A 72,089-nucleotide genomic window follows, 5' to 3' on the forward strand; every position below is an offset into this window, starting at 1 on the left:
AAAGTGGTGGTGGAGGCTACGAAACGATCGAGATCAACTTTGGAGAGAGGCGATAACAAGTATTCATAACCTAAAAAAGAAACCTGCAACGTATATTGCAAGGAAAGCATCGGCAGGGGCATGGTGCAACATATACAAGGCGATTCGTCACTTAGATGAGTTTAGCATTGACTGGAAATCATTATTCAAGTTGATTCCTAAATGTGGTTCCAACACCCTCTTCTGGAAGGACACTTGGTGTGCTAATTCCCCTTTTCAAGATCGGTTCTCGGGCCTATACAAGAGAGAAAAGGTAAAATATTGCAGGTTAGAGGATAGACTATCAGTCTCGGGATTCAACTAGAACTGGAATCAGGTCCCAAATGACGCTGCAACCTTAACTGAGCTTTGGCAGTTATACCTATGAATCGGCTCTATGGAAATCCCACCTCAATCCCCCTTTGATTTCAGATTTATGCTAAATTCGGATGGATCTTATTCTGTCAACATCATGCGAAGATTCATAGATGCAAAGATTGTTGGAATAGTGTCTAAGGCTGCAACTATATTAGGCAAGTATTTGACCCGGTTGTGCATGGTCCTTTTGGGTTGCCTTCACCATAGCAACTTGATAGGATGATTTATTAAGAGAGAGTAAATATTATAAAGAATAATATATGGTTATTTGATTAATATAAGTCATAGAATTAATTGGAATTAATTTGGTGACTTAAAGAGATTAATTAAATAAAGGGGTATAAACTGTCAATTGTTTGATAGTTAAGCTTTAGACTATAAATCCTTATAGATATACAAGGGACGGATTCTAGAAGCTAGGATAGCTTCAAAATCGTCCAAGGGATTATCTAAGGAAAGGATTTGGATAGCCTTAAGAGAAGATTATCCAATTAGGGTTTAGACTGTCACCCTTAAGGAGTCTACAAGTATAAATAGACCCCATGGGTAAGGGAAATCGGCATCTCACCTAAAGTAAGAGAACTCTGGCCGATTTCCTCCCCTCTCCTCTCTCCTAAATCATCTTCCTTGCTATTGGTGTTTGTAAGCCATTAGAGGAGTGACATTTGTGACTCTAGAAGCTCCAAGACTACAAGATCAACAAGGAATTCAAAGGTATGGTTCTAGATCTGTTTCAATGTTGTTATTTAACCTAATTAGCTATTAGAAGTCTTGGATTTAAAGCATGTTTAATTAGAAAGTCTAGATCCAAGCATTAGGGTTTTGCATGCGCACATAGGAAAGTTCTTATGGCTAAAACTCATCAGTGGTATCAGAGCCTAGCTTGGTTTTCTTTAAATTGTTGCTTGATTAACTGAAACAAACCTGCAAAATTCGATTTTTTGGTTTCTGAGTCATGGACTCGGCGAGTCCAGGCGTCACGAATGGCCAGATTCGGGATTTTTTCATAATTATCTTATGGAAACTTTCCTTAAACTAATTAGATCAACCCTAATCCGATTTTTTGATATATATGACTATAATCTTGATCTAATTAAAGATATTTATCATCTAATAAAATATTTAATTTCCTTATATGATAATTAATTAATTATTTTGATTATTTTGGTAATTATCTTAAAAGAAATCTTGAATAAATCAAATATAGATAATTAGGATATTAATTGTTAATTGGAATTATTTGTTATTTGATCCTCCATGTTTTAAATGTTTAAAACTTGTCCTCAAGTTTTGAAATTTATATTTGTGATTAAAAGTTTTAATTTAGACAACTTAAATTTCAAACCCTAGATTTTAAAAAGTTTAAAATACAACCCTATACTAATATGATATTACTAGAATAATATATATATGTATAACTAAATGCTAGTCTTACCGTTAGTAGGCCTCATTCACGAAGCCGATCTATAAGGTGGGTATAAGGTTGCAGCCTATAAAATGGCGCTTAATGGGTGTACACTCACACCCACCGTTTGCTTGATTGGTGGAGGGTTGTTAGCCGAACGGGTAGGATAGGGCAACCTCATCCTCTCATTAAAAGTATAATAAGTAATACAAAGTAACTACACAATTTTAAAAATTTCCAAATCTTAGTTACTTTAGGAAAAATGAATTGATGCAATCCCATGAAATTACACTTTGCACCCTTGCTAAGAAGTTAATGGAGCGTGTGTGGTTTACCGGCACACCAATTGGTTCTAAGCATAGGTGGCAAAGGGTGATTCATTGTTTATCATAGTTCGATGGAGCGTGTGTGGTTTACCGACACATCGAATAGGTGATCGTTACAATGAAGGCACCATGTGAATTTGCATGGTAATTCACACCCGCTTTGTGATCCTCGGTATCCCAGTCACAAACAAGAGGGGCATATCGAGATTTAAACATGCCATTGAATAGTTTCAATGAATCTCATCCGAACCTAGGAATTCTCAATACACTTAGGACTAATAGTTTAAGTTTTGTGATGGAGAATTAGTGAATCGTCATTCACTTACCTTCAATCTATTTACATGTTAGATTACGGCATCCCTTTTCTAGTATGTAAATGTTATTGTTGGATCCTAGCCCTAATTTTCTTATTGGGTGATAATTAGGGATTCTTATTCTAATATATCTTTGTCCTTTCTATTTGTAGATGTCGAACGCTAACAACGCTGCTGCTAGTTCTTTCACGTTGATGAGCCTTTGCCAAAAGGTCACCTTCGATGGAACGAACTTTAGCGAATGGATAAGATACATTCGCACCATTGCTCGCTATGAGGATAAGGAGTATGTCCTCGATGAGAAGCTCGAGAAAATCAACCCCGAAATCGCTACTCCGGCCGAAATCACTGCTTTCGAAACTTACGAGCGTGACGCAACGAAAGTGCATTGCATCATGATCGCGACAATGAACTCCGAATTCCAAAAGTCCTACGAGGACATGTACCCGTACGAGATGCACCAAGACTTATTGGAGAGATACCACCAAAACGCAAGACAAGAGCGTTATGAGATTTTCACTAACATGATTTCCGCTAAGATGGGTCATGGAGAATCTCTTACCGTGCACCTGCAAAAGATGCAAAGGTATGTCGACCGCCTTCGCAAGTTAAATGTTGAATTTGGAGAAGACTTGGAGATCGACATGGTGCTTCACTCTTTGCCTCCGATGTACAACCAATTTAGGATGACCTACCACATGAACAAAGAAGAGGTCACCCTAAGCAAACTCCAAGGTCTCTTGAGGGTTGCTGAGAGCAACTTCAAAGACAAGTCTGTTGCACCTACTCCCAATCCGCCTGCTGCTCCTGTCTTGGCAACTGGTCAAGGAAAGGGAAAGAAGAGGTAGGCCTCATCCAAGAACCATCACAAGGTTAAAACCCGAGATGGTGCCTCTTCTAGTGGGACCAAAGTTGATCCCGCTAAGCCCTGTCCTAACCCGAAGGAGGCAGAGTGCCACCACTGCCACAAGATAGGACATTGGAAGAGAAGCTGCCCAGATTACCTGCAAGCAATCAAAGAAGGAAAGATCAAGCCATCTTTCGCAGGTATATACACAATCAAATCTAACGATTCTAATCATGCTATTTCTTGGGTTCTTGATACCGGTTGTGGTTATCACATTTGTTCTAATGTGTATGGACTAAGAAGAAGTAGGGATGTGGAGCAAGGAAGGATCAATCTAATCATGGGGAACAGAAGATCGTCGCCTGTGACCAAGATTGGAGTGTATTCTTTAGTGCTTAGTAATAATTTAGTTTTAGATTTGAAAAATTGTTGCTATTCACCAGAAATGGCTAGAAACATCATTTCATTTCATGGTTTATATAGACAAGGATTTAGATTTTCTTGTAATAATGAGAATGGTTCTATTTTGGCTTATCTAAATGGTGTCTTTTACTTTGAAGCTATACCATGTAATGGAATATATGAAACTGTTATGATTGTTGATAACTTAGGAAATGATGTTTTGAATATTGATTCTTCCACTAGTATGGATAAAGCATCCTTGTGGCATTGTCGTCTTGGACTTGTCAACAAGAAACGCATAGCCCAACTCCAAAAGGATGGAGTGTTGGAGTCATTCGACCTTAGGGAAGATGACACATGCGAGTCTTGTTTACTTGGAAAGATGACTAAATCTCTTGTTTACTTGGAAAGATGACTAAATCACCCTTCACGAGTACTTGTGAAAGGGGTGAGGGTCTATTGGACCTAATACATACCGATGTATGTGGACCCTTTAGATCAACCACGAAGGATGGGAACCGCTTCTATGTGACTTTTACCGATGATTATAGTAGATATGGGTATATCTATTTAATCAAGCAAAAGTCAGAAACCTTTGAAATGTTCAAAGAGTTCAAGAATGAAGTGGAGAATCAATTGGGCAGGAAAATCAAGATGCTTCGATCCGATCGAGGAGGAGAGTACCTAAGTCTTGAATTCCACGATTATCTCAAGGAGTGTGGAATAGTTTCGCAATTGACGCCTCCTAGGACACCACAGTTGAATGGTCTGGAGGAAAGGCGTAATCAAACCTTATTGGATATGGTTCGCTCTATGATGAGTCGTGCTTCACTACCTATCTCTTTTTGGGGGTATGCCTTAGAGACTGCCGCCCATATCCTTAACCGAGTCCCTACTAAGAAGGTTGCCAAAACACCTCACGAGATGTGGACAGGGAAAGCTCCCTCGTTTGCACATATCAAGGTTTGGGGTTGCGAGGCTTTCGTAAGACGAGATACTCACGACAAGCTTGAACCTCGAAGTGAGCGGTGTATTTTCATCGGCTACCCGCAGACATCCTTTGGATATCTCTTCTATAGACCGAAGGACAACGTTGTCTTTGTTGCGAGGAGAGGAGTTTTCCGAGAGCGAGAGCTCATAAGCCAAGGAGACAGTGGGAGGCAAATCGAACTTGAAGAGATTCAAGAATCGATAGATGAAGGAACCTCTACCGCTGGCACTCAACCCGAGGAGGAAACTCCGGTTGAACCGATTGACGAGTCCTTACCTCTTAGACGTTCCGATAGAGTTAGAGTTCATCCCCAGTTTTATGGTTTTCATATTACTATCGAAGGGGACACGTATATTAGTGATGGTACACTAGTAAATCTTGATGAACCTAATAGCTATAAGGAAGCCATGGCAGGCCCGGACTCTGCAAAATGGAAAGAGGCAATGGATAGCGAGATACAATCCATGTATGATAACCAAGTTTGGAATTTGGTTGATTATGTGCCCGGACGTAAGACCGTTGGGTGCAAATGGATCTTCAAGAAGAAGACAGACGTGGATGGTAAAGTACACACATATAAAGCGCGATTGGTTGCGAAGGGCTTTACTCAAACTCCCGGAGTTGACTATGATGAGACCTTCTCACCAGTTGCGAAGATTAAATCTATTAGAGTGATGCTAGCTATTGCCGCACTTTATGATTATGAGATTTGGCAAATGGATGTCAAGACCGCTTTCCTTAACGGAAAGTTGGCTGAGGATGTTTACATGGCTCAGCCAGAGGGGTTTGTGGATCCGAAGCATCCGAATAGAGTGTGTAAGCTTGAGAAGTCCATTTATGGACTTAAGCAAGCGTCTCGCAGATGGAATCTTTGCTTCGATGAGAAAGTCAAAGAGTTTGGATTTGTACGAAGCGAAGACGAATCTTGTGTATATGTCAAAGCCAGTGGGAGTATAGTAAGCTTTCTCGTTCTATATGTCGATGAAATATTACTCATAGGAAACGACATCCCGAATCTGCAGGAGGTTAAGTCCTGGCTCGGGAAGTGCTTCGCTATGAAGGACCTCGGAGAGGCTTCTTACATTTTGGGAATAAGGATAGTAAGAGAAAGAAGTAAGAAACTAATTGGACTTAGTCAGAATACTTACTTAGAGAAGGTACTAAAACGTTTTAGTATGGAAAACTCAAAGAAGGGAGAACTACCGATACAAAGTAATGCCAAGTTGAGTAAGACTCAAAGTCCGAGTACCGAAGCTGAAATAGCAGAAATGAGCCGAGTACCATACGCTTCCGCAGTTGGCTCAATCATGTACGCTATGACTTGTACTCGCCCTGATGTAGCCTTCGCTTTGAGCATGGTTAGCAGATATCAAGGGAACCCTGGCAAAGCACATTGGATTGCGGTGAAGAACATCCTTAAGTACCTTTGGAGGACGAAGGAATGGTTCTTAGTCCTCGGAGGGAGTGATGACTTGAAGGTGCGAGGGTATAGTAACGCCAGTTTTCAGACCGACAGGGACAACTACCGTTCGCAGTTGGGCTGGGTCTTTACCCTAAATGGAGGAGCAGTGACATGGAAGAGTTCCAAGCAGGAGACTGTAGCTGATTCAACGTGCGAATCAGAGTACATTGCAGAGAGCGAAGCGTCGAAGGAGGCAATATGGCTAAAGAACTTCATAGGTGATCTTGGAGTTGTACCTGCCATAAAGGAGCCCATGGAGGTTTTCTGTGATAACGAAGGTGCGGTTGCCTTGACCAAGGAACCGAGGGATCATGGTAGATCAAGACATATCGACAGAAAGTATCATTTCATTAGACATCGTGTAGAAGAAGGACAACTCATAGTTAAGAGGATATCATCAGAAGATAACCCAGCAGATCCGCTTACGAAGGGACTGAGTAGGGTTAAGCACTTGCAACATGCTAGGAGTATTGGGCTGAAGGATGATATTAGCATAGATTAGATAGTATTAGAAACGTGTAATAGATAAATGTAATTAACATTTGATGATTAAATAAAGGAGTTTTATTTATGAGTAATGTTACTATCTTATGTTAATTGTTTAACTATTGTTTCACTTTGCATGTTTTGACTTCCATAATAATTGAGTTTATTAGGAATAATCGAATTGTTCAAATTGTCCACAATCGTTCATATGTTGGAAGTAGATATGAATGAATATTGTCATGAATTGGTGTGTAGATTGTCTAAATGGTGTTAGACATAGCAAAGGGTTGCAACAACGTTCATGAGTGCTTACGAACTAGTTTTGAGCATTGGAACAAACCCGTGCTTGCTGGAATCACTTTATGGAATACGATATAAAAGGTGATCGCAAGACGATAATATCATATAGTCTTAAAACCTAGATATATGGTTTGTTATTTGTTAATTAATTGTACATTGATAATGCGAAAACGCATCAGTAACTTGGTGTTATAAAACGCATTGTTGTGTATAGTTGGTTAATGAATAAATAAATGCATATAAGTCAAAGTTTATCTGTAACTTTTATCAAAAAAGGTAAAAGCGATATCTCGGCCGCTCGATGATTTGATTTGACTTATGTGCCGGGACCGGTCAGAACTGAATTGATGTGTTTGACTAAGTTCTATGTCAAATAAATCAGAGATCGAGAAACCTAAATGTTTGACTAACCATTCCATAGGATTGTCAACATGATATCTAACAGAGGACTGTACGATCCCTTATCTAAAGGACAAGATTGATTAGATCAGAGTTTGACAGCGTCTTTGAGAGCTACGATTGCAAACCGAATTGTACTTGTATAGTTACTAGACTTATCCAAGTGGGAGACTGTTGGAATAGTGTCTAAGGTTGCAACTATATTAGGCAAGTATTTGACCCGGTTGTGCATGGTCCTTTTGGGTTGGGATTCAGCAGTGTTCTGTCAGCCCAGAGTATAGGCTGATAGGAGCGAGTGTCGGGCATGCGGGGCGGGATACAGACCTAGGGCATTTGGTTGTGGAGGCCTGGAAGCAGGCCGGGATCGAGTATGTTTGATGGAGTCAGAGTTCGGAACCCTTAAAGGGCTAGAACAGTACGCATGGGAGGATTTTCAGGAGTGTCAGCTCGGAATGATGAAGGCTAGCTGAGCGGTCCGGATAGACTGAAGGTCGGTAGGCATACCAGTCAGGCCGAAGGCTCGGAGAACGGTCCAGACAAACTGAAGGAAATGAGAGCGGTCCAGATTGGCTGAAGGTTCTGAGAGTGGTCCAGATTGGCTGAAGGCCTGGTGAGGCGGTCCAGTCATGCTGAAGACTCTGCAAGTGTTGTTGGATCGGTTCGAGGATATGGTTTGGGTATGTCGCAGTGTGTTTGCATTAGAAGGTCTGGCCCCGGGTAGTGATCTTGATGAGTTGAGATAGTGCATGGGCTTGAGAGCCCCTGCGATGAGAGCCAGAGTATGTGTGTTGGATGGATAGCGGATACGCAAAAGGGTGGTGTCGCGTGGGGAGAGCACAGTGGCACTTGTTGGAGTGACAATGTGGCCACGGGGATTTCCTTGGAAAAGGAAGAGAGAAAGGTGTGTAACTCCGAGAGGGAGTGCAAGTTCACGGAAGTGAAAGCGGCAGAGCAGAGTTATGATTAGAGTAATTCGAGTATGGTTTTGAGCAGAGTGTTTGCGACAGTGGAATAGAAGCTCATCCGGTTTGGGATGACTGCTGAGGCCGCGGAGGGAATTCCGCAAGTGTAGAGCCAAGAGGCTCGGAAGAGATGCAGGGAGAGAGTCTTGGGCTCTCAGTGTGATTCTGATCAGGGTATTGGGTATGTATTAATGGTTCATCCTGGGGGATGTTTGAGGATGTCATCAGTGTATCGGGTTTTCCCAACCTGAGGGTGCTAGAGCTAGTTCAGCATATATATGTGATTGCAAGAGGAGAACTCGTGGGAGTTTCTCTGAGATAGAGAATGGGTCTTCCGTCGTCGCGGAATGGATAGAGTGGGATTCGGATCGGGGATCCGATGGTTCATGGTTTTCTAGCCCTTATGAGTCGAGCGATGGTTGTGATTTGGAGCAGTGTTGCATTATGAGTAGTACTCAGTTGTTAAGTGAAGTTATCAGAGGGTGAATCCGGTGCCCGATTTGAGACGGTGGTCAGGACACCGTAAGGAAGGGAAAGTGTGTTCGAGTTTCGATTGGGTATGCCTTGAGGGACCTGGCCTGGTTGAGGCCAGGTGGCGCGTTGCGGGAGTATCTTTGGAGTTGAGTTGATGTAGGCTTCGAGGACAAAGCCTAATTTAAGTGGGGGAGAATTGTAACATCCCGAAATAGCAAGAGTAGAGTTGAAGGGCTAAAAGTGTTAATTGGGAAAGAGTGACTCGGCGAGTCCATGGATGGACTCGGCGAGTAGAGTCGCGACTTGGTCGCGTGTTAAGTAGCCGACTCCGCGAGTAGGCGCTGAGTGGAGAAAACCCTAATTCTCGGGGTTGAGCGTTATATAAAGAACATTATGTTCCCTCCCCAGCCTCTTTATCCCCCCCTTGAGTCCCAGAAACCCTAAATCGCGGAGAAGCACCATTTTTGAGTGGATTGGAGCTTGGAGAAGTATTTGTTGAAGAAAGTTTGAGAGTTTGAAGGTGTGGAACAAGGGGCTTTGGTTGGATTCGAGTTTCCTTGCAGTTGGGGCGTTCTTTTGAGGTAATATCTCGTTCTTAGGATATTGCTATCTTGTTTCTTCATTTTGGGGTTTGAGGGAAGCTTATCTTGAGTTATGTTGGAGTCTAGAGGTTAGATCTGAGGTTGCTACCTCAGATCTGGAATGGAGAAGAGTTGGAATGCATGAAAGTCCCTGTGTTGAGTGTTGGATGAAGCTATCTTGTCCCAAACCTTAGCCCTAATGTGCAAAATGCATAGATCTCTTTGGATTCACGTAAAGTTTGCCACTTTACGTGATGGAGGAGTTGTAGGAGGCTAGATCTATGTTTTGGAGCAATTGCATGGTCTGGAATGCTTCTAAATGGATTCAGATCGGTGGTATTCGGCGAGTCACATGGGTGTACTCGACGAGTTGCTTGAAGATGATTTGGAACTCGACGAGTTGGAAGAACAACTCGGCGAGTCGGATGAAGATGGCCTGGAACTCGGCGAGTTGTATGAACAACTCGGCGAGTAGGTTGATGATAGCCTTAGACTCGGCGAGTCTTGTCGAAGAGTCCCGATATTCTCTGGTTGAGTCGAGAATCGGTGAGTCAAGGGATGACTCGGTGAGTTGTGTGCGAGTGGACTCAGAGTTGTTGGACTCGGCGAGTCTCGGGGTGAATCGGTGAGTTAGGTCGCGGATTGAGTAAAGTTCTGAGTATGGAAACTCGGCGAGTCATAGGGTTGACTCGGCGAGTAGGGTCAGTCAGGGGTTGACTTTGACCTTGTCTTTGACCAAGGGTTGATCAGTGGTTTCCAGGGGTATTTTAGTAATTGTTGATTATTGTTTGAGTTCAGTGCATTGGTGGTTGACCAGTGGTGGAGATCGTATCAGTGATCGGAGCAGCTTGGGTTATCTGTTCGGTCGGCAGTTTCGAGGTGAGTTATCCTCACTATATCAACGGGGTCTAAGGCACCAAGGCCGGCCCTTATCGGATTGAGATCCGGGTAGTTGTTGTTATGTTATTGTTATGTTGTTGCTATGATATGTTTGCATCCTGAGAGTTAGGATGGTATATGTTATAGGCCTGATTGAGATCGGTATCCTGAGAGATAGGGAGGCGCTATGCTAGTGACCTGTTAGGTCGGTATCCTGGTTAGGATGATGATATATTATGTGATCTGTTTAATCTGCTTGTGGACTGTGATTTGCTTTATGATTGTATGTATGTGCACATGGTTGTTTGGACTGGAGTTGGGTTGAGGCGGGTCCTGCTGTGTGCAGTAGGCCAAGATACCCAGGGCGGACCGGTTGTCCCGTAGGCCCAGCGAGCGGTCCGGATAGGCTGTAGGCCCAAAAGGGCGGACTAGACGTGCCGAAGGCTCGGAGAGTGGACCAGACAGACTGAAGGCCCGGAGCGGGCGGACCAGTCATACTGTAGACGCAGAGGGTGGACAGGTGGACTGTAGGCCGGTGCGGCGGACCAGTCACACAGTAGACCCGGAGCGCATGGCTGTTCTGTGATTAGTTATGTTGTGGCATGATATGCGTGTATGGTATTTGCGGTTGGTATTTTCGGGATATCTCACTAAGCTTTCGGGCTTACAGTTGTGGTTTTATGTTTTTCAGGTTCTTCAGGTGATCGTAGCAAGGCGAAGGCGTGATCGTACCGCTCCTCATGATTTTGTAGTGTTGAGATTCTGGGAACACGTTAAATGTTTTGTACTGAAAACCTTTTTGTAAAGATTTTATGGAATCGAGATGTTTTTGAAAAATTAAAAATTGGTTGTATTTTTCGGTCGTTACAAGTTGGTATTAGAGCCTTGGTTTGAGTGAATTGGAGGAACATTCGTGTGACTCCAGTCTCAAATCGAGGAGAGTTTTCAAAAGAGTTATTAAAAATGGTTTTCAAAAATGAGTAGGGGAGGACGCGGGGGTACGATCAGCCGGAGCCAGTAAGTAACCCCCAAAATACCATGCATGTTATTTGTTTTTGAGCTTTGATAGAACAGCATGCTAGTGATAGGCTAGGGATCTTCAGGATTTCATGATATGTTGCCTGATTTGTGATGCCTGTAGCCTAGGGTTCCTTATGGGATATTTTCAGTGTTCCTCTGGTGGTGAGGATTGAGCGTTGTTATGCATGTTTCTCTAGGGTGTTGTGGTAGTACTTCATACAAATATGGGTAGGTGTGGAAGGTAGTATGGGCCCGTACTACTGAAAGCACAGGACACATACGCGTATCAGGGAAACCATGATCTCTAGGGATGGGTTGAGAGGGTTGGATCCCAGGTTTGTGGGAAGAGTCTGAGGTTTTGTGTGGTGTTTTTTAGTATGGAGATTCCGAGGCATGATGGGAGTGGATCCGGGTCAGGATCGGGAGCAGGAGAGGGAGTTCCGGGCGGATCAGTACCGCCCGAGGTTATCGGTCAGATGAGCACGAGCGAGTTGGATGCGAGGATTCGTGAGATCCTGCGTGATGAGATTGCTGAGTTGTTTCGGGCTGAGTTGCCAGAGCTGTTTGGGTCGATTAAGACCGCCATGGTTGAGTATTTTGATGAGCGCTATGCGGCTCTCGCAGAGACGGCTGCCGCGGCGGCTACAGCGGCTGTAGCGGCGACAGGGGGAGGAGCGGGTCGGGGTTTTCAGTATCGGGACTTCGCTTATACGAAGCCTCCCACCTTCGATGGAGTTCAGGACCCGATTGTTGCTATGAGATGGTTATTGGACGTGGAGGGGTGTTTCTTCACGTGTTCATGCCCTGCCGATCAGCGGGTGCGGTGTGCTCTGAACCTGTTGAGGCTCGGGGCGAAGGATTGGTGGAGATTGACCACGGGGTCATATTCAGATGCGCAGAGAGCCGTGGTTTCATGGGATCAGTTCAGAGAGATGTTCATCACTCGTTATGTTCCGCAAGTTGAGAGGGAGAGATTGGCTCAGGAGTTCCTTAAGCTGAAGCAGGATTCGGAGTCGGTGACTGAGATCACCAGGATGTTCACTGAGAGGGCGATGTTTTGCCCAGAGCTCGCTTCGGAGCAGGCTCAGATGTCTCGATATCTGAGCATGCTCAAAAGGGACATCAGGCAATTTGTGTCTGCGCATAGGTGCGGGACATTGTTGGAGTTGCAGGAGGCCGCTAGGCGGCGTGAGTTAGAGATTGAGTTGCAATTGCGTGAGCTGAGGCAGGCTCCGGTGCAGTCGCAGCCGGCGCCGAAACGGTCCAAGACCGTTGATGTTAGAGTGGGGGATCTGAGCAGCCACACTTGTGGAAAGTGTGGGAGGAGTCACACCGGAGCTTGTAGGTCCGGTGGTGCATGCCGCAAGTGCGGAAAGGAGGGGCATTATGCAAGGGATTGTCGGCAGTCAGCGCCAGTCTGGGATTTGAGGATTTGCTATCTTTGTCATCAGGTTGGACATTTGAGGGTCAACTGTCCATAGCTTGCTGCAGGATTGGTGCAGGCTCCAGCACCGCCCACTTTGAGGATCACAGGTGGAGGTCAGGGTGGAGCAGAGCCCCCAAGGGCTCAGGGTCGTGCTTTTCAGCTTGTTGTAGAGGAGGTCAGGGCAACGCCAGAGACAGCTGCGGGTATGTTTCTTTCTTGATGTCTTGTTATCTTGTGATTATTGTGGTGTATTGTTTTGTGTTGGTATCCTTGTGTGGTTTTCGATGCGATATTCGTCATTTTGCGGATTGTGGTTTTGGGTATGGGTTGTTGTTTTGGGAATTCCGTTGGTTATCATTCATGAGGGTTGTTAGTGGGAACCTGGCTTGGGTTTGAAGGTCGGGTAGCATCTGATTTCTGAGGGGTGGCTAGATGCAGTTTGAGTTTCTTTCGAGCAGGTTAATCAGTGTTGATGTGAGATCTCGTTAAGGTTGTTTATGCTTGTGGGAAGCAGTCCGCGTGAAAGTGTTTCTTTGTGCAGGGTTGTTCTGGAAGGTTGGTGATGGCGACCGGTGGTTGTTAATCAGTGCTATAAGTGGGGGAGAATTAGAGAATTCTCCCGGAGGTCGATGAGTATTTGAGGGTGCTTAGCTGTTAGGATTCAGCAGTGTTCTGTCAGCCCAGAGTATAGGCTGATAGGAGCGAGTGTCGGGCATGCGGGGCGGGATACAGACCTAGGGCATTTGGTTGTGGAGGCCTGGAAGCAGGCCGGGATCGAGTATGTTTGATGGAGTCAGAGTTCGGAACCCTTAAAGGGCTAGAACAGTACGCATGGGAGGATTTTCGGGAGTGTCAGCTCGGAATGATGAAGGCTACCTGAGCGGTCCGGATAGACTGAAGGTCGGTAGGCGTACCAGTTAGGCCGAAGGCTCGGAGAACGGTCCAGACAAAATGAAGGAAATGAGAGCGGTCCAGATTGGCTGAAGGTTCTGAGAGTGGTCCAGATTGGCTGAAGGCCTGGTGAGGCGGTCCAGTCATGCTGAAGACTCTGCAAGTGTTGTTGGATCGGTTCGAGGATATGGTTTGGGTATGTCGCAGTGTGTTTGCATTAGAAGGTCTGGCCCCGGGTAGTGATCTTGATGAGTTGAGATAGTGCATGGGCTTGAGAGCCCCTGCGATGAGAGCCAGAGTATGTGTGTTGGATGGATAACGGATACGCAAAAGGGTGGTGTCGCGTGGGGAGAGCACAGTGGCACTTGTTGGAGTGACAATGTGGCCAAGTGGATTTCCTTGGAAAAGGAAGAGAGAAAGGTGTGTAACTCCGAGAGGGAGTGCAAGTTCACGGAAGTGAAAGTGGCAGAGCAGAGTTATGATTAGAGTAATTCGAGTATGGTTTTGAGCAGAGTGTTTGCGACAGTGGAATAGAAGCTCATCCGGTTTGGGATGACTGCTGAGGTCGCGGAGGGAATTCCGCAAGTGTAGAGCCAAGAGGCTCGGAAGAGATGCAGGGAGAGAGTCTTGGGCTCTCAGTGTGATTCTGATCAGGGTATTGGGTATGTATTAGTGGTTCATCCTGGGGGATGTTTGAGGATGTCATCAGTGTATCGGGTTTTCCCAACCTGAGGGTGCTAGAGCTAGTTCAGCATATATATGTGATTGAAAGAGGAGAACTCGTGGGAGTTGCTCTGAGATAGAGAATGGGTCTTCCGTCGTCGCGGAATGGATAGAGTGGGATTCGGATCGGGGATCCGATGGTTCATGGTTTTCTAGCCCTTATGAGTCGAGCGATGGTTGTGATTTGGAGCAGTGTTGCATTATGAGTAGTACTCAGTTGTTAAGTGAAGTTATCAGAGGGTGAATCCGGTGCCCGATTTGAGACGGTGGTCAGGACACCGTAAGGAAGGGAAAGTGTGTTCGAGTTTCGATTGGGTATGCCTTGAGGGACCTGGCCTGGTTGAGGCCAGGTGGTGCGTTGCAGGAGTATCTTTGGAGTTGAGTTGCTGTAGGCTTCGAGGACAAAGCCTAATTTAAGTGGGGGAGAATTGTAACATCCCGAAATAGCAAGAGTAGAGTTGAAGGGCTAAAAGTGTTAATTGGGAAAGAGTGACTCGGCGAGTCCATGGATGGACTCGGCGAGTAGAGTCGCGACTTGGTCGCGTGTTAAGTAGCCGACTCCGCGAGTAGGCGCTGAGTGGAGAAAACCCTAATTCTCGGGGTTGAGCGTTATATAAAGAACATTATGTTCCCTCCCCAGCCTCTTTATCCCCCCCTTGAGTCCCAGAAACCCTAAATCGCGGAGAAGCACCATTGTTGAGTGGATTGGAGCTTGGAGAAGTATTTGTTGAAGAAAGTTTGAGAGTTTGAAGGTGTGGAACAAGGGGATTTGGTTGGATTCGAGTTTCCTTGCAGTTGGGGCGTTCTTTTGAGGTAATATCTCGTTCTTAGGATATTGCTATCTTGTTTCTTCATTTTGGGGTTTGAGGGAAGCTTATCTTGAGTTATGTTGGAGTCTAGAGGTTAGATCTGAGGTTGCTACCTCAGATCTGGAATGGAGAAGAGTTGAAATGCATGAAAGTCCCTGTGTTGAGTGTTGGATGAAGCTATCTTGTCCCAAACCTTAGCCCTAATGTGCAAAATGCATAGATCTCTTTGGATTCACGTAAAGTTTGCCACTTTACGTGATGGAGGAGTTGTAGGAGACTAGATCTATGTTTTGGAGCAATTGCATGGTCTGGAATGCTTCTAAATGGATTTAGATTGGTGGTACTCGGCGAGTCACATGGGTGTACTCGACGAGTTGCTTGAAGATGATCTGGAACTCGACGAGTTGGAAGAACAACTCGGCGAGTCGGATGAAGATGGCCTGGAACTCGGCGAGTTGTATGAACAACTCGGCGAGTAGGTTGATGATAGCCTTAGACTCGGCGAGTCTGTTCTTGGACTCGGCGAGTCTTGTCGAAGAGTCCCGATATTCTCTGGTTGAGTCGAGAATCGGTGAGTTGTGTGCGAGTGGACTCAGAGTTGTTGGACTCGGCGAGTCTCGGGGTGACTCGGCGAGTTAGGTCGCGGATTGAGTAAAGTTCTGAGTATGGAAACTCGGCGAGTCATAGGGTTGACTCGGCGAGTAGGGTCAGTCAGGGGTTGACTTTGACCTTGTCTTTGACCAAGGGTTGATCAGTGGTTTCCAGGGGTATTTTAGTAATTGTTGATTATTGTTTGAGTTCAGTGCATTGGTGGTTGACCAGTGGTGGAGATCGTATCAGTGATCGGAGCAGCTTGGGTTATCTGTTCGGTCGGCAGTTTCGAGGTGAGTTATCCTCACTATATCAACGGGGTCTAAGGCACCAAGGCCGGCCCTTATCGGATTGAGATCCGGGTAGTTGTTGCTATGTTATTGTTATGTTGTTGCTGTGATATGTTTGCATCCTGAGAGTTAGGATGGTATATGTTAGAGGCCTGATTGAGATCGGTATCCTGAGAGATAAGGAGGCGCTATGCTAGTGACCTGTTAGGTCGGTATCCTGGTTAGGATGATGATATATTATGTGATTTGCTTGTGGACTGTGATTTGCTTTATGATTGTATGTATGTGCACATGGTTGTTTGGACTGGAGTTGGGTTGAGGCGGGTCCTGTTGTGTGCAGTAGGCCAAGATACCCAGGGCGGACCGGTTGTCCCGTAGGCCCAGCGAGCGGTCCGGATAGGCTGTAGGCCCAAAAGGGCGGACCAGACGTGCCGAAGGCTCGGAGAGTGGACCAGACAGACTGAAGGCCCGGAGCGGGCGGACCAGTCATATTGTAGACGTAGAGGGTGGACAGGTGGACTGTAGGCCGGTGCGGCGGACCAGTCACACAGTAGACCCGGAGCGCATGGCTGTTCTGTGATTAGTTATGTTGTGGCATGATATGCGTGTATGGTATTTGCGGTTGGTATTTTGGGGATATCTCACTAAGCTTTCGGGCTTACAATTGTGGTTTTATGTTTTTTAGGTTCTTCAGGTGATCGTGGCAAGGCGAAGGCGTGATCGTACCGCTCCTCATGATTTTGTAGTGTTGAGATTCTGGGAACACGTTAAATGTTTTGTACTGAAAACCTTTTTGTAAAGATTTTATGGAATCGAAATGTTTTTGAAAAATTTAAAATTGGTTGTATTTTTCGGTCGTTACACCTTAAGGAGTCTACAAGTATAAATAGACCCCATGGGTAAGGGAAATCGGCATCTCACCTAAAGTAAGAGAACTCTGGCCGATTTCCTCCCCTCTCCTCTCTCCTAAATCATCTTCCTTGCTATTGGTGTTTGTAAGCCATTAGAGGAGTGACATTTGTGACTCTAGAAGCTCCAAGACTACAAGATCAACAAGGAATTCAAAGGTATGGTTCTAGATCTGTTTCAATGTTGTTATTTAACCTAATTAGCTATTAGAAGTCTTGGATTTAAAGCATGTTTAATTAGAAAGCCTAGATCCAAGCATTAGGGTTTTGCATGCGCACATAGGAAAGTTCTTATGGCTAAAACCCATCAAAGATCAACCCCCAACATGGTTCACCTATCTTTTAGGACAATATGGTACCATTGAAAGTTCGATTCTTCACATGGAGAGCTTCTTTATCTAGAATTCCTATAACAATGATACTAGCTGAAAGAGGCGTGTTAATCCCCAACCAATTGTGTCAATTATGTTACAATGAGCCTGAATCTATCGATCATCTCTTCGTTAAATGTGAGTTTGCAAAAGGGGCCCATGAGTGGATCTTCAAATGGTGTGACATTAATACACAAGATTTCTCTCATATTAAGGAGGTCATTGACTTTGCAGCATCCTGGGGGAATTGTCCAAAGAAACGAATACTCTTCAACTCCATTGTGTACTGTCTACTTTGGAACATCTAGAAGGCAAGAAACGATAGAGTATTCAAGGAATTGAAACCATCTCACACAAAGGTGGCAGACAATGTTATTTCTATTTCCTACTTATGGTGCAAGCATAGAAGTAAGTTTGGATGTGAGAACTACCGGAATGGAGCATATCACCATTTCTCTCTCTGTAATTCTATTATTTAATTGTCATTTTGAACTCATGTGTACTCTGTATTTTGCTCCTTAGGTTGCTTCAAAAAAAACTAAATGTTATTAATCACTTATTGAAGTCACACATTGAGTTATGGTGCTATAATATCAAGCTCTAACTAAACCATGTACAGCTAGCTAAGTAGTAAAAACATGTTAGGACAAAATAAAAAATAAAATTGTAAAAATATATATAAAAAATAAAAATATAAAATGTAAAACATAAAAACAAATTACGAAAAAAAAACATATAAAACCAATTGTGCATCATTTAAAAAGTTATAGTAAATAACTATAGCAAAAAATAAAAAAAAAATTAATGGCATAAACAACTACAAAAATAATAATAAAAATAATAATAATAATAATAATAATAATAATAATAATAATGATGATCACTATGACATAAATTAACATTAGGCTTTTAATAACTGTTACTGAAATAATTTGACATCTAACCAAAACGGTGGAAAGAAATAAAAATTATTTGAAAATTTGTGGTCATTTCTTGAGCTGTAATGTAATTTACCAAATTTAATTTCGAAGTTTTCTTATTAAACTTGGTGAATATATCCATTTTCTTTTATGAAGAAGAGGCAAGCCTCATGAACTATTTCAGGCAAGCCCCATGGAATAAATATATCCATTGCTTCACACATTATCGCATTGTACTTTGTATTTAAAGTTTCATTCAGGTATTGTATTACGTTCATGTAAATATTCAATAACTAAATATCTAATCGCTGTATTTTCTACTGGAAAGTGTAACATTAATATTTATATATATGTAAACCACTCAAAATATTCATCTCCCAAATATAAATGACAATCGTGCAAAATCAAATGAAATAAATGTAATAAACGGACCCGAGTTTTGAACAATATTATTGCTTCAAATAAAACCATGATACTTGTTAATCTATCTAAGCACTTGTTAAGTTAATACCATAACAATACATGTTAATGGATTAACATTATCACAGACAAATGATCAAATCACCTAGACGCCTTTCAAAAATAGAACAATTGACATATAGAACAATTCCAAGAAGAACATGTTAATATTTTTAGCCATATTCTCAATTGATAATTATAAGTCCGAGTCTACCTACTGCGCACTTAACAAAATGTATGTGCGTACTTCAGACTGTTAAAAGAAAACATAAAACTTGCAGAAAGCAAGAAATTACATGGGCTTCATTTGCGTGGACTGGTGTCCTCCGGTGGTGTGGCGGTGGTGCCACCACGTGGGTGGGTATTGGAGGCATCGGCAACTCCGGCTGTGACTTTAGCAACATCCAGTGCGGTGGCTTCTGGTTTTTTCTTGGCATAGAGAACGGAGTAGCCAATTCCGGCAGCCATAAGGAAACCAACGACGGTCATGGTGGTGGTGCTGAAGGGTAAACTACGGCGCTGGTGTAGAACGCCACCGGGGTTGTGGCCAGGTGGTCTCTTGGATGACTCCACCCCTACTTTCTTCACTTCCTCCGGACTCATTTTGTGGGTATCCGCCAATTTTCTCCAATCTTCCTCTCCTCCTCCTCCTCCTCCCATCTCTGATCTCTCTCCCTATCTGTTCTGTCGCCGGAAAACATATAAGAGAAGTTTAAAGTGTCGCATGGTGCTGCCATATGTTGTCTAGGTGGCTTAGAGATTTGATGGTTGTTCGACGCGTGCACTGTTATAGGCCACGTGTCTCCCTTTGAAGTTTGGCTCATGTTCTCCGTCCAAAAAGTCAAACGTGGATGACCGACAAATGGTCTTTATTTATTTTATATTTTTATTGTATAAATTAAAATATGAGTATGTAAAATATTACTTTTATAATTCATATATTTGAGACCAAAATTCTCTCATACATTCTAATACACTTTTAACTTGGTGTCGAAACCCCTAAATTGCGAATTACTTTAGTTTTCTTTTTGGAGCATCCAAAAAAAAAAAAAAAAAAAAAAAAAAACTATAGCCCTTACTCCATCGAGAAATTAACATTTTCAAATCATCTTTAAGCAATTAATTTTATCCAACTTATCCAATCATAATTAGTGTAGATTTGTGTTTAATACTTATTTTACCTCAAAAATATGACATTACTAAAAGGACAATCATAAGACACATGTTGATTGTAAGTGGTTAGTATTATTCAACATGGCATGAATGCATAAACTATTTTGATAATCGTCCACTTAAAAAAAACAAATACAAATCACTTGGTCAATCAAATAAAAGTCATATATAACCAATAATTACAACTACAAATATTGAGAAATAACTCTCTTATTCACCAACATACCAAACACACACACTGAGATCAACATACCAAAATATCTGTGGATCTTGTTTACAAAGCTACTCAGGACGAAAGGTTACCAAATTTGGAAGGTCAGATTCCTGGAGTTGTTTTATATCATTTGGAGTCACGTTGGTTGACTCTAAGCTCAGAGATTTCAACTTCTTCAATGGCTTTAGATGCTGCAATCCTTCTCCTGTTACTTGAGAACTTGATAAGTTTAAAGACACCAATTTTGTCAGACCTGCAACAATTACACATTTACCCTCATCTAACAATATTCTATCTTAAAATATTTTATAAATCCCCTTAGGAGAGATATAATAAATAATAATAATAATAATACCAGTAATGGATTTTAAGGATGCATTTGTAATTTGTTTATTTTGTGACAGGTTCAAAAGCGCCAGAGATCGAAGATCCTTTATATTCCTCACACCAGCATCCGTTATTCCTCCACCACAGATTTCCAAAGACTGAAGTTTTGTAAAATCTAGATGAAAAAATAGGGGTATAACTGTCATTCAACATCACAGACTGTTTATTTATTACTAAATATTAAAAATTCATAAATATTTTCATACTGCGCAGAGAATTTGTTCCTGCGTCTGTTATTCTAGCACAAAAGAGATCCAGATGAGTCAATCCTGTCAAACCTGCATCCATCCAAAAAATAAGAATTTACCTTTTTTACAATTTTAGGGATATAAAAGTTTTTTATTTTTATTTTTGTTACTTGTAAGAGTTGAAAGTCCAGCATCTGTGATGTGGCGAACATCTAAGTTAAGTGATCTAAGAGCTGATAATACGGATAGATTTGGTAAACCTCCATCAGTGATAACAGTGAATGAAAGATTTAAAATTTGGAGATTCATCAACCCTGCAACAGATTTTATAAAAGATGAATTAATTAATCCTTAAAAATCAAAATTATCTTAATTTTAGTTAAATTGATGTTAGAAAAATGGGTAACCTGAGAGATGGAAAAGACCATTGCTTCCAACTTCTGTATCAGACAACTCCAAACATTTCAAATGATGAAGGCCTGTCATTTTTTATGGTAAATTTTTTTTATAAAAAGGATTCAAGTATAAAAGTCTTCATTGGGGATGCTATGTGCCACAAAATCTTGAATTATATCATGTCAAGTATTCACATAACATTATTCATGTTTGTTTGAGTTCTGAACAAGAACTTATATGATGACATGTAAAAAAATAATGTAGAAGAAAAAAGATGGGAATAAAATTAAATAAATAAGAAAAGAATCACCTGCCAAGTTAATTAGTCCATTATCCCGAATTCTACATGAATCCAGATTCAAGCTCTCTAAATTATTTATACCTGGAATATGAGAATAATCTTCTAATTTAATATACATCAATTTATGTTTATGTTTATTATAAATAAAAATAAAAGACAAAAGAAAGGACAAGAAGCACCTTTCAGATGTATTAAAACAGCATCTGAAATATCATTGAATCCCAAATTGAGTACTCTTAAAGCCTTTAGCCCTGAAAAACTAACATAATTCAGAAAAAAAAAATAATAATAAATTTACTTTTATGCCACCCTAACAAAGACTTACTTGAAAATTTATGGCACCCGTTATCGGTCAAATTACTTCTGCTTAAATTCAAATAAAGCAGAGTCACAATATCTGCAATTAAAAATAAAAAAAAAAAGATTTGGCATCATGTGATTAAGAAAAATAACATAATAATAATAATAATATGGATTATGGAAATATTGATTTTGTATGGACCTGAAAGTGCATCCAAGCATGCTGCAGTAACAGGGCATCTTTCCATATTCAGCATTGCAAGCTTGTATAATCCTGAAATATTGCACTCATTCTCAACTGAGTCAACTCACTAGGGTTTTGTAATAAAAAAAAAAAAATTAAACCTTGAATTTAGATGCAAGATATAAAATTTAATCCATGTAAAACAATGCATCTGATGATTCATGTAAGGAAGGGTCTCAGAACTTAGATACATTCAACAATTAAAAAAAAAAATTGTTGAATAAATATTTTTTTGGACATCTATTATACATCTAACATATAAATCCAATATGAATCACAAATTGTTTGTATTAAACAATATTTCCCTCTGAATTCACCAATTAAAATTGATCTAAAGAGGGGCGAATTTCAGCATCAGGAACCTAAATCAATCTTTACATGGATACCTGATTTCTATTTTGTTTGTGGAAAAGAAATGTAAATTAGTAAGTCAAAAAACATTAGAAATGTAAATTAGTAAGTCAAAGGGTATTGACCTTTCAAAAATGTGACCCCATGATCTGTCACTTTGCTGGAAGAAACTTGCAACTCTTTCAAGTTTTTTAGCTCTAAAAACATAAAAAGATATGAATCATCAACATAACAATAAGTGATTTAACTGAAAAGTTTGATGCTTTGATTAATTTTAGTAATGTGAACAAATGACAATTCCATATAAATTTGTGTTGATATTAAGACTATGTTACCTGAGATAGGTTCCATATCATCATCAGTAATGCAATTGCAACAGTTAATGTTAAGCACCTCAAGCTTTGATAAACCTGCCACAAACAAACATGATTACATATCAAAATAAAAAATAAAAATAAAAAAACATTTCTTAAAATCTAAAAAAGGAAATTATAATTAATACCTTTTAGATGAACAAGACCACCATGGATCAATGGGCATCTTTCCAAGTCCAAATTTAACAAGTTGACCAAACTAGAAAGCACACTCATTCCATTTGCAGTGATGTTGTTGTTTCTTTTGAAACTCAAAGTTGTTAAGTTAGAAAAACCTGAAGAAAAATAAAAAGCAAGAAAAGTTGTATATAGCTAATCTGATTTTGGGGGTGTGAAATTACCATTATAACCTCAGAGAAGAAGAATATACCGCTAATGTGATCAAGCCCAATGTCTGAAATTTGGGCACAGAAATTAAAGTTCAAATCTTGGATGTTGTCACAGTTTTTAATGTGGAATAAACCATTATCAGTAACATTAGAATTAGAAATGTCTGCTGAAAGTAAAGATGATCCCTGTGAGGATATGACATCCATCCAACTATCATCAACTCCAGGATATTCTCCTAATTCAATATCCTTCAAAAAAAAAATTTAAGATGTTGAATTAGAAAGAAAAAAAATTAAATAAGATGTTGAATTAGATTTGTCATAAATCGAAGAAACCCAAAATTAGCAGGTTGATTTGTGATAACTTTAATGAACCCATTTAATTGAATAGGTTTAATAGGGTTTAAAAAGTGTTTGACCCGAAATCAAAAAACCGAAAAACAAAGAAATAATAATAGTAACCAATGGATTTTTTGTAAAAAATTGAAAAAGACTTTTCAGGTAAATGGCACAAAAAGTAATGTTTTTTTTTTGTGTGTGTGTGAATAGGCTTTTTATTTAATATTTAATTTAACAAGTACAAAACCTTTAGGTTTGTAACTTATCAACCAACTCTAAACAGTTTTCCTTTATGTAATGTTTGAAAACAGGTTTATCTAAAAAGATCAAACTGGAAAAAAACAAAAAAGTAAATCAGTGAACCTAAAGATCAACCTTTTTATATACAGTTTATTTAAAATACAAAAATATATATATCCTTCTACTTGTTACTGAATACCTCAAGAGCACAGCCTCGAAAAGCCTCAAGATATGTTTCATTAAGGCGTTTAGAATAGACCAATTGATCAAATATCCGCTGACTAATGTCTCTTGGAAGCATAGAGAATGTGTCATATTGATCAATTTTCTGTTCACAACATAATAAATTATTTTATTAGCATGGGACAAAAGTATCCTAACATGAAATGAATGTCAACCCTTCAAAAGGAATAACTTACTTCACATATTATATGAGTGCACAATTCCATGAGAGATGGGCATATTGCCATTTGCTCTTTATTATCAAAAAAAGAAGCTCCCATACACTTTGAGCTTCCATTTCTAGAAAACCTTCTAGAAATTCCACTGTATGCACCATTTTCATTAGTATGTTGGCCCTGTTTTATGGAACTAACTCCCCCCATAGAGATTTAACCTTTCAAACTGAATAAACAATATAAGCCACTAAACTTGATGGAATTTGATCAGACTTTATGAGCTTAACCAATTCTGTTCGTGTTAATCTGCAAGTGAAAGTTGTACTGTTTTTAGTCTACACAGCTTTTCATCACTCTTTCAGGAACAAAAATGAGCTTAAACTAATGATAATCATAATTAAAGTGAATGATTTATAGGGAGATCATTTAGATAAATAGTTTTGATCAGTTGAATTCAAAATAGAAAGAATTACAAAATTAGCCAAATACCTTAAGTACTTTTTTAAAAAATAGCCAAAAAATTAGACTTTTTTCTGAAAATAGTATCCCATAGTTGTTAATGCTTGAACAGCAAAGAACCATCATATTTACAACCCAAACTGTCCGTTTCAGATATCACTTTCCTAGAAGAAGAGTTCCATTTTGGTGTAACATAACACAATATCTTTCCAAGTTTCACAAATCAAACTCTTAACACCAGAAAACAAGTTGTAATACTTCAAAACACAGCAAAGAAAACCCTAAAAACCAAACAACACAAAAATGCATAATAACACTATCAGCAAGATGTATAATCAACATCATCATCTTCATGCAATTGAGAGCGGTAATAGTGAAAAAGCCTTCTATAGCAAGATCACGAGACTTTCAGAGCCAGAACATCAAGGAATTACGGGTATCAATTCGTGCCAAAAAGAAATTCAAAATTAAAGCGAATAAAAGGTGCAAGGCAATAACGAAAATCAAATTTACTTCATTTCTTGCGAAATGAAGCTATATGATACATCGATAGAGAAGGGGAAGAACATGAACCGAAGCCTAACAAGGCTTAACAAATCATGCAATCGCGAAATCGCAGTATAGTAATTAGAAATCCGATAAATTCTAACAAAAATCGAAATGAACGATTAGATAATCAAAGCAAAAGAAGAACAGATAAATGACTATTACTTTCGACGATCACTTTCAGAGGCTTCCGGTGTAAGAACAGAATGAAAAGGGAAGCAAAATCGCACGGAAAAGGAGTGCTGACGAGTCAGTGAATTAGCGAGGGATGATGGAAACGTGGAAGATCGAGGTTTGTTATTTATACTGGCAGAGAAAGGCGGAACGGTGGGCCCCATTTTAAGGGATTCTGTTCGCTTTTTATCCTTTCGCTTTCTTTTGTGAAATCCAAGTGGGGCCGCTCCTGTGCTTACGTATTTTTGGTGCCGGATGCAAAGTGTGTTTGGGATTGTGTTTATAAAAATAAATAATAATAATAAATTATAAATGACTATTTTATGTGATACCAAAGTCAAAATTTTAGCATCGTATATTTTTTTTTAATAAATGAAAGCTTTTCTGTCGTATATCAATCTTTCATTAGTTTTGACACTTGTCATTTTGTGGTATTTTTAAAATAAATATTATCCATTTGTCAATTTTTGGTTTGTTTTAATTTTTAAAATTAAAAAATCACATAATCTTATACTTATATATATAAAGTATCAAATGTAATAAATATTATAATAAATTGAAATAATATGTTTCTTATTTCTTTATTTCAAAATTTTATTTTAAAAAATACTTATTATTTACATTGTAATATCTTTAATCAACCTCGTATAATACACGTGTTTTATACCTAGTAACCTATAAAATGGTATAAGTTATAAATACTTGTTTAGTATTTGACAAAAATATTATGGTTGTAAAACAATCAAAAAATTTATAGAACATATAAAGGAAAAAACAGAATATGATATTTTTATTTTAAAAAGTCATAGAAAGTTTTAAAAAAAACAGTAAAAATGATTTATTAAAAACTCTTTATTAGGATGGATGAAGTCTATCCATGGCTCCAAAACCCTGCCCAAATGACTTGTCACCTTATTTTTATTGTCATATCATTTTCTTTTTCTTTTTAATTTTTGATGTATTTGAAATATTAACCTTGAAAGTTTCATTTTTCTTGTGATATATTTGGTATTTATATGCAGTATCATCAATGTTTTAAAAACTGATTTTTAGTTGAATCGGTATGGTGATCTTTTCCTCATTCAACCGTTAAACCGATTTGACTGTTGGTTCAACTGATTTACAAACTTTATAACATTTATCATATGTTATTATTCAAATAAATCAATCCAAATACATTAAAAACACATATCTATAATGTTTACATAAAAAATAAAATAAAGTATAATACAGAAACAAAATATAGTTTTAGATGAATACAAACGTATTACAAAACTTTATAACATTTACCATTTGTTATTATTCAGAAAAATCTAAATAAACGTGAAAAAAAAAACATCCAAAGTTTGTTATGAAAATGATTTATTTACATATGTTTTTATTTAATTTAACCGGTTCAACTGATTTAATTTAATCGGTTCAACCGGATTTTTGTAAAAAATCAGCCGGTTCATTCCAGTTAAAAAATAAACATAAAATCGGTATTAGTTGAACCGCTCCCCTCTTCAGTTCCCGGTCCAACCGATTCAAACCGGTTTAAAATATTGAGTATCATAATTTCATAACATGTGCTAAAGCTGTTTGTATTATAAATTATTCTTCAAATATAGGCTTTTATTTTTCCAATGTAAAGTGTCTTGACCAAGGTTTTAAAAAGTTCGTCATGGCTCCGTCATGGCTCGCCATGGCTTCAAGGTTTGTATGTGTCGCCAAGCTTTACCAAAATGCCGTATTGACTCATATATGTGTATAAAAATAAATAATAGTTGAAAATACATATAAAAATATGAATTTATAAAAATTGTTGTCTTAAGTCACGCCTTACAAATGACGTGACTCGCCAAGGCTCGGAAAAGCTTGAGGCTTGACATTGCCGTCAAGTCACGCCTTCCGTTATTTAGAACCTTAGTCTTGACAAATGGAATGAACCTATGCTCAAAGACGGAACCCTTAAGGGTTAGGAGGGCCAGGGCTAATGGTCCTTCTATTTTTCTATAATTCATATTTTTATATGTATTTTCAACTATTATATATATATATATATATATATATATATATATATATATATATATATATATATATAATATGTTTTTTTTGGGATTTTTTAAGACAAAATTGCAAAAATGATCCCTGTGGTATGCATTTTTGGGGGTTTTGGTCCAAACTACGAGTTTTTTGGATTGGTGGTCCTTTTGAGCTAGTTTGCCTGTAATTTTGGTCCCTCAGAAAATTGAAAAGACTAAAATGTCATTTCTGATATATTTTTTATATTTTTTTATTTAATTTAAAGGAAAAAAGAAAATAAATAATTAATTTGGGCCCACTTATCTCTCTCTCTCTCTCTCTCTCTCTCTCTCTCTCTCCTTGATTCCCTCACCCAAACACCCATTTTTGTTGTTGTTGCTTCCCCTCTATGGGTGTGCCACCGGAACAGAAAGATGAACCATGAGGGAGTTGCCGGAGCAACCTCCCTTACCACATCAGACGGCTGAATCGCCTCCTCCTCCACTCTGTTGCAAATCGTCACCATAAGACAAATTGCCACAACCTCTGCAGCTCCCTTCCTCCCTCATTTTCTTTCCTGTTGATTAATCACCCCAAACACCCTACAATCACTTCGAGCGCTACCCAACATCCACAGCCGACAATAAAAAAGGAATGTAGCAGAGAAGAGCACCGGAGCAGCCTTATTGCCACCAACATCTTCAGCCCCTTACCACTACTGTTGCCCTGTTCCAGCCATCACCTTCGATTGTTCAACTAACCCGCGAAGGTGAAGAACCCCCCTCCTTCATCGCTTGTGTTACATGACAAAAAGAACCCCTCTCGCCATTAATGGCGGCGAAAGCGATCGCCGTTTCTGCTACTCCTCTTCCCTGCATATGAAGACACCGACGATGAGTTGAATGAGACTAAGAAGATCACCAGCCTTGAAAGTTCTTCCTTAAACCACTGCATAGTCACCTCACTGAAACTGCTTTACTCTTTTGATATGTGCCTGCCGATTGGAGATTAAACCATAGGGGTGGCCGGAGATCGGCTTCCCTCCTAGCGATATGTAAAGCCTTTAGCGAACCACCCGCTCCTACCTTGGTCGTTGCCACTGTGAGGACTCCAACCATCGCCAGCCACTGATTTCGATCACCACCAACTCCTCATTCCTCCCTTATGTCATTCCCGTCGAGTGTAAGTCGAAAACGAAGCAGCAAAAAGGGTCGGTATTTTAAAAGATGAGTATAAAGCTTGAGAGAGAGAAAGAGAGAGAGACAAGTAGGCCCACTTTTATATTTATTAATAATAACAATTTTAAAAAGTAAAAGAAAAATGAAAACTTAATTCATTAAGGGTATAATAGTCATTTTAGTTTGGACAGAAACTAAAACTGTAAGCAACTAGCTCAAAAGGACAATCAATCCAAAAAACTTGTGGTTTGGACCAAAGCTCCAAAAAAATGATACCACTGGGACCATTTTTACAATTTTGTCTTTTTTTAATCTATCTAATGATTCATCCGCTTGTGAAATATATATATATATATATATATATATATATATATATATATATATATATATATATATATATATATATATATATATATATATATATATAATTTTTCTTACTTTTCTATAAAAAAAAGTTGTTCTCACTTAAAATCAAATTACTTTTTATGTTCATATGTTTTTATTAGGCTATCCTTTTAGTTATTTTTAATTGGTTACTTTTTTTTATTTTATTTGTTTTGTCCATTGTATTTGAACGATAGCTTCTAGAATGTGTTTTCCAACTACATTGATATATTTTATTTGTTTTTCTAATTTTTAGTATTATTCTAGAATGTGTTTTCCTTTCCAACTACATTGATATATTTTATTTGTTTTCTTAATTATTAGTATTGTTGTATATTTCTTTTAATTGATTATTTGGTTTCTCTTATACTTTAGTCGCATCGTTGGTTTGATTGTTTCTTTCATTATTTATGATGGTATTGTAGTGTGTAAATTTTTTACCCGAATGATTTTTTTATGTTTCATTTGATTAGTTGTTCAATAAAGACCTTTATTAAGCATGCAATGTTTTTATTTAATTATAATGTAGATTTTTGTTTTCAATATCATATTAGTATATTTATTAGTTGTTAAATGATTTTGATTAGAGTTTGAAATTTTTTTGTATCGGATATATATATATATATATATATATATATATATATATATATATATATATATATATATATATATATATATATATATATAGGTGAGATCTTTGAAAACTTATAGTTTTTCGAGAACCTAAGAACTAAAGGTGGAGCGTTAAATCAAAATTATTTCATTACGGGCATAATCGTCATCTTACCGATCTTATTTAATGTTTAATTGTTTTTTTGTTATTGGAGATATTAATGAAAGTTCTATAAATTAACATAATAAATCAAATTTCGGATTTTTTTTTTTAAAAAAAAAAAAGTAATTTCGGATTTTTTGTTAAAATAATAAATTTTGACTTTGTAATATATATATATATATATATATATATATATATATATATATATATATATATATATATATATATATATATATATTCAAAAAACATTAATTTTAAAATAAATTTGAAAAAATATATACTTTTTTTAAAAACTACAGTTTTTTCAAAAAAAAAAAAATGCACTTTAAAAAAAAGTATTTTAAAAAAAACTACATTTAAAATAAAATATGTATTTTTTTCAAAAAAAGAACTGTAATTTTTTTTCAAAAAATGCATTTAAAAAAACAATTTTTTTAAAAAAGTTAATTTTTAAAAACTAGTAAATTTTAACAAAAAAAACTAGAATATTAAAAAAAAAACTCTTATTTATTTAACAAAAAAATCAACATTTTAGGTGCGTACATTTTTATTAATAAATTTATAAACATAATAGTACACATATTTTATTCGATACAAAATAAAATATAAAAAATAAAAAATACTACGAAGATTCACGGTGATGTCATTTCTTCATATCAAGATTTTCATATTTTCTCCACTTTATCGCTTTTTATTTCTTCAATATTCTCCACAAATTCTTAAAAATCTACAATAAAATTAAAAAAAAAATGATTAATGCAAGAATACTCACAAAAATGCATATGTATATATCATGTAAGATTTAAATCTGATTATATCATGTAAGATACATGTGTTTATATAATGTGATATTCACATGTGATTGTATCTTTTATTATTTAAATGTGAAATTTACAAAAAAAAATTAATTAATGAAGAACACTCACACAAAATGCATGTGTGCATATAGACTTAATTCATATGTGGTTCAATTGTGATTTATATGTGAATCACATGTAATTCATATGTTATTCACTTGTGATTTACATGTGATTAATATGTGAATTACATGTGATTTACACGTAAATCACATATAATTCATATATGATCCACTTATGAATCACATGTAATTCATATGTGATTTACATGTGAATCATAAGTGAATTATATGTTAATTACATGTGAATCACATATAATTCATATTTTCCACCAAGTTCTGTTCCTATAATTCATATGTGATTCACTTGTAAATCACATGTAATTCATATATGATTACATGTGAATCATATGTGAATTACACGTGATTTACATGTGAATCACATGTAATTCATATGTGAATAACATGTTGTGTACATGTGAATCACATGTAATTCATATGTGATTCAATTGTGATTTACATGTGAATCATATGTAATTAATATGTGATTCACTTGTGATTTACATGTGAATCACAAGTGAATCATATGTGAATTACATGTGAATCATATGTAATTAATATGTGAATTGCATGTTATTTACATGTGAATCATATGTAATTCATATGTGAATTACATGTTATTTACATGGGAATCACATATAATTCATATGTGATTAACTTGTGATTTACATGTGAATCACATGTAACTCATATGTGAATTACATGTAAATCACATGTAATTCATATAGAGAAATTGAAGCAGACCAGGTTGGTTTTAGTTATCAAATGATTACTAAAACGCATCAATACTAGAGGCCAACCAAACATGCTAATGAAATATAATGGAATCATGGAAGGAATGGAATGGAAATACAATACTAAAGGCCAACCAAACATGGTAATGGAATGTCAATTCAATTCCATAGTTTTTTGAATAACCTTACCTGAATGAGTAGTAGTGTTTTGAATTGAAATCAAAATGGAGCCTCAAGAGACTCATCCCATATATCCCCACTACCATTAGATGCATTATCTACATCTTCCTCCATTGAAAGCCTTATATATTCCGAATATGCAAGCCGATCCCATTCAGTCAATGTTGGATTCTCACATTCCTGTTTAACAAAAAAATGTTATTTCCATTTCTACCCCTGATGATATTATTAAAGATGAAATGGCTTACTTGGCAAATGAGAAAGGGGTCACGGGATTCAAAGGCCATGAACTTATTAAGGTTAAAGAGGATATTGAAAGTTCTTCCAGAGAGCTTGCTTCCTTTCAAGTCTTGTAATGTAAAATAAGCCTCTTCCTGTAAATAAAAATTATATATAGTTAAAAAGAAAACTAATATGATTGTATAAAATGTTGGTTAAAAATAAAAATTATTTCCATTTCTACCCCTGATGATATTACTAAAGATGGAATGGCTTACCTGGAAAATAAGAAAGGGGTCACGGGATTCAAAGGTCATGAACTTATTAAGGTTAAAGAGGATACTGAAAGTGCTTCCAGAGAGCTTGCTTCCTTTTAAGTCTTTAATGTAAAATAAGCCTCTTCCTGTAAATAAAAATTATATATAGTTAAAAAGAAAACTAATATGATGGTATAAAACTTTGGTTAATAAAATAAAGGGTACCTGTGGTTTAATCATGTCAACTATTTGACATAAAATGTCCTAAAAAAGAACATGCTCTTGAGCCATGCATTCCATCCTATGCAACTCTTCTTCATAGAAGAATTGTAATTCATTCCTAGTCAACACCCCATTTCCATCCAAATATATGCACTTAAACCTGAAAAAACAAATTTAATTTATTTACAGTGTTTGAGTTAGATATCTCAAATCAGGCTGCTTTAGTAATGTATAAATATAATTTATTTGTAGTGTCTACCTGAGGTATGAACTCTCTGACTAGCTCGTTGACTACTTTCAAAGGAGAACTTAAAACAGAGGGGCCCGCCCTTTATTTTGTGACATGTGGCGAACCAGAAGAGCTTCTTGGTGAAAGTGGAGGCACAGAGTTGCTACAAGCAAATTTAGGGCTTGAACTTGTTGCAGATACATTAAATGTAAGCCCTGATTTAGCCTTGCTTACCAAAGACCTCACCTATATACAAAAGGGAAAAGTGGAAAATATAACAACCTTGAGTGGGAAATTGGTAAGATGACAAAAATGCTTATCATGTAAACAAGAATCAACAACAATACAGAAAGTCATGAATAAATAAAAAGGAACTATAATATCAAAAGAGAAACATCTATGAAGGAATGGCCTTACAGTCGCTTAAATAATAGCCTAGAAATAGTTGTACATCATAAGATAAACATATATGAAGGAACATATTTATACAAAATCAAAAACTAATTTACTGAATTGGAACTATAATATCAAAAGTTTGAACTCATACATCGAGAAAAACTATGAAAAGGTTATAAATACCTACAACAAGACCAAATTCAAAAGATGATACTATTTGAAACATAAATTGAATGTAGAGAGCAAAAATCAAACTAATAAAGACGTTGAGTTTACAGTGACATGAAAGTCAGATTTAGGTACAAATGTAAGTTATGGAATTGGAATTGGGATTCTGAATTCTGAAAGATGAAGGAATGTAGTATAACTAACATGTTAAATGGATGAGGTTTCTATGATTGTGAGTTCAATTTCGCTGATAGAATTTGTGTAGAGATTGGAGTTAGTGAATTTTTTCAGTAACCGGATGCCTTTTGTGAAGAACCTGCTCCGGTATACGCTCAATATTTGAAATTGATGCATCATCTCCGGCCTAGAACTCCTCAACAAATCATTGTATTTGATCGCTAGTCATATGGATCCCATCATCGGAGTTTGATTTAATCAGAGGGAGGGCAGGCTATTAGAGGGTGGAGGGAGGCAGATGATTGGGAGAGTCAGTAAAGAATACGAGAAAAGTCGATTTGACGGAGGCGAAGGCAGCAACGACGTCATCTAACGGAGGTGAAGGTGGAGGCAACGACGACGCATCTGGCGGAGGTGAAGGTGACATCGTCCGCTCTCTTGGTTCATGGAAGAAGGGTTTGATCGGTTGATTCCCTTACTGAGTCATTTTCTGTTATCCCTAAAATAACCTCTGTGACATTTTATTAATATACCCCCGCCCTTCTACTATGTTATTTATTTACAAAAATGTCACGATGCATCTTGACCATCATTTTTTTATCTAATGTTCCTATTTTAGTTCTCGGGTTATCGGGAAACTATAAGTTCTTAAATGATCCTTCCTCTCTCTCCCTCTCTCTCTGAAGGGTTATATGGAAAACAAAAAAACCCTAAAAATACATAAAAATACATAAAAAAAATACTTACATTTTTATGATTTTTAGGGTTTTTTGTTTTCCATATATATATAAAATCCCATTTTCACAACAAAAATTTTTATTTTTTATTTAAGGTAAAACTTCACATTATAGAATCTAAATTAAGAAAACATATTTGTTCAAATTACAGTTGTTTATAAATCAGGGTGAGATAGATAATGTTGAATCTCCTTTGTTGTTGATGTGTGTGTATAGTTACGCATTCGTCTTCCCACGATCACCAACACTACCTGAAAAACATTTAATCCACAAGTGTAAGCCAAAGCTTAGTGGGTTCCCTAAAATATCACACACCATAATACATATACAATGTATACACATCGGGCCCTCAGTCACGAAGACTGGATTGCCCTTGGGCCCACAGTCATAAATACTTGATTGCCCCGAGTATGTTGGCCTATCGCTTCAACCTAACCGCTCGCCTGAGTCTCCAACCCACGACTGGTTCTTCTCATGTGTATACAACTTATAGGTGGCTCACATCTGGTATCTTGGCCTACAACACGAATCAGGACTGCCTCAACCTAACCCACCACGATTTGTCGACATATATAATCAAACAAGCAATCAAGTAACACATAATCACATCCGATAATCTACATGATTCTACATGTCGAACAACTTACTACTACTTACTAGGCCTCTCCCAGTACATTACACCACTACTGGTAAATCTCCAAGGAATGCATAACTATATGTAACCAAAGGTGAGATAGATACCCGAACAGATGATCCTACTCTAGAGCCACAACCAAACAAGGAATGGGCAAGAAAGACTAGATCAAGAGTTTTTAGGTTATCCTAAGTAACTACATACAACCCCTAGGGCACCCCACTAGACGATAGCCATCTTATTGGTACTTTAACCAACATATCACTACTCATATATCCTAACATACAAAGACATATACTGCAACATATAGTATATTGAGGAAAGTCACTTGGATCGGAGACCCAAGAAATACAGCGACACACTCACCCTCTACATCGATTGCTCCTGCAAACCGACTAACACCAAAACATGGTAGAACCTTAAACAACAACCCAATTCTTTCAAGTTTGACCCAAATTCAAACTGGTCAAAAAGTTAGCGGTCAACAGTTCAATGACTCTCCACAACGTGACAATCTCTTGGTCACGTCATGGCCAACTAAAGACAAAATAGTCGTGAGGCCTTCAATCGTCACGATGTAATAGGCACCTCTTCATATCGTAAGAACTGGCTCGTGGGCAGCTTAATGGTTTAAGCCCTTAATCCATTCAGCCATACACCCATCTCCTCCCTAAGGCTTCCTTACAACACATAAGCCATAAAAATCATTGCTTTAAAGTCATACATGCTCAATGCAAGTCTTGTGTAACATCCATAAAATTCACAACAAATTTGAACTTTTTAAAACAACCCCAATCGTAAAATGTTTAAAAAATCATTATTTTCAAAGTATTGTTCCATATCAGAGTATCCCACAGATCAAAAGTACATAAACAAAGGATATGTACGGTCATGCCTTCGCCTTCCTGTGATTGTCAGAAGTACCTGAAACAACAACTAAAAACAATAAGCCAAATCTTAGTGAGTTCCCCCAAAGTACCACCATATATATATATATATATATATATATATATATATATATATATATATATATATATATATAACAAACAATAGCATGCATACAGAACCTTCAACCTGACTGGAATGCCCCGTCGGCCTACAAACTATCTGGACCGCTCACAAAACCTTCAGCATGACTGGACCGCCTCACCGTGACTTTAGCCTATCTGGATCGTTCTTCGGGTCTTCACCCTGACTAATCTGCCTCACAGGCCTTCATTTTATCTGGGCCACCCTAGGTCTCTTGGCCTTCAGTCTCCACTGGTCCGCGACAACCCAACCGCACATAACATGTCGACAATACATAACATATAAACATATAACCAGTCAGTACACAACAAGCATATTTAACAGATCACTACAACATACTAACATCCTACATACTAGGATACAGATCTAACAGATCACTACATCATAGCACCATATAGTAAACCAGGATATCAATCCAATGGGCCGACCTTGGTGCCTTCAACCCATAAGTACAGTGAGGAAAACTCACCTTACAGTCTGAATAGTAGTTGATGAGGTCGCGACTCTGAATCTCAAATCTAAATGTCACTTATCCAACCAAATGACCGATTCTCAACCAAAATCCAAAATACCCTAAATAACCTTAAGTCAAATTAGTCAAAGTTAAGGTTAAACTGGTTAAAATCCATAAGTCAACAAAGTCAACATGGTTAAGTCGACCCAGTGAGTGTACGTGGGGCATACTCGCGTTGAATGGAAATGGGGGTGGCTAACTGAGTATGCATAGGTACGTAGTACGTACTCACATGATTTTCTCTTTTAATATTACGGGTTAATACTTTTACTTAATGCATCCAATTGCAAATCCATGGCCAAAATATCATAAAGAGTCATAAAGTTTCCAACTTTAAGACCTTGCATGTCCAATAAGTTCTTAAAACACCAAAACTCAACATCTTAATGCATTAAGACCTTTTAAATTTTGCATAGAGAAAAACCAACCATTTGGAACCCATTTTTATCACTCAAGACCCTTGCAAATGTCTAAAAGGATGACTTTAGGGCTAAGAACATGCTATGCTAATGATTCACCACATTTGGGACAAAAAGGACCTAAAACCAAGCCAAAAACAAGATCTAAAAGAAACTTCACCAAGTTCAAAACTTTACACCTCCAGATGATGCCAAAATGTGTTGTGATTCTGGATCTAAAGAGCTTCACTCCTCCAAGATGGACTCTACTTCTTTCCTTCTTCTTTAAAAGCACAAAACACACACACACAAGCTTAGAAATGCTTCACAATATGTATTAGGGTTGCAAAAACGTTCTAAGAGGATGGAGGCTGATGAAGTGAGGGGAAATGAGGTTATAATGGGGTTTAAATATGAGCAATACCCTAAAAATTAGGGTTTGCATGACTGGTACGTACGCCCTGCGTACAAATGTACGTCTGGAGTATTAGGGCGCACCCTAGTACGCTCAGCGTACACACTTACGCATGGCGTACTCCGCCAAAACCCAAATTATGAAAATGCCACTAGGGCCCTCTTTGCACTCTTTCTTAAACTTAGGGATCAAAATGCAATATAATTCAATTTTAGGGTTAATAATGAAAGTACCTCAAAATAGGATACTATAGTTCTCCCCCACTTGACTTAGACTTCGTCCTCAAAGTCTTCTGCAACGAATAACTCAGGATAATACTCCCTCGTCTCATCTTCCGGCTCCAAGGTCCACTCGGAGCCTCTCTAATGCTACCACTAAACCTTTACCAAAGGTATATCCTTGTTGCGTAGGACCTTCATCTTTTTTTTTTTCCAAAATAGCCACCGGTCTCTCAATATAATTTAGGCACTCGTCGACCTGAATATCATATAAAGGAATCATTGTCTCGTTGTCTAGCACACAATTTCACACTTGAGAGACATGGAAAGTGGTGTGGATCTAACCGAGCTCGCTAGGCAAATCCAACCGGTAAGCTACCCTGCCTACCCTGGCGATCATACGGAAAGGTCCAATATACCGGGGACCCAATTTCCTCATCTTCCTAAAGCGTATCACACCCTTCCAAAGCGAGACCTTCAGGAGCACCATATCGTCAACCTAAAACTCCAGCTATGATCGGCACCGGTCGGCATAGCTCTTCTGCCGAATCTAAGTGGTCTATAGTCTCTGTCTGATCTACTGAATAAACTCCATGGTCTGAAGGACTACTTTAGTCCTTCCCATGACCCTATTACCAACCTCTCCCCAACAAACTGGGGTACGACATCTTCAACCATACAAGAGCTCAAATGGCGGGGCACCAATGCTAGAGTGATAACTGTTGTTGTAGGAGAACTCCTGAAACATCCCAAATATACGACCAAAAAATTCGTTTAAATCATTAATAAAACCATAGTGATCCAAACATCATATAAAATCATAAGTCATTGATATTGCTATATTTATACATGTTTTTAGGCAATATTTATTTACATTTTTATTAATATTTTGGTTATTAGCATAGAATAATGGTACCTATAAGCTTAAATTATATTTTGCAGCCAAATAGAAGCATTTTTTTAGAAAAGGACTAAAAATGACAAAACATGGAACTTTGGAGGCTTGGAGAATAAAAGAAGAAAGAAGCTTACGTAATCTGCTAACTTCACGTCGTGAGGCTTATAGATTCACGACGTGAACACGAATCTTCCAGAAGATAGACATCGCGAAGAAGAGTCATTAGCCAAGATAGATATCTACTATTTACGTCGTGAGACATATCCATTCACGACGTGAGTGCGGAAAAATCAGAAAATATATATTTCCTTGCTCATTACGATTGGGGGACTTTTTGGCTGATTAAGATAGTTCCCGGAGATGAATTTCAGAAGGAGAAAAGGTCTGGAATTGGCTTTCAACACCAAAGGAGAAGAGAAGTTCATAATTGGATTCTAGTTTTGGTGCTTTAATTATGTTTTTGAGTATGAGTTATTTGAGTTTATTTGCTAGGATATCCAGCTAAATCTAGCTACTTCTGTTAGCAAGATTAAGCTGGAACTCATGGTGTTAATACTTTAGATTTGAATTTACTTGTTGGTTATGACTTGTGTTTGATTGATTGAACCTAGCATGTTTGATTTAATGTTTGATTGCTTTAAATTCTTATTCTGTGTAGTTAGTGAATATGAAGCTGCATGAATTTGAATACCTAATAATTCAGTGAACACTCGTTTATTAGAGCTAAGATCAAACCAATCTTAGATAAGTAATTGAATTATGGAATTAACTTGTGTTAGAGAACTCATATTATGACCGTAAGTGTGTTTTCCAGATCAATCTTACATGGATCCAATCATATTCAATAACTGATTCTGTGTTAACTATTGTGTGACCATACATAGAGTTACATGAATTAATTAATGTTAGTAAATTTAGAACTGAATTGCTAATACTAACTTAATTGATAACCAACAGTAATTGTCATACACTACAAGAAAAAGACCCTTTTACGACGCGCAAACCACGACACTCGTTGATTTAAGTTACACAAAAGAGAGTGACATTAAAAAAGTGTCGTCTCTTCAAAAAAATTAAGGATTTATGTCACGGATTATTGCGTGCCCTTAGATTAGTGTCTCATGTAAAAAAAAAAAACACGGAGGGCACTTTATCTAAAATCGTGCGTCCACTGTGAATGTCGCTTTATGTTTTACTCAAAACGCGCGTTCTTGAAAGGGGGAAATGAAATCCCAAAAAATTAAAACCCCGCCTATTCCATGTGAAAAATTAAAACCCGCTCCACTTCCAATTAGGAAGAAAAAAGCCTAGGGTCTTCGTCTTCCTCTCTCTTTCCCTCTAACCTAAAACCCAACCTGTGATTTCATAGAGATTGTTATTACGATTTAAGAAGCAAAGAAGAAGAACAGCAAGGATAGTACTACTAAATTCCACAAAATCGCAGGGACTAGGGCTTTTTGTTTTCAAGAACGGAAACACTTGGTGCTCTCTGGCCTATGCAACATCCCCTTTTTCACGGCCAGAAAAGACCGATTTTGTTTATGCTTTATAAAAATCAGAGTACTTCTTTTAATAAAAATGTTGCGGAATTTGTTCCCAGAAAAACATGATAAATACGTTATTAAAACATTTTCGAAGAAACGTATTTATTTCATTTTAAAACAATTAGGATGTCATCGTTAATACAGAAACATAAGCATAAACAGAACTTACAATTATTTACACTAGTGATCTACATCTCTTTAAATCTCTCAGTGTAATGTCACTTCATATCGTCACATGTGATATAAATAAACTGAGTGGGTCAGGTTGGGAAACCTGGTGAGTACATAGGGTTTTCAACCCACAATAATATAATTCATATGTTCAATCATCAAACAATTAACCCAATTACCCATCCCCATTATCTTCTTTATTCCTAAGTACCTTCCCTAAGGATTTATCCTAAGGGTCGTCTCCTACATCATATTTACCTCTCATCTCCTTACATCGCATTTCCTTATATGTTTGTTCCTAAGGACTCTCCCTAAGGATTGTCGCCTACATCGCATAGACAGTATTGATTCGGGGATTACTCCCTCAATACGTGCCCAACAAGGGTTAGGGTATCATCGCATGAATACGTAGTTACAACATCGCCTAAACTCGTAATTCATAGTAAGGGGTTAGAGTATCATCACATGAATACGTAGTTACAACATCGCCTAAACTTGTAATTCATCACCTACAGGTTATGAGCCTGCTGGTGTTTCCACGGGGTTGTCTATAATAGTTCGTGGTCGCCATCTATATTCTGGTAGATGACTACATCTCCAAATTGCCAGACAAGGTTGTAGTATCCTACATCACCGATTCATCATCACCTATCTATCCTCACCTAATTATCATCACCTTCCTATCATCATCTATATCTCATTATTTTATTTCATCACACACCAACTATTTCATCTACCCATGTTTTATCCCAACATATTTGTAGATATAAAATAAATATACATTTTAAATCATTAAAACATGTATAAAATCATTCATCCAGCATAGACAACAAGTATTCAGATAATATGCACACATAGCACGTAATTTATGTAAAATACTTCATATCTATGTGTAAGATGAAAGGGACCATGCACTCACCTGAAAGGTGGTGACTCAGCACTCGGACAACGCTTCGATACTCTCAAAATAATTTCCTTCGATAAAACCTAGTACCAATACCACTAGGGTTTAGTCTAACGACAACCGCGACAAATTAATTAGTCTGACTATTATTAAGCGTTACTAACACTCAATATAACTCATAATAATAGCCAAAATAATTATTTTAAGGACCTAATAACATTCCTATAATTATTTGAAAGCTATATTAAAAATTGTGTAACCGTAGCACACTTACAACGAATTTATCGAAAACCGGAACTTAATTGGAGCAACGTTTCAAAACCGAAAGGCTCTTTTTCTCGGGACTCCGGGAGCCTTGGGGCTTCCCTCGGGAGCTAGGGATTTTATCTAGGGCTTAGGGGGGTTTAGATGAGCTAGAGAGAGAAACTAGTGAGAGAAAGATATGAGAAATGTGTGTGAAATCCGGAGCACTTCACACCTCTATTTATAGTGCCAGACTTCGGTCATTACGCTGGGCGTAGGGAGGTTACGCGGGTCGTAGTCCTCGGATAAGAATGACAGCTTTGCACCAGCTGGCTCGCACCCCTTCTCGGACCCGGACAAGATCAAGTACGCTGGGCGTACCCAGCTTCGCACACGGGGCGTAAGCGAGACTTCGTGGCGATCATCGGATGCGAGGCGTGATCAGCAAGCAAGGGTCAGGATTTTGGCACGTCATAAATAGAGCAACAGGCTTCGCAAATTTGACTACAAACTTTAAAAATTCGTAACTTTCGCATACGAGCTCCGTTTTCGACGTTCTTTATATCCACGCGAAGGCGGGACGTACTCTACAACTTTCGTTTAGACATCGTCGGCTAATTTTGACTCGATTTTAAATTTTATATTATTAACAGGCCGGGACATGATTGGTCTGTTAAATCCTCATAACTTCTTTATCCGACGTCCGTTTTCACCCATCTTTTTCTCGTTATGCTACTCTTAACGAGATCTTCGATTCTCGTTCAGGTCGTGTTGGCTAAAAACCGCTCGATCTTATATTCGAATTTCGGGTTGTACACTGCTAACTCGAAACTTCGAAAAATCATAACTTCTTCATACGAAGTCAGATTTGGGCGTTCTTTTTATCGGTGTTCTTAGTTTAACATATTCTACGACTTTTGTTTAGATCGCTAAGGCTAAATCTCGCTTTATCGTAAATTCACTATTTACGTTTCCCGGTGTCGTGTCGGTTCCGTCGCGAAACTTCGACGGGTCATAACTTCTTCATTATAACTCGGATTTCGGCGTTCTTTATATGTACGTAAACCTTGTGACATATTCTACAACTCTGTTAAGATTATTTATTCTAAATAATCTTTTGTCGAAAAGTCGTTTCGACCCCTATTGCCTCTAATTGACTAGCCCGGATTTGCGGGCGTTACAATTATCTCCCCCTTAGGATGATTACGTCCCGGAATCATCAACGAAACAGGGTCGTATAATGACTCCATATGTCATCTCTTCATCCTAGGTAATAATTATAACTTCTACATTCCTTCAAGTCTATCTCTCAGACTTATTGACTGTAAGCAGTAGGGGTGCAAACGAGCCGAGCCGAGCTTGAGCCTGGCCAGGCTCAGCTCGGGCTCGTTTAAGTTATAAGAGGCTAGAGCTCGAGCTCGGCTCGATTCGATCTACTTGTACTGAGCTCGGCTCGAGATCTTAAATAATTATGCAAGCTCGACTCGGGCTCGGGCTCGGCTCGTTTTTTGTCTGACTTGCCTAAATAAGCTTAAGCTTGGCTCGACCTCGTTAAGAAGCTCGTTTACTAATACCCTAAATTCCTAATCCACAAATATTTTAATATATAAAAAATAAGAAATTATATTATATAAAGGCTCGTTTAGGCTCGCGAGCCTAATCGAGCTTAGTGACATAGGCTCGAGCTCGAGCTCGTTTAATAAACGAGCTTAATATTAAGCTCGAGCTCGTCTCGGGCTCGTTTAAAATTGGTTTCGAGTCGAGCTTTTAGCGATCCGATCTCGAGTAGCTCATGAGTAGCTTGGCTCGTTTGCACCCCTAGTAAGTAGTACTCGATCGTGCACCTGCTCTCTACCTCGGTTAGACTCCAAATTATGACCTACCATCATGCGATGCACGTTTAGACTCAGGTCTCTTAGTGTCAAATTCTAAAACAAGCTATGCCTTCCTTCATGTTCTAATGTGATATAATCACACTACCAACTTCTTTAACAATGAGCGCGATACTTCTATTGATCGCTTTGATTTTAATCGTTTGGTTTAAGTCGGACGCTACATCAAACTTGCTTCTCTGAACCACGTAACCTACTCATCGTTGTCGGACTCAAAGTGATATGACCATTAGGGTCGGGATAACAACAATCTTCCTAGTAAACAGGTAAAGAAATAAACAAGTAAACAGCAAGAACACTAGAATGGATCAAAGATGTCGAATGATTAATAATCAATCCTCAGAAGAGCTCGATAAAGAACTTCTACTGTAGAGGATATGGATAAGATAAAAACTAACTTGAAGATCGATTAGATCTATAAAACAGGTAAAGAAATAAACAAGTAAACAGCAAGAACACTAGAATGGATCGAAGATGTCAAATGATTAATAATCAATCCTCAGAAGAGCTCGATAAAGAACTTCTACTGTAGAGGATTTAGGGTTTACAAGTATGATTAAGAAAATCTGTAAAGCTATAGTAATTCTGTCAGTTGTTCTTAATCATTAACCTAATATGCATGCAAGCACATTATTATATACTAAACCCTATCAGCTCACGGTTGGACAGGCCCAAACCGGAGAAACAAAACATGGACTATTAACCGAGCCCAATAGACGCAATACATCAAAATGCTAAGCTACCCAACAATCTCCCCCTTTGCGTCAATTGGAGCGAGATCACTTTGTCTTCTTACTTGGGCCAGCGGCAGCATGAACCTTCTTCTTTACAGTCTCAAACAGACGAGAGATGAGCGCGAGGATTGTCTGTCTGAATCGGATATACCACTTTATCATAACGTCAAAGTATTTGATATCATCCGCTGTATTTTCCTTGCACCTGTGGATGATCCCCAGCACATGCTCTAGACAAGCAGTGGTATACAGATGTTTGTCCGCCAAGGCAAAGAGACATTTCTGTCCTTCATTTCTTGTAAACATGACGGAGTTTCGCCTGGCATCAATCTTGCCCATCTGCATCTGGTTTAGATCACTGGCCGAGCCAACAGGAGAGATCTTCGGTTTCTTCTTGAAGACAGATGCAATCTCCTGATCCATCAGGGCTACCTCCATGATATAGCACACCAACATCCTTTCGAGATGGTCAATGATCGGACCATATTCAGCCTCATTAGTCAATAGGATGTTGTGCAGAACGATCCAGTCATGGGGGTTGAGGTTCGGTAGATCTGCTAAAGATATGGCATGTTCGGTTTTTGCAGACCCTATGAGTACTTTGAACCGAACGTTGATAAATCTCCCTTCAGTGTATGGCTTCAGAACCCGAACGTTGATTATCTTCTGAGCGCTCCATGTTTGGTACTGGGGTTGAGCACCCTTCAGATAGAAGTCAATCAATTCCCGATCAACCTCCGGATGAGGATGAGGAATCTCAGCAACGTTGGTGAAGGCGTGAAAGATGAACGCCTTTCGGGTTAAGGGCATGTCGAACTGAGAGTCGACAGAGTTGTAGCAGTCAAAAGAGATTACCGGTTCAAGCCATAAGATACTCGGAGTATCGATTGCCTCCTTTAACATCCTCTCGAGAGTCCAAGCAGGGAAAAGAGTCTTCCTGCTCTCGAGAAGGTCGTGGGCTTCTTTCTGTTTGCGTTCAGCTTCTCTTGCCACACAAACATTATCATCTTCAGTATTGCGACGACTTTTGCGGTGCAACAAGTCGGCAATGGTTTCATTGTCTTCATCCTCTTCTTCCTCAGCCAGTTTCTTGCCTTTATCCTTCACACCCGAACCAGAAGCTTGACCTGTCGGAGGAGGTTCAGTTGTGTGAGTTGCTTTCGAGGAATGAGGGGGTTGCGATCCGGACTCCTTTTCTCCCCCTTGTTTCGGAGTGGACACGAAACTAGGTAGCCCTTCTATTTTACTGAGCAGATCCAGGGCAGGAGCGAGTTTCTCTGCAAGGGTTCGCCTCACAGAATGGTTCAGGATCAGATCGTGCGCTTCTAGGATGTTGGATATAGCTGAGTGTACATCCGAAACACACGTCTTGATAACTTCCCATTCGGATCGAAGAGCCTCAATTTGTTGTTGAGAATTGGAAAGTTGAGCACTCTTGACCTTTAGGGCAGTGGTCTTCCTTGCCAGAACATCCATCAACGAGTTTTCAGTGGCCAGATCCTCTTGGAGTTTAGAGAGGCGCTTGTCAATAGATGTACGGAAGGCAGAGTTGTCGTCTGTCAAAGATTGATGAAGGGTGGAAAAGGACTTAAACTCTGTAGAGACGAACGTGGCCAACTGTTGAACAATTAGTTCCAACGTTGTCTTGGTAGCAGCAGCAATCTCCTGTAAAGATTGTAACAGGGCAGAGGCATCAGAGAATAGTTTATCGACTTTTGCGGTCGCAGCCTCACAAGCTTTCGTCGAGGCGTTTATGGCGGCGGTGGCAGAAGCGACCGAATCTTGCTGAGCCCTAGAGAAGGCATCAACAATCTTCTGAAGAGTAGCTTCAGAGAGAGATGATTGTGAAGTAGAGGAAGAGGCAATGAGCAAGTCGACCTTGTCATGAAGCTCCTTAAGATGTTTCTTCGTTACTGGAGCATCCTCATCATCGTCGCTCTACACTTGAAACAAACTATAATAGACCGAATCAAATGTCATATTTTCCCCTCCAAGGAAAGGGTTATCTCCGTCAGAGGCATGACCGGGAGATGGTGGTAGTGGTGAAGCTGGTGGTGTAGTGGTATGGGTAGGTTCGGGTTGTGTTTGGGTAGGGGTAGGTTCGGTTGTGTGTATGGGTTCGGTTACTGGTGGTGGTTCGGTTGCATCGGTATGAACCCCCGTATCAGATACGTTGGTTGTAACCTTTGCTGTGGATGTGGTTGTAGCATCGGTGAAGATGGGTGGTGGCATTGGGATGGAAGTGTTTGGAATATGGGTAAAGGGGTTTATGGTGGGAAGGAAGTAGGAATGGTTTGAGTGGGAGAGGGAATTGGAGAGGTATGGATTTCCATTTCAGGGGTAGGTGATCTGGGTGGGGTGTTGCCTCTTGGAGAGCCATCCGAATCCGAACTCTCATTGTCCGACTCACTCGAAGAGGAAGCGATAATGAGTTTTCGCTTGGGTTGAGTCTTTCGCCTCTTCTGCTGCGGGGACTGAGCAACTTTCGTTGATTTCCTCTTCCTAGGAGAAGGGCCTTTAGCCCCTTTCGCCACCTGCTTGCCTTTATCTGCCTTTTTGCCTCTCGGAGCAGGCCTATCGGCATCGTGAATGGACTTTAGCATCTCCGGCGTGAGATCCCTTGGACCAGACTGCTTGAACTCCTTGTAGGTCCGGATGATCCTGCTGTCAGCAGGAACATCAGCGTACATGGTCTCCGGAATGGAACCATTGAAAGGAAATTTCGATGCATCGGAGACGATGATCTTTGTGGTGTGGAACGTACCAATCGAAGACATCGGTGCGCCGGCGACAGTGGGAATGTTGTACTTGTCCATAACCCACTTCATTATCAGGGTCCAAAACCTCGCATACGACACCTCAGAATGTCGTGAAGAAGAGGATAAGCTTTGAATGAGTTGTTGCCAGAGAACCAACCCATAGTCGACATTGACACCGTTGTAAAATCCGTACAGAATGGACAGTAATAGTCGACTGGAGCCATCTGAACCAGAGCTCCGTTCTGAAAGACCCTTGAATAGCACAGTGAACATTCCGTTCCACTGTGGCAGTAAACATGACTTTTTGAACTTTGCGATGGAGGTAAGCACCTCCGTGTACCCCATATTGTAGAACATATTGAAGAGATTCCCCATCGGAATAGTCTCTGGATTAACTCTTGAAGGGTCAGCTTCAAACCCTAGCAGTGAGCCAAATCGTTGCTTGGAAATTGAGGCTTTGTGATGAGCAACTTCGAAGAATATCCTGTCGACAACTTTATCGTAATGCGCCGTCGCGTAGATCTGTGATAGAAACTCCATGGGTACAGACTCCACCCTCGAAAGTGCAGGTGCTATTGGCGAATACTTCAAGCACTCGATGATTGGGAAAATGTAGGAGTCATATGCTTGAGGGGTTAAATAGATTACGAGACACTGTTGAGGGCGAACGGGCAGAATGTGAGAAGTAGCATGAACGGAGGATGAATCTGCCATTGTTGAAGAGAGGGAAGAAGATGATGAACAGTTAGGGAATTCTTTTGCTCTGGGAATTCTGATTGCAGTAAAGAGGTAAATGGTAGATGCCAACGCCTTTTTATACTGGGGTTTAAGGTGAGAGAAAGATCTTCCCAAATCTTCTATCGAAATACCAAGAGTTTTTCGGAGTGACTGATGCGTGACAGTTGTGGAACCGATGATCACGCATGAGAGAGAATGTCAGATTCCGAAGAACACGCCTCCCATCAAGCGCCGTTTCTGATGAACCGTTTCAAATTCACACGCGCCTTTCTGTGCCAGAGAAGAACCGTTTCAATTCTCACACGTGTCTGCGACGTCAGTTAGAGATAGACGCTTCAAATTCGCACGCGTTCCCTATTCCGCCGTTTGAAATCAAATCAATTAATCTCCCGCCTGAGTCAGCAACTCTTCATCTTATCCCTTTAAAGTGTAACGGCATCTTTTGCATAATACGCCCACGTAGATTAAAATTGACCACGACGAATAATTAACCACCAATCCAATGAAACAGCCTGTAATTATTAGAACCAGAATTTTGGAAAATCAAAGATTTCCGTGCTAAGAGTGTAAAAGAAAAGAAATAAAGCAAATCTTTTTGGGAATAACTGTGATGTCAATAAAGACACGAAACAAATGATCCCAGGCACGAATCTCTTCCTTCAAAGTCAAGAGAGACCTTAAAGTGTTAGTGTGGTTTCCCGTTGAATAACGATCAAACACTTATTAAGAAGTGTTGAAAGGCTTCTTTTAATTAGGCTTCTTAGGGTGGCTTAAGCTTTGATGCAACAGTCCTAATCTTGAAATAAGATAGAAAGTGAACAAAGTACTTGTGAGACCGGTGTAGTCTGTTGAACAAGTAGGTAGGAATTAATTTTAATGTGGTTTGGAAAATATAAAATCTCAATAAAAAAATTAAAACTGGATCCCAAGGGAAGAAATGTTATGGTGTTTAACAATTTCATAGGAATCACACAAAATAAAAATTTGAGATTTCATGAAGATACATCCGTCAATTCTTTGGTGTAAACTTGAGCAAATTAATTGTTCACCGTCAATTCAGATTTGGTATTGAATTTTGGGTTTCACTCAGCTCGTAGTGGCACGAAACTAAGATCATAAACACAGTTGTTGAGTAACCATAAACCTCAGTGGTAATTTCTGAGAGTCTCAAGGGTTACGTTGGTGAAATGAATTTGATGGAGAAATGTAATGGAGATGGTGTAAGAAATCAAAGTACCTCTACTGCGAAAAGTAGGACCAAACAGAAAACTCTTATCTCATGTGAGAAGAGAGTTAGGTAGCTCACGATTAGAATAAGTGTGGTAGCCTAATTGGGAAGACAAGGTTTGTGTATACCAAGTCATTAAGACTATTATTCAGAATCTGATGAGGCTTTGGGCACATACAGCAGCATGCTTCTAGGGACACTTAACTAATTCAACAATTTCCCCATTAACAGCCACTCATAAAAAAAATAAAATTAAAGACAAAAAGCAAAGAAAGAACAAAATATTTTTGGAGTTTTTGATATGTAAAAAAAATAAATAATAAGACTGAGAAAGAAAATAAAAGAAAAAAAAAACTTTGGAACATTGGAACCGAACCCGAGCGTTCGGTTGATTTCGGTTGTGAAAAATTTTGAAAAACCGAACCCGAGCGTTCGGTTGGTTTCGGTTTTGAAAAATTTTGAAAAACCGAACCCGAGCATTCGGTTGGTTTCGGTTTTGAAAAATTTAGGAAAACCGAACCAGAGCGTTCGGTTGGTTTCGGTTTTCAAAAATTTTGAAAAACCGAACCCGAACCTTCGGTTGGTTTCGGTTTTGAAAATTTTTGGAAAACCGAACCCGAGCGTTCGGTTGGTTTCGGTTACCGAAGAAATTAGATTTTCAGCAAGGAAATACTTTTGACAATAAAAGAAATGAAATAGTAACAATTATACATGAAATTTACAACCAAGAAAGCTACCTTTAGTTGATGAGCGAAAGCCAGATTATTCAACCGAACCCGAACGTTCGGTCTATTTCGCTTCTTACGTTTGAGTTTGAGAGGTAGTTTGTGGTACTGACTCTGATTCCATCATACCTAGCCCTTGTAAAATTTTGTTGAACGACGCTTCAGGAAGAGCTTTAGTAAAGACATCAGCCAGTTGATCAGTGGTTCTAACAAAGTGTACTTCAACGTTTCCATCTTCCACATGATCTTTGATGAAGTGATACCTCAGTGCTATGTGCTTAGTCTTGGAGTGTTGCACTGGGTCATGACATATCCTAATTGCACTTTCAGAGTCACAATATAGTGGGATCTTTTTCATATTGAGTCCATAGTCTCGGAGTTGACTCTGGATCCAAATCACTTGAGAGTTGCAGGATGCAGCTGCAATGTATTCAGCTTCAGCTGTAGACAAAGACACGCACGTTTGTTTCTTTGATTGCTAGCTAACCAACTTTTTGTCAAGGAATTGGCAGCCTCCTGTTGTACTTTTCCTGTCTAATCCACATCCTCCAAGGTCTGCATCTGAGTAGGCTTGAACGAAGAAGCCAGAGTTGGAAGGATACCATAGACCTAAAGATGCAGTTCGCTTGAGATATCGTAGAATGTTCTTCACTGCAAGCATGTGAGGTTCGCGTGGGTTGGCCTGAAATCTAGCACAGTAACAAACAGAGAACATTATGTCAGGCCTGCTAGCAGTAAGATACATCAGAGAACCGATCATCTGGCGATAAAGCGTAATATCAACAGCCGGTTTATCCAAGGATGGAGTGAGCTTGGTGCCGAAAGCCATAGGAACTTTGACCTTTGAATCTCCCATCATGCCAAACTTTGCAAGGAGAGTCTTCGTGTAAGCTTCCTGATTAATAAAGATGCCTTCGGGTCCCTGTCTAATATTTAAACCAAGGAAAAAGTTAATAGGAACCATTGAGCTCATTTCAAATTTAGTCTCCATCAGCTTTCTGAATTTAGCTGTTAAGCTAGGATTCGTTGAGCCAAAGATGATATCATCGACGTAAATTTGAACAATCATAAGGTGGTTACCTTCCTTCTTACGAAAGAAGGGTGGGTCAACCGAACCTTGTTTGAATTTGGACATCTTTAAAAATTTAGTCAGCGTTTCATACCAGGCTCTCGGAGCTTGTTTCAATCCATACACGGCTTTGTCCAAAATGTAACAATGATTAGGATACTTCTCATTCACGAATCCAGGAGGTTGCTCCACGTACACAGTTTCTTCGAGTTCTCCATTGAGAAATGCACACTTGACGTCCATTTGGTAGACCTCAAAGTTTTTGTGTGCAGCATAGGCGAGAAATATTCTAACTGATTCCAGCCTAGCTACAGGAGCAAAAGTCTCTTCATAGTCAATTCCTTCCTCCTGACAGTATCCTTTCACGACCAGACGAGCTTTGTTACGAATTATGTTTCCTTCCTTATCCATTTTGTTCCTAAAGACCCATTTAAGACCAACAACCGAGGCATCTGGAGGAGTTGGAATGAGGCGCCAGACTTTGTTTCTTTCGAATTCGTTCAGTTCATCTTGCATAGCTTGAACCCAATCGGAGTGATCAAGAGCAGTAGTAACTGTCTTTGGTTCAACTTTTGATATGAAGGAATTAAACATGCAGAATTCTACTTTTAAAAATAAGGAAGTCTGTTTTGCCTTGAGTTGTGATCGGGTCAGAACCTTTTCAGAGACGTCACCAACAACTTGAGAGACAGTATGATCTCTGGTCCATTTTGTGAGAGGAGGGTAGTTTGGATCAAAGGTTGGATCTAATTCAGTGTTTATCATTTCTTCTGGTTCGGACTGGCTTTCAGGAATGTCTTGAGAATCTTGAGCTACAGTGGTTTCTTGTGGTGCGGAGCTTTCGGGCGATGATGCACTTTCGGATGGTGAGCCACTTTCGGTTGGTGAAGTACTTTCGGGAGCAGTTTGAGACCTTAGCTCCCCCTCAACATGTGAGCTTGGTTGTGATGATGATGGCGAATCCTCCCCCTCGACTGAAGCATTGTGTGGTGGAGGTTCGTCAGAACTGGATTCTCCTTCATGCATTCTTCTTGCAGCATCTTCGACGATTTGCTTCATATGATTTACCTTGTTGTCTGCTGTGCTGGCTTCGGAGAGAGTGGCCTTCTCTGGTTCATCAAATAGCTCCATGAACTTTTCGAATAGATTATCGATCGAGGCTGTGACTTGGCCAGTTTGAGGAAAGATTTCTCCAGCTGTGTCTTCGATGGCCTTTAGCTTTTTGACATAGCTATCATCGAAAGTCACGTAGTAAGTTTCTTTTATTTTCCTCGAATGCTTGTTTAATACCCTGTATGCTTTAGAAGTGAGAGAATAGCCCAGAAATATCCCTTCGTTGGCTTTGACATCAAATTTGTTGCGGTGTTCTTTAGAATTAAAGATGAAACACCGTGAACCGAACACATGGAAAAACTTAACATTTGGCTTCCTGTTGTTGAGGATCTCATAAGGAGTGAGCGTGAATCGCTTGTTGAGATATGACCTGTTCTGTGTAAAACAAGCAGCAGAAATAGCATCAGCCCAAAAATATAAAGGTAATGAAGCGAGACTTAGCATAGTTCGGGCTGCTTCACACAAAGAGCGGTTTCGTCTTTCGACAATTCCGTTCTGTTGAGGTGTGTAGGGAGCTGAGAAGTTGTGACTGGTTCCTCTTTCTGCCAAGAATTCTTCGAATTCTTTATTTTTGAACTCCAATCCATTGTCGCTCCTGATGTTGCGAACGACCTTCTTCAGCTGTACTTCAATCTGCTTGATGAACACCTTTAGCTTGTGAGTCGCTTCAGATTTAAGCTTCATAAAGAACACCCATGTAAAACGCGAAAAATCATCTATAATAACAAGAATATACTTGCTACCGCCGATGCTTTCGATAGATGATGGACCACATAAATCAATATGAAGTAATTCAAGTGGTTCAACAACTTTAGTGTTTATTATAAATGGATGACTTTGACGACTCTGCTTCCCCATTTCACATGCAGCACACAAATGATCTCTATCGTACTTTAGCAGTGGAAGACCTCGAACATGACCTCCAGTGACAAGTTTGTTGATATCCTTAAAGTTAAGATGAGAGAGTCTTCGGTGCCACAACCAGCTTTCGTCAGATTGTGCTTTTGATAACAGGCAGATAGCTGGGTTTCCTTTGATGGGTTTGAGGTTTAGGGGAAACATTTCACTTTTACGATCCGATTTGAGAATAACTCTTTTCGTCTTCTTCTCAATTATTTCAGAACCCTCATCGTCGAATGAGACTTTGAGACCGGTACCTCCAACAAGCTGAGATACACTGATGAGGTTGTGTTGTAGTCCTTCCACGTATGCAACCTTCCTTATCGTGAAATCACAGTTTGTAATCATTCCATATCCTTTTATGGTGCCGAAGGAGTTGTTCCCGAACTTGACGTTTCCACCATTTGAAAGAGACCTGTATTCCCTTAGCTCTTCCTTCCTCCCTGTCATGTGACGCGAGCAGCCACTGTCAATGTACCATTCTTCGTCAAACTGCTCGTCACTGATAACCTGCAAAAATTAAGAAGATTTAGGAACCCAAAGTTTCTTGGGTCCTCGTGAGCCTTTCACAGGAACAGGAATAGTTAGAGAGATGTCAACAAGATATGTTCGTTTTATTAGTGTTGTTTCATCTTTCTTTTTGATAGTGAAAACTTTAATTTTATTGGGACTCGTTGCTTTCGGTTTTGATTGTTGTTCAGCTGAAGAGACCTTTTGTTTTCCTTTTTGTTCAGTTGATGATTGAGATTTATGAGAATGAACAGAATGGAATTTAGGATGGGGTTTAGAGAAATTAGAGGATTTTGAAGAATTGGAAGAATTAGAATGAGAGAGCTTAGACTGAGATGACTTCTTGGTTGGAGATTGTAGGTGACCCTTTTGCTTTTGATCATTGGTGGGACCGTCCCTAGAATGTTGATCTCTTTTGTTCTCAGAAACGAACCTCTGCTTTCGGTTGGAATCATTCTCTGAACCGAACTTCTGCTTTCGGTTGGAGTCATTCTCGGAACCGAACCTTTGCTTTCGGTTGATGTTTTTCTCTGAACCGAACTTCTGCTTTCGGTTGTTGTTGCTCTCTTGCGATTCAACAGGACTTTTCTCTAACTTTAAGTTCCTGTCTTGATGTGAGAAATAGGCATTCTGAGATTGCCAAAACCGTTTTCTTTCAGAGAGATTCTTCCTGTATCTCTGATTCCTTTGACGTTTTTGATTTCTCATCTGCTTCGGTTGATGATATAAACTAGCTTTCGGTTTCGGTTTTTCTTTAGTTGGTTCACTCTGAACAGATGAAGTTTCATTTGAAGATGTGACTTCTTTTGCAGGATTTCCTTTTTCTTGAGGAATGTCTTTCGTACCGCTAGTACTTGGCATATCGAAGCTATTAGGTTTATTCAAAGGTTCTGGCACATATCTGCCTTTGCTTTTCCATGAAGTCCTTTCAGACAAACCTACCGTTTCATCATCGTTGTCAATAGGAGCAGACCAGAAGAACTCATCACAGCCGTCAACATTGTCTTCATTAACAATAGCTGTGAGTTCAGCAGTCTGATGTTCAGTTACGCTTGTGACCTTGTACACCTGATTTGGAGTAGTTCTTACTTTTTGGTATACTACTGCCTTCTCTGCAAGAATCGGGGACTTTTGTTGGGACATACGTGCGAACTCCACTGAATTTTCTGAAATAAGATTCTTGTGGTTTTCGGGTTCGCTCTTGACAAATTCTGAACAGTCAACTGTATCCTCTAGAGAAATTTCACTCATATTGTCATCCTCATTAAGCTCAGATGCATTTTCAACATCAATTTTATTTTCTGAGCTCAAGTTGGCATTTAAAGAGTCAAATTTTTGTTTGGTTTCGGTTCTCAGTTTCAGTTTATCATTTTCATCCAAAAGGTTTTTGAGCATGTCCTTATGGTCCTTGGACTTAATAAAAGATTCGATTTTGTCCAGTCCATACATATAGGTCGGATTAACGTCCTCAGATGAAATAACACTCTCACAATTATATGCTTCAGCATCAATTTCATCCTCCTTAAACTCAAGGAAGGGTAAAATCATGTGATGAATCTTTTGTCCTATTTCACAATCCAAATGAAGCTGAGTAATATTAGAGTAAAGACGTTTAGCAATCAGACAAAACACATTTCGCTGTTTTAAAAGCTTTAAATTGTCTCTTTGTAAATAAATGTTTTCATCTTTTGTTTTGATTAACTCCGACTCTTTCAGTTCGATCCACATCCGCCGTTCCTCACTCTTCGAAGACACCCTGCTTAATTGGTCAGTCAGGTTAGAATTGGTGACTCGAGTTTGAGTTAAGCTACTATCTAGATGAGAGATTCTTGAATTAACACTTTTTAGTTCTTTTTCGTATGAGCATTGTGGGACTTTAAATGAGACAAAAATGGATTGTACCTTCTTGATCAGTTCGTCAAGCTCGTTGAACTGCATGCTGAGCGGTTTAGCTGTAAAGCACATATCCTGTTGCTCCTTCGTGTCTTCCTTCCCACCATCTGTGTTGTATCCCCTCATCTGAGATACGTCGGACACCATCAAGCACCTTCCTCCACTGCTCTCTTCTTTCGCCACATAAGCCTTTCCATGAGAAGGCTTCCTCACTTCATCATCTTCGGAGTCGGATGACCAGACCTCCACGCCACCGAACTCATCATTAGCTACCGAACCCTGCACAATTAATGCATTCATAGAAGGGTTAGTAGTAGATTTCTTCTTCCTGATTTCATCCAACCTTTTCTGCAGCACAGCTTCTTCATCCTTTTCCTCATCCTTTTCTGCCATCTTTTTGAGGACGCAGTCTTTTGCGTAGTGGTTCTTTCCTCCACAATAGTAGCAACTTACTCCAGAATCACCCTCAGCCTTCGGTTCCTTCTTTGATTCTTCAGCCTTCGGTTCATCTTTAACCTTTTTAGAACTGTAGCTCACCTGCCAATTTCGGTTTTTGTTGGTGGGAAATCTCTTCTTGATGAATCTCTTGGGGTTTGACACCATCATAGCATAGTCCTCAGAGGTGAGATCATAATCCTCCAAGTTGATGTCTTTTTCATCCATTACAACTTTACTTTTGGATAGGACGGCCAACGAACCCAGGCTTGAAACCACATTCTTCTCCTATAACACGATCTTCTCTTGAGATTTCAGGATGCCCACCAGTTTCGCCAAAGAGTAGGATTTAAATTGCTCGTGCGCTTTAACTGTGGACACAACTGCTCTCCACTCGGATCTGAGTCCATTCAGAAACGTAACCTTCTGCTCAATAAGCTTCCTTTCGATGTTGTGTTTGATCATCTTGCTAAGAAGATGATTGAAGCGATCGAACGTTTGGGTCACAGTTTCTTCGGCTCCTTGCTTGAATTCACCAAACTCGGACAAGAGTAAGGTTTGAATGGAGTGTTCAAGATCTTCGTCTGTAGAGTATAATTCTCGTAACCTGTCCCATATTTCTTTTGCAGTCGTGCATGAACTCACCAGCCTAAAAGTATCTGATTGAAGAGCAAATCTGATCAATTTCAACACTTTGATATTGCACTGAAATTTATCTTTTTCGTCTTGCGCAATATCTTTGACATCCTTCAGAAGATCATTATACTCCTTTTGAGTTTTAATAATCCTTGAAGTTGCTGAATGAGAAAAGGGTCCAGAAACGATTGCTTCCCAGATGAGGTATCCATTATCCTCAGATCCTATAACATAGTCTTCAAAGTGATGCGCCCAGACTTCATAATCATGGGTGTACAGGATGGGAATCTTCGTTTTTGATCCAATGTTGTTCGAAATATTAATAGGATTGGATTGCGATTCGTCCATAATTGATCGAATAACCTGTTCAAAGATCAGACTTGTAATAAATCAAATTAGGGCAGAACAATAAATATCGAGATATGTCAATTATGAGATGACGGCTCAATAAATATTAATAAATGCGGAATAACCCTAATCGAAACCTTTTTCACAGAAAAGAAGTGTATCGATTACACAGCCTCCTACTCTGATACCAATGGATAAGATAAAAACTAACTTGAAGATCGATTAGATCTATAAAACAGGTAAAGAAATAAACAAGTAAACAGCAAGAACACTAGAATGGATTGAAGATGTCGAATGATTAATAATTAATCCTTAGAAGAGCTCGATAAAGAACTTCTACTGTAGAGGATTTAGGGTTTACAAGTATGATTAAGAAAATCTGTAAAGCTATAGTAATTCTGTCAGTCGTTCTTAATCATTAACCTAATATGCATGCAATCACATTATTATATACTAAACCCTATCAGCTCACGGTTGGACAGGCCCAAACCGGAGAAACAAAACATGGACTATTAACCGAGCCCAATAGACGCAATACATCAAAATGCTAAGCTACCCAACAATTACCAAAACAATGGTAACGACATACTTGAATAAAACGAAATCAATTACTAGCTTCTTGGTAACCTTGTGACTTTCCCTGATCCAAGTGTGAGTCATGTGCTTCCTGTAGTATAGGCATCTACTACCATTCACACCTACTCATACTCGTCCCAAGTATTGTCCCGCAGTTTTTCCAAGTCACCATACAAGAAAACCACACAGCAACTTAACACATCAGATAACAAAACAAAGGTTTTATATTATTTCTTGAAACGATTACATAGGTGTTCAAGTTCACCCTAGACTATGCCTCTACTAGGCTACATCATACGAAACTATGGCTACTGCATAACCCGATCTTCGGGTAAGAAGTATTCATTCTTGATTCCTCGCATTGTTGTCTGCTTCATTGAGGATCATGTGGAATGCCCTTGGTTTCGGCGGTGCATTTGGTCTTGCAGCTTCGTTTTTCTTTGGACAGTTCTTTGAAATATGCCCATCATTTCCACATTCGTAGCACTTATTGTTGTCGAATGTACAATCTTTGGAATAGTGACCGGTCCTACCACACTTATAGCATGTCACTTCACCATCGCATCTTCCGAAGTGCGCTTCTTCTTGCACTTCTCACACCACTTGGCTCCATTCCTTCGGTCATCCAGGTTAGACTTCGAGAACTTTCCCTTATTATTAGGTCTTGAGGATCCTTCCAACTTCCTCTTCTCGCCAACTTCAACTTTCTCCAGACCCTTTTCTCTTATTTGGGTCTCAACATTCTTGGCTGCCCAGATGGCGGCTTTCAAAGTGGTTGCTTGTTTGACCATTGGACCAAAGTCCGCTGGTAATCCATTGGCAAACCTGTTGACCTTGGAAAGTTCTGTTGGAACTAGATAAGGAACAAGCTTCATCTTCTCCAAAAAACTTGCAGCATACTCGGTGACACTCATTTTTCCTTTCTTTAGGTTTTGAAACTCGTTGTTGATCTCTAGTAGATCCTGCTCAGAGCAGTACTGCATTTTCAGTTGCACCAGGAAATCTTCCCAAGACATCTTACTTGCTTCTCCCTTGGGCATCGTATCTGCCAATATCTTCCACCAGCTCAAGACTACACTCTTTAGTTGCCTGATCGCAAAGACGGTTTTCTGCTTGTTGCTACAGTCGCAACTCTCAAACACCATCTCCATCTCGGAGATCCAATCCATAATCTCAACAGGCTTTGGGCTTCCTGAGAGACTTGGTGGTCTCGCACCCAAGAAATTCTTGTACGTTCGCCCATCCTTGTCGTTTCTCCTCTCCGGGCCATCCCTTCGTTCACCTTGAGTCCCCACTTGACTCACTTGGCGGCTGTAGTTCCCTTCCTCCGATTGCTCGGGAATCAGCTTGGGTTGTTCAATAGGCACAGTAGGTTCGTCCCTATTCAACATCCGTCTCATTTCTTCCCTTTGTTCAGCCAACATAGTCTGAATCATGGCTTGTACTCCAGCCATTGTGATTGGCTCTGGTACATCTTCTACTACAACAGGTATTTGCTGCATCACCAGGGGTTGATTCCTATTCCCATTTGCATTCCCAGCTCCACTACGGGTTCTTTCCATTTTGATCTATACACCGAATAAGGTGAATCTAGATCTTAATTTAGGATTGACGTCTTAAATCATCCTTATCACCCCGAAACGTTTATATGCTAGTTCTAATATCGTAGTCGTACGTTTAGAATCCTAAACACATAAGGTTTCTAGATCCGGTCGGCAACAGACCATAGATCTGAATAAATAACAGCATATAAGGCATAAAGCATTTAGCACATAAAAGCATTTTAGGCATAATTCCTAAAATAAGCTAGTGCTCACACCTCACAATCATCGCTTAGCATTCTAAGTTTAAGTCTAGAAATAAATCCATATTCCTAGTTCGCTTAAACTAATGCTCTGATACCAACTGTGACATCCCCATTTTTCACGGCCAGAAAAGACTGATTTTGTTTATGTTTTATAAAAATCAGAGTACTTCTTTTAATAAAAATGTTGCGGAATTTGTTCCCAGAAAAACATGATAAATACGTTATTAAAACATTTTCGAAGAAACGTATTTATTTCATTTTAAAACGTTTGGGATGTCATCGTTAATACAGAAACATAAGCATAAACAGAACTTACAATTATTTACATTAGTGATCTACATCTCTTTAAATCTCTCAGTGTAATGTCACTTCATATCGCCACCTGTGATATAAATAAACTGAGTGGGTCAGGTTGGAAAACCTGGTGAGTACATAGGGTTTTCATCCCACAATAATATAATTAATATGTTCAATCATCAAACAATTAACCCAATTACCCATCCCCATTATCTTCTTTATTCCTAAGTACCTTCCCTAAGGATTTATCCTAAGGGTCGTCTCCTACATCATATTTACCTCTCATCTCCTTACATCGCATTTCCTTATATGTTTGTTCCTAAGGACTCTCCCTAAGGATCGTCGCCTACATCGCATAAACAGTATTGAATCAGGGATTACTCCCTCAATACGTGCCTAACAAGGGTTAGGGTATCATCGCATGAATACGTAGTTACAACATCGCCTGAACTCGTAATTCATAGTAAGGGGTTAGAGTATCATCACATGAATACGGAGTTATAACATCGCCTGAACTCGTAATTCATCACCTACAGGTTATGAGCCTGCTGGTGTTTCCACGGGGTTGTCTATAATAGTCTGTGGTCGCCATCTATATTCTGGTAGATGACTACATCTCCAAATTTCCGGACAAGGTTGTAGTATCCTACATCACCGATTCATCATCACCTATCTATCCTCACCTAATTATCATCACCTATCTCTCATTATTTTATTTCATCACACACCAACTATTTCATCTACCCATGTTTTATCCCAACATATTTGTGGATATAAAATAAATATACATTTTAAATCATTAAAACATGTATAAAATCATTCATCCAGCATAGCCAACAAGTATTCAGATAATATGCACACATAGCACGTAATTTATGTAAAATACTTCATATCTATGTGTAAGATGAAAGGGACCATGCACTCACCTGAAAGGTGGTGACTCAGCACTCGGACAGCGCTTCGATACTCTCAAAACAATTTCCTTCGATAAAACCTAGTACCAATACCACTAGGGTTTAGTCTAACGATAACCGCGATAAATTAATTAGTCTGACTATTATTAAGCGTTAACAACACTCAATATAACTCATAATAATAGCCCAAATAATTATTTTAAGGACCTAATAACATTCCTATAATTATTTGAAAGCTATATTAAAAATTGCGTAAGCGTAGCACACTTACAGCGAATTTTATCGAAAACCGGAACTTAATTGGAGCAGCGTTTCGAAACCGAAAGGCTCTTTTTCTCGAGACTCCGGGAGCCTCGGGGCTTCCCTCGGGAGCTAGGGATTTTATCTAGGGCTTTGGGGGGGTTTAGATGAGCTAGAAAGAGAAACTAGTGAGAGAAAGATATGAGAAATGTGTGTGAAATCCGGAGCACTTCGCACCTCTATTTATAGTGCCAGACTTCGGTCATTACGCTGGGCGTAGGGAGGCTATGCGGGGCGTAGTCCTCGGATAAGAATGCCGGCTTCGCACCAGTTGGCTCGCACCCCTTCTCGGACCCGGACAAGATCAAGTACACTGGGCGTACCCAGCTTCGGACACGGGGCATAAGCGAGACTTCGTGGCGATCATCGGATGCGAGGCGTGATCAGCAAGCAAGGGTCAGGATTTTGGCACGTCATAAATAGAGCAACAGGCTTCGCAAATTTGACTACAAACTTTAAAAATTCGTAACTTTCGCATACGAGCTCCGTTTTCGACGTTCTTTATATCCACGCGAAGGCGGGAACGTACTCTACAACTTTCGTTTAGACTTCATCGGCTAATTTTGACTCAATTTTAAATTTTATATTATTAACAGGCGGGACAAGATTGGTCCGTTAAATCCTCATAAATTCTTCATCCGACGTCCATTTTCACCCATCTTTTTCTCGTTACGCTAATCTTAACGAGATCTTCGATTCTCGTTCAGGTCGTGTCGGCTAAAAACCGCTCGATCTAATATTCGAATTTCGGGTTGTACACTGCTAACTCGAAACTTCGAAAAATCATAACTTCTTCATACGAAGTCAGATTTGGGCGTTCTTTCTATCGATGTTCTTAGTTTAACATATTCTACGACTTTTTTTTAGATTGCTAAGGCTAAATCTCGCTTTATCGTAAATTCACTATTTACGCTTCCCAGTGCCGTGTCGGTTCCGTCGTGAAACTTCGACGGGTCATAACTTCTTCGTTATAACTCGGATTTCGGCATTCTTTATATGTACGGAAACCTTGTGACATATTCTAAAACTTTGTTAAGATTATTTATTCTAAATAATCTTTTGTCGAAAAGTCGTTTTCGACCCCTATTGCCTCTAATTGACTAGCCCGGATTTGCGGGCGTTACATCGACTCACCTCGCCCACAACATCTTTTCTCACTTCTCCTCCAACGAACTTAGGGGTATTTTCCTCCAGCGACCTCGGGCTCATGTGACCTCGTTGGAGACTGCTCAAATTTCCACACCCTAGCCCGACTAATATATGGTTTGGTTATTCTTTCTTCCTAATGTTTTTGTTCTTCTATTTCTTTAATTTCTCCTCTATTCATAGCTTTGATTTTGATTTTGGATCTTCTCATCTTCTCGTGTGTTAAACCCTAACTGAAAAACTATGTAGGTTTCAATGGTGATTTCCTCCTCTTTCCACGATCCTCACTTCTACTCTCTAAGCATCTCAGGTATGCTTTGTTCCTTCTCCCTTATTTTAATTTTTCTTGTTTGATTTCTTGGGTGCGATATCCTTCCCCCTACTTTTCTGATTCTCGATCCCATTCTGATACACTGTTAGCAGTCGCACATAGTACCTCACACACAAACTCACATTTAATATTTTGAGCATAAATTCAAGAATATGTTATGGTCCGATGAATTTTTTGTATGTTTATCTTATCCGTAAATTTCAAAACAATTTTTCATTTAAAAATAATCGTTAATTCTTAAAAACACTTTTCTTAAAAATTCCAGTGATAATCGAATTACAAAAAAACATAACTCCATTTTCACTTGCTTAATAAACCAGGATCCTCAAAACATGACTCTTTCTCTGGTGTGTACAATCGAGCCGGTGCCGTCCCGTGATCCTAAGAGAAACCTGAAACACATAACACAAAACACTATAAGCACGAAGCTTAGTGAGACCCCCCCCCCCCCAAATACCACAAACATAACACATAACATATTAGCCACTCGAGGCAATAACTCTGTGGGTCCGTGAACCCTACTCTATGAACCCTCTGGTTCTAACTCTGTGAACCTTCCGTTTCTAACTCTGTAAACATGCACATCATAAATCACATAGAAATAATGCAGTACAACACATACATACATAGCATACAAATACTCTGTCACATAACTCTGGTTACCTACTCAAGGTAAAGTATTGTGAGAAGACTCACCTGGCAAGCAGAAAGCAGATATACCCACACTTGAATCTCGAACTCGCCACCGCCTAACACATAAGGCAATACTCTCATGAATATAACTCTCGAGACTAGAATCAACCCTCTCATGGCACCCTCTTAAGGGTAAAAGACCATTTTACCCCTCTCTTGGCCCAAAGGCCACATCGCTGACCAAACCCTAAAAGTCAACGGTCAACTTTGACCGGACTCGGCGAGTCTACACGTGTCCACTGACTCCCTTGGATCCTCTCTTGACACGTCGAGTACTTCTCTGACTCGATGAGTTTCACCTGGCATAAATCGCGAGCCACCACGACTCAACTCGCCGAGTCTCAAGAACAACTCGGCGAGTTCCGGTTTGACTCAGTCCCCCTGACTCTCCCTGACTCACTGAGTCGACCCCTCAACTCGACAAGACCACTCGCTGAGTGGTTACGGGCAAAATTCATGCTACTCGCCAAGTCTGTTCTTCAGACTCGGCGAGTCCATGCCATGCATAACTCAAACTCACTACTGAGGTTAGATCTATTCCATACAATCATAGATCTGGCCTCCCCAGGCATGATAATCACATAAATTCCAAACCTTGGTGCTCAAACAACAACTATTTGCTCCTAGATGATGTTTTAGCCCCATATCTCATAACTCTAGGTCAAAACTCCCATGAATCTTCATAAAGCTTAAGGAATAAAGCTTCTCTGGACCTCTATGGATCTCATCCCAAGCCTCATCACAAATAGGGACGAAATGGACATCAAATCTAACCAACAAAGGGGTCAAGAAACCCTAACCCCCATGTTTATCATGACAACAGAAAAGGAAGCCAAAATATACCTCCAAGATGATGCTCTGAGCTCCAAAATCGAAGGATGTCCACCTCCCTTGCCTCCTCTTAGCTAGAATCTCCTTTTCCTTGCCAAACAAAGCTTCAGAGGTCAACAATGGCCTCTTCTCTCTCTCAAAACGCTCAAAATCTCTTTAGGGTTTCTCTCTGGGGTTGGTGGCCGCAAATGACAGCCATAAGCCCCCTTAAATAGGTCTCATACCCTGGAAATTAGGGTTTCATTAAACAGCGTGGACTCGCCAAGTCCAGACGCGAACCCGCGTCCAACTCACGATCCTACTCGGCGAGTTTGAGCTCCAACTCGCCGAGTCTCCTCACAAAATACCAAAAATACAATATTAATAAATACCTGGGAATCCAGGCTGTTACAATTCTCCCCCACTAGAACTAGACTTCGCCCTTGAAGTCTCGCTCTGCAAATAACCCCGGATGCTGCTCGCGCATCTCACACTCCGGCTCCCAAGTCATCTTGGACCCCTTTCGATGCTGCCACTGAACCAAAACCAGGGGTACCTCCTTGTTCACCAAAACTTTGATTTTGCGATCTCTGATTGCCACTAGTCTCTCAGCATAATTCAGGCTCGCATCCACCTGAATATCCTCTAATGGAACCACTGCCGACTCATCAGCTATACACTTCTGCAATTGCGACACATGGAAAGTGTCGTGAATCTGCCCCAACTCTGCCAACAAATCCAAACGATAAACTACCCTGCCTACCCTCGCGACCACCCAAAATGGACCAATATATCGGGGCCCCAACTTTCCCCTCTTCCTGAATCGAATCACTCATTTCCAAGGAGAGACCTTCAGGAGCACAAAGTCGCCGACCTGAAACTCAAGCTCGGACCAGCGTCTGACCGCATAACTCTTCTGACGACTCTGAGCGGCCAACAACCTCTGTCTGACCTGCTGGATTTGCTCTATCGTCTGAAGCTCTATCTCAGTACTACCCATAACACACTGCTCGACCTCTCCCCGGCAAATGGGGGTCCGACACCTCCTCCCATACAACAGCTCAAAGGGTGGCATACCAATGCTCGAATGATGGCTATTGATATGGGAAAACTCAACCAAGGGTAAATACGTTCCGCAACTCCCTCTGAAATCTAATACACATGCCCGAAGCATGTCTTCGAGCATCTGAATCGTTCGCTCGCTCTGAAGTGTCCTCAGACATCACCATGATATGCTCTAGCTCATTTCTCATATCCCTCTTCGAGACTGAGCACCAAGTCAACTTTTGACTCCACAGCTGAGCCTCCAAAGGTCACCCATATCATGATCCAAATATCCCACTAACTTCCTCCCCGTGACCACTATCCCGGCCCAGTGACACGCAAGTCACGAAATTCTCTTTTCCTTATGCGAGAAAAATACAATCCAACCAAGGATCGTCTCAACTCTGATCTCTGGTTTCTGCTGCGCATATCCCTTGTGCATCTCGCCGCATCAACTGACAGAGACGGAGACCCCAGTCTCGTCCCCGGTTCAACACCCAGGCTCCAAAAACTCAATACTAGGGCTACTCAAGCCCAAAACTCTTCCACATCATACACTGATCAGAGAACACTCCATCATCACATTCTCTTGCCATCTAGTGAGTACTATGGCTCCCTGCAACATCATGATGACCTCTCAATGACTAGCGAGTACTACGGCTCCCCACAGTATCACAACACTCTCTGACTAGTGAGTACTACGGCTCCCCGCAGTATCACTACACCCTCTGACTAGTGAGTACTACGACTCCCCGCAGTATCACAACACCCTCTGACTAGTGAGTACTACGGCTCCCCGCAATATCACAACACTCTCTGACTAGTGAGTACTATGGCTCCCCGCAGTATTACAACACTCTCTACCTCCACTAGCTCATGCTCCGCAGACTATCATAGGTAGCTACCCATACTCGACTCGAATATGCATCACAGACTCTGGAGGCAATCGACATAACCAAATGCCTACCCTTGCGGAGATCCACTCTCTTAAATAATCCCTCTGGATGCCAATACTCGAAGGGCTCCCACTAGATCCATAGATACTTGATATACCACAAGTCGTCTCAACTCAAGATTCACGAATAACTCCGAAATAAAGATATCAATACCCGAATACCTCGGAACACCCCAACAGAACATCACAAGATCTTGCCACAACCACTGATCTCCTGCCCCAAGCATCATATAGATACAATAATACATTGCCTCTGAACCCCATAATCAGATCTTCATTTTTTCCCAAATTGCAACTTCGGTGTATCCAATTACTCAATTGGAATATGAGAAAACGCTAACGCTACGGAATATGCTGATAATTCTCCGAAACCCTTTTTCCTACCGCTCAAAATCCAAGCAAGAATACGCATACCGACCTGGGAGTTGGCTGCCCAATCATTCTCTACCTACTTGCAACAACACTGACCACTACCAGGTTCCTGACCATTAACCACCTGTCGTGGAGACATTCATCCTTCTCAAACAAGTATTTCCCGCATTAACTCACTCTGACCCCTTTCCTCGATCACCAACATCTCTGGTCTCATGAATTCTTACCGCAAATCTCTATACTCCACTTATAACTGCTCTTGACAAATCTCTGCTTTCTTCCATACGGTACCCGGTTCTCCCCCACTCAGGGTTCGAACCATCACCAATTGGCACACAACCATCCCACAAACTATTTTCACCAGCAAAATCTCACCTGTCCCTGGAAAGTGCTACACAACGCTCAATAATCCCTTTTAAGGAAATCAATCGACCTCACATACTCTGAACCTCAGATGAAATCCTCAAGAACTTCTCGTCACGACTGCCTCTAGTCGCTCCAAGTCTCGTACCAATCCAATACCAAACAACTCAACTGCCCAATAACATCACTGGCTCATAGACTGAACCACAAAATCATCGTACCCCCCCACCTCAACTCATCAACCAACGTTCCAACACATGGACCATCCCAAGAACAGGGACCCACTCCCATATTCAATACCCAACATAGATAGAAAACCCACTGCACTACTAAACTCGACTGAACTCCCCATTGATACCACTACAATACACCCTACTATACTCAAATAGGTGTAATGTGGTCCTCGACTATCTCAGTCCCAACTGACTATCTGTTCATGATAAATCACTGCCTCGCGGCACACATGCTTCTTGATACTCTGGTGGAAAATCATCATCAATGACAACCTGCAGGGTTTACCCCCAAACCCTAAACTTAAATATCATGCTTCTCATGTTTTGCACACGAACATAACTAGTACCACCCAGATCATTGAAGGTGACATCTCCTCTATCGACTGATCGCTCAACTCCGACCGAAATTCTCCCCTCTCTCTGACTCCTTACTAGAATACTCTGAGAGGCTCTCGATCTCCCTCTCAAGGGACGCCTCATCGAACTCAATCATGACCGGATAACCGGAGAACCACAAGCATCATTCACTACGAACCATGGTACTCATTCCATGACATCTCTTCTCAATATGCTCCGGTGTATGGTACCTGAACCATAACATCACTCCTCGATCCGCTCCGATGTATGGTACTCAAACCATACATCACTCCTCAATCCGATCCGATGTATGGTACCCGAACCATAACATCACTCCTCAATCCGCTCCGATGTATGGTACTCGAACCATAACATCACTCCTCAATCCGCTCCGATGTATGGTACTCGAACCATAACCTCACTCCTCAATCCGCTCCGATGTATGGTACTCGAACCATAACATCACTCCTCAATCCGCTCCGATGTATGGTACTCGAACCATAACATCACTCCTCAATCCGCTCCGATGTATGGTACTCGAACCATAACATCACTCCTCAATCCGCTCCGATGTATGGTACTCGAACCATAACATCACTCCTCAATCCGCTCCAATGTATGGTACTCGAACAATAACATCACTCCTCAATCCGCTTCGATGTATGGTACTCGAACCATAACATCACTCCTCAATCCGCTCCGATGTATGGTACTCGAACCATAACATCACTCCTCAATCCACTCCGATGTATGGTACTCGAACCATAACATCACTCCTCAATCCACTCCTTAGAACCTCCAGAATACTCCCTGTATCAAGTATGGGTCCTCTGCTTTCAGTAGTACGGGCCCATACTACCTGCCACATCTACCCATACTCTCCACACGGACCATCCCGGAGCTCCTAAGTAGCTGCTCGACCTGCTCTTTCACCAATCCCATCGCGCGTGTTTGCTCCCCAGCGAAATTCTCTACCCTGCCAGCGCACTCATCTGGCTAAGGTTACTCCCTAGGCTCTTCCTAGATTCCCACACTTCTCTGCCATAAGCTGCTGAAGAGCTCCTAATGATGACAGGCATCTACCTCCTGAATATCGTCATATTCACTTAGTAGTTGACTCCCATCATCGAGAGTTCCACAAAGCACGAAGCAAGCAACATTCGGGCATTGAAGCGTCCCCTTCAGCACGAAAAACCTCCTTAGGTTATTATCCACTCACCTTCCTCATTCGTGATGGATATCACTGAACTCTAACAACTCCGCCCCACGTGGGCATCTGGCTACCCTCTCGGCAAGCTCCTCATATGCTCATATAGATACCTCTTCCATATTACTTCCCTACACAAATCCCCTAAAATTTTCCTGCTGGACACTCTCGCTCAGCACATACTCAAAAGCACATCATATATATTAGCAACCCTAGGCTAAGGCATCACAAATCAGGCCACTCTAGTCCTAAAATATGAATTGCCTAGCCTGCCTCTAGCATGCACACTATCTCATAAAATATATCACAAATATCTCATAACACAAAATAAGGGTGTTTTGGGGAAATCACCGTTCGGGCTCTGGCTGATTGTACACACTGCTCTTTTTGCTTTCTCTTTGAAACTCTTATTCTCTTTATAAAAACACATTTCTTTTTGAAAATTTTTCTTAAATCCTCAGTTTGAGTCCAGATTTACCCAAAGGTGCATCCGAATCCCTCAAACCAAGGCTCTGATACCAACTTGTAACACCGTAAATTTCAAAACAATTTTTCATTTAAAAATAATCGTTAATTCTTAAAAACACTTTTCTTAAAAATTCCAGTGATAATCGAATTACAAAAAAACATAACTCCATTTTCACTTGCTTAATAAACCAGGATCCTCAAAACATGACTCTTTCTCTGGTGTGTACAATCGAGCCGGTGCCGTCCCGTGATCCTAAGAGAAACCTGAAACACATAACACAAAACACTATAAGCACGAAGCTTAGTGAGACCCCCCCAAATACCACACACATAACACATAACATATTAGCCACTCGAGGCAATAACTCTGTGGGTCCGTGGACCCTACTCTATGAACCCTCTGGTTCTAACTCTGTGAACCTTCCGGTTCTAACTCTATAAACATGCACATCATAAATCACATAGAAATAATGCAGTACAACACATACATACATAGCATACAAATACTTTGTCACATAACTCTGGTTACCTACTCAAGGTAAAGTATTGTGAGAAGACTCACCTGGCAAGCAGAAAGCAGATATCCCCACACTTGAATCTCGAACTCGCCACCGCCTAACACATAAGGCAATACTCTCATGAATATAACTCTCGAGACTAGAATCAACCCTCTCATGGCACCCTCTTAAGGGTAAAAGACCATTTTACCCCTCTCTTGGCCCAAAGGCCACATCGCTGACCAAACCCTAAAAGTCAACGGTCAACTTTGACCGGACTCGGCGAGTCTACACGTGTCCACTGACTCCCTTGGATCCTCTCTTGACACGTCGAGTACTTCTCTGACTCGATGAGTTTCACCTGGCATAAATCGCGAGCCACCACGACTCAACTCGCCGAGTCTCAAGAACAACTCGGCGAGTTCCGGTTTGACTCAGTCCCCCTGACTCTCCCTGACTCACTGAGTCGACCCCTCAACTCGACAAGACCACTCGCTGAGTGGTTACAGGCAAAATTCATGCTACTCGCCAAGTCTGTTCTTCAGACTCGGCGAGTCCATGCCATGCATAACTCAAACTCACTACTGAGGTTAGATCTATTCCATACAATCATAGATCTGGCCTCCCCAGGCATGATAATTACATAAATTCCAAACCTTGGTGCTCAAACAACAACTATTTGCTCCTAGATGATGTTTTAGCCCCATATCTCATAACTCTAGGTCAAAACTCCCATGAATCTTCATAAAGCTTAAGGAATAAAGCTTCTCTGGACCTTTATGGATCTCATCCCAAGCCTCATCACAAATAGGGACGAAATGGACATCAAATCTAACCAACAAAGGGGTCAAGAAACCCTAACCCCCATGTTTATCATGACAACAGAAAAGGAAGCCAAAATATACCTCCAAGATGATGCTCTGAGCTCCAAAATCGAAGGATGTCCACCTCCCTTGCCTCCTCTTAGCTAGAATCTCCTTTTCCTTGCCAAACAAAGCTTCAGAGGTCAACAATGGCCTCTTCTCTCTCTCAAAACGCTCAAAATCTCTTTAGGGTTTCTCTCTGGGGTTGGTGGCCGCAAATGACAGCCATAAGCCCCCTTAAATAGGTCTCATACCCTGGAAATTAGGGTTTCATTAAACAGCGTGGACACGCCGAGTCCACTCCTTGGACTCGCCGAGTCCAGACGCGAACCTGCATCCAATCACGATCCTACTCGGCGAGTTTGAGCTCCAACTCGCCAATTCTCCTCACAAAATACCAAAAATACAATATTAATAAATACCTGGGAATCCGGGCTGGTACAATAACTGATTCAATTTTGATGAGTAAATAGGTTAGATTTCATATGGTTGTTTGTTCAGATTGGTATTCATCCTGATTTTCCTTCAATTATGCAACAACTATGATGGAATTTGCTATGTTCCATACTCGGATTATGAATTTATCGGAAAATTGAATAATTAATCTGGAAAATACCATCTTTGGATGATTTGTTTGTCATCTGTAGATAAGGAATACCATCTTTGGGTAATTAGTTTATCCAGTCTACATGATTAAATTAATGGACATATAATTCTCTATTGATAGAACAAAAAATATTGCTTTGTAGTGAAGATAAGGAATACCATCTTTGGGTAATTAGTTTATCCATACTCGGATTATGAATTCATCCCACCATCAACAGGGGATTGCTGAGCTTTATGTGACCATAATGCCCTTTCGGTTTGTAGTGAAGATCCAAGCATGTAATTAATAACACCTCTAATTAATTAATTAATTAATTAATTAATCCCCTAAAACTAACTATGGTTAAATTAAACTGGTGGTAGGTGTCGGTGTACATAGGGGCACAGATGGTCAAATATGTTTTAATTATTAGTCTAATATCTTTTGATACTTATCAATAACAACAAAATAATGTAAAATCGTGTGAATACAATTCAAGGGTATAATGGTCTAGACAGAGATCATTTTTATTAAAGATATTTATTTATTAATCATCAGAGAAGAAGGAATTAATATGAAAGAATCACTTATTGCAAAAAAATCTTCAAATGTAAAATCAGCATAGCCTAAGCCCTGATTTTCATTTCACCACAGGTTGGCGAGCTGGCGGGAATAGCTGTGGGAGCAACTGTCATACTTAATATTCTTATAGTTGGGTACGTATAAAGTGAACCTTCTTAATATTCTGATAACTAGGTATGTTGATAGAAGTTTAAAAAAAAGGTACCCTCTTTGTTCACATTTTCCCTCTGTTGAAATGATATAGGCCACTGATAGGAGCATCAATGAATCCAGCAAGAACCTTGGGACCAACAATAGTTATGGTCAAAATAGTTCAGCAAGAACCTTTGTTGAAATGATATAGGCCACTAATTATTTAAAACTATCACTGGCTCCTCATTATGGTCGAAATAGTTGGTCTGTTAAAAACTGTGACTATGAGCAATTTGCCACTTCTAAATGGGTGCTTTGTAGTTTTCCTTTCTATAATTCAGGAAATAGGATCATATTTTACTCTTGCAGCAATAGTTATGGTCTGTGAGCATTCTTCCAAATTGTAAGAACGTTATTTTCAACATAGCAAAGGTAAAATTATATCTATGTTTTCTTGTGTATTTAACTTCACAGGAGCTGAAACATGATCTAATTTTTTTATATCTATTGGTTATGTTGAATATGGATAAAAGGTTGTGGCTCAGAAAAGTGTTGGTGATGCTTCTACATTTGTTGAGAGTGAATTTTCACTGTCAAATTCAAGTTGGAGTTGGTATGTAGAAAAAGTGGGTGTTTAGAGTAAGGACTTCTTTTTCCTTGTTGGACTGTAATAGTAGACCAATATGATTCGTTTTATAAAACCCTTAGACAGATCACATTTGGTTCTGCAATTGCATGGTCAGGTAAACATTCTAAACACATTTTCAATTTATTTTGTGATATTTAATTTCTCCCATATTCTTTTAAATTATATTATAATATGCTTAAAAACACTACTTTCCTTTCATGTAGCCAAAAAATTGTCCTAAAGTTGACTGAGGTACTGTGGACATAAATACAATGTTAGCTTACATATTTATTAGTTAATATAATCAAATTTCTAATTTTAATTTTTTTTTATTGATTTTAGGTGCTAACTGATACGCATCCGCAAGTTCAGTCTGCATGGCAGACAACACTCCAGCAGGTTTGACTATATTCTTATAAGTTGTGACATTCACATTCCCATAGTGATCTTGATAAAGTTGCTTCTATTTCCATGCTAAGTTGGCTTTTATTTGTAATATAGGAGGTCCAAAATCTTGCAAAGAAGGCTACAGAAACTGTGGTGTTGGTAATTGATGATGAAGGGACTGAGTATTTGATATCAGAACTTCTCAAGTTGCTTCTATTTCTATGCTAAGTTGGCTTTTATTTATCTTACTTTTTATTATCATTTTTTATATAAAATTCATCATTTATATTATATATAATACATTATAGACTTTGCATCATAATTTGTTGAATGTTACAGGATTTAATTCAAAATTCAATTTCCTCATGATGTTGCTGAAATGACAACAATTGGTTTTGGCCTACCAAAGAATGCATTCACCCCTCTAATGTAGAATGTAAGTGTTTATTTTTCTTTTCTGTTTGGTGAAAATCATCAAATGACAATCTCATTATATATCTTAGGATCTTATCAGTTAATGAACTTGATCGTGGGTATGATCAAGCACATGTTTACATTTCTACCCCTACTTATATCTTTTATCTTTTGTGTCATATAATTACATTTCCCCCTTTTTTTATCAGGTTAATTTGGTGGTTAATTATGATCTTCCTATAAGACATGATCATCAATCTCAACCTGACCATGAAGTGTACTTGCATTGAATCGGAAGAGCAGGGTGATTATGGGAGATGTTAAGTAGTTATAGGGCTTTAGATGCTTTCCCTTTGGGTGGGAAATGTTTTTAGGACATGATCATCAATCTCTACCCCTGCTTTCCCTCTGGTGTTTATCTCCACATAAAAACCCTAAAATGTGGATGTGCTAAAACTGAAGAAATTAGAAGACACATACTGGATTTTAGCAAGTCGGGTAAGTTTAAAAATATCTTAAAACGATATTGATTAGATTACACAACATGTAGTGTAGAAA

At 39.6% G+C, this 72,089-nt stretch overlaps 3 protein-coding genes across 3 annotated transcripts; all 3 read right to left on the bottom strand.

The window, feature by feature from the left end:
* Positions 1 to 18,747: 18,747 nt before the first annotated feature.
* On the bottom strand, positions 18,748 to 19,409 carry LOC145100392 (uncharacterized). Its single transcript, XM_079037686.1, has one exon. The coding sequence runs from the start codon at positions 19,290 to 19,292 to the stop codon at positions 18,936 to 18,938; it is 357 nt and encodes a 118-aa protein (XP_078893812.1). The 5' UTR covers positions 19,293 to 19,409; the 3' UTR covers positions 18,748 to 18,935.
* Positions 19,410 to 19,896: 487 nt separating this feature from the next.
* LOC145102743 (uncharacterized) lies at positions 19,897 to 25,135 on the bottom strand. The gene is made up of 16 exons (XM_079040209.1): positions 25,037 to 25,135; positions 23,888 to 24,172; positions 23,668 to 23,796; positions 22,931 to 23,138; positions 22,689 to 22,835; positions 22,522 to 22,596; positions 22,312 to 22,383; positions 21,794 to 21,865; positions 21,617 to 21,688; positions 21,471 to 21,542; positions 21,301 to 21,372; positions 21,002 to 21,073; positions 20,765 to 20,908; positions 20,613 to 20,684; positions 20,375 to 20,521; positions 19,897 to 20,272 (listed from the first exon to the last, which is right to left on the bottom strand). The coding sequence occupies exons 2-16, from the start codon at positions 24,071 to 24,073 to the stop codon at positions 20,088 to 20,090; spliced, it is 1,725 nt and encodes a 574-aa protein (XP_078896335.1). The 5' UTR covers positions 24,074 to 24,172; positions 25,037 to 25,135; the 3' UTR covers positions 19,897 to 20,087.
* A 4,833-nt stretch (positions 25,136 to 29,968) lies between these two features.
* LOC145100393 (putative serine/threonine protein phosphatase 2A regulatory subunit B''gamma) lies at positions 29,969 to 33,370 on the bottom strand. The gene is made up of 7 exons (XM_079037687.1): positions 32,912 to 33,370; positions 32,174 to 32,389; positions 31,918 to 32,074; positions 31,714 to 31,838; positions 31,465 to 31,590; positions 31,226 to 31,396; positions 29,969 to 30,113 (listed from the first exon to the last, which is right to left on the bottom strand). Exons 4-6 carry the CDS (start codon positions 31,750 to 31,752, stop codon positions 31,256 to 31,258), a joined length of 306 nt encoding a protein of 101 aa, XP_078893813.1. The 5' UTR covers positions 31,753 to 31,838; positions 31,918 to 32,074; positions 32,174 to 32,389; positions 32,912 to 33,370; the 3' UTR covers positions 29,969 to 30,113; positions 31,226 to 31,255.
* Between the last annotated feature and the right edge of the window lie 38,719 nt (positions 33,371 to 72,089).

This window comes from Lactuca serriola, chromosome 4, assembly GCF_051521515.1.
Source record: "Lactuca serriola cultivar US96UC23 chromosome 4, Lser_US96UC23_V15, whole genome shotgun sequence".
Taxonomy (NCBI): Eukaryota; Viridiplantae; Streptophyta; class Magnoliopsida; order Asterales; family Asteraceae; genus Lactuca; species Lactuca serriola.

Excerpts from the sequence above, each read along its gene's own strand:
- LOC145100392 (XM_079037686.1), bottom strand. The coding sequence starts at position 19,292 with ATGGGAGGAGGAGGAGGAGGAGAGGAAGATTGGAGAAAATTGGCGGAT.
- LOC145102743 (XM_079040209.1), bottom strand. The coding sequence starts at position 24,073 with ATGGGGGGAGTTAGTTCCATAAAACAGGGCCAACATACTAATGAAAAT. Across the intron at positions 22,836-22,930 it reads TGGGCTTGATCACATTAGCG|GTTTTTCTAACTTAACAACT; the intron begins GTATATTCTTCT and ends ATTTTTCTTCAG. Across the intron at positions 20,522-20,612 it reads AGGAACAAATTCTCTGCGCA|ATTTTACAAAACTTCAGTCT; the intron begins GTATGAAAATAT and ends TTTTTCATCTAG.
- LOC145100393 (XM_079037687.1), bottom strand. The coding sequence starts at position 31,752 with ATGACCTTTGAATCCCGTGACCCCTTTCTTATTTTCCAG. Across the intron at positions 31,591-31,713 it reads ACCCCTTTCTTATTTTCCAG|GAAGAGGCTTATTTTACATT; the intron begins GTAAGCCATTCC and ends TTTTATTTACAG. Across the intron at positions 31,397-31,464 it reads ACCCCTTTCTCATTTGCCAA|GAATGTGAGAATCCAACATT; the intron begins GTAAGCCATTTC and ends TTTGTTAAACAG.